Source organism: Natrix helvetica (genome assembly GCF_964273705.1).
Source record: "Natrix helvetica genome assembly, chromosome: Z".
In the NCBI taxonomy this organism is placed as follows: domain Eukaryota; kingdom Metazoa; phylum Chordata; class Lepidosauria; order Squamata; family Natricidae; genus Natrix; species Natrix helvetica.
In genome coordinates this window covers 141104755-141174600 of record NC_138554.1, presented here as the reverse complement: position 1 = coordinate 141174600, position 69846 = coordinate 141104755, and the positions used below count along the sequence as shown (strand labels likewise).

The window sequence follows — 69846 nt, the reverse complement described above, 5'->3', positions numbered from 1 at the left end:
GTTGCAAAAGTAATTAACCAAAATAAAATTAGTAACCCAGTTGTTAAGTGTACCTGGCTTCCCCATTGATTTTGCTCAAGATTGCAAAAGGGGATGATGTGACCTTGGGACACAATAACTTTTTGTTGTTGAAATGTGGTTTTATACAACTACAGTAGTATTCAAGCTAATAGACGGCAGTGTTTACAAGTTTGCATCTATGCTCTTTTGTTCTAAGTAGTCTTTCTTGTTTTCCCCAACAGTTAAAAACAGATGAGCAGTAAAGCGCATGGTGATGGTGCTCTTCATTTTCTCTGCTGACGTTTATAAACAGAATTCCTAACATCAATGGTCGTAAGTATGAGTCAATTGCCAAGCATCTGGATTTTGATCACGTAACCTTGGGGATGTTGCAAAGGTTGAAGTGTGAAAAACATTCACAAGACCATTTTTTTCCAGTGCCGTTGTAACTTTGAATGGTTACTAAATGAACTGCTGTAAGTTGATAACTAGCTGTACTTCAGCCATCTACCCTGTTTAGATGCCAAATCTCTTAAGAGCCCATTTTTAGACCCCCGGGGGGGGGGGGGCTGCTTTTAAAAATAAGATGGGGCCGGCAGCACTTCACTTCCATTAAAAAAATATAGGTAGTCCTTGACTTACAACCACAATGCAGCCCAAAATTTATGTTGCTAAGCAAGTGAGTTTTGCCCCATTTTATGACCGTCCTTGCCACAATTGTTAAGAGTACCACTCCCGTTGTTAATTTAGGAATATGGTTGTTAAGTGAAGCTGGCTTCTTCATTGACTTCGTTTGTCAGAAGGCTGCAAAAGGGGATCATGTGACCCCAGAACACGTCAAAAATACCTGAGAGGATCCAAATTTTGATCAGGCAACCATGGGGACGCTGCAAGTATGAAAAATGATCCCAAGTCTTTTTTTTTCAGGGATGTCGTAGCTTTGAACAGTCACTAAATGAACTGTTATTAAGTCAAGGACTAGCTGTAAAATAAAATCTAACCCTACAAGAAAATCTGATAGGAACTGAGAAGATTGTTCAGGTACACGGATATCCCTCCCTTCCTATCGTCTTACAGGAGAATGAGCGGCAGTAACTAGAGTGCAGTGGTTAGAGTTCAGTACTGCAGGCTACTCCTGCTGACCGCCGGCTGCCAGCAGTTTGGCAGATCGATTCTCACTGGCTCCAGGTTGAGTCAGCCTTCCGAGGTGGGTGAAATGAGGACCCAGATTGTTGGGGGCAAGAGGCTGGCTCTGTAAACCACTTAGAGAGGGCTGTAAAAGCACTGTGAAGAGGTATATGAATCTGCTATTGCTATTGCTACAAATCCCTCTGTGGCTATACCAAAAATTACCATTACAAAATTGTATTCAATTACAAAAATGTCGAGATGTTAAAATTATTTCCGATGGGCAAGTACAATTCTCGCTTGTCAAACTTCACATTAAGCTCCGTTCCCCCCTAACAGGTCCTCCTGATTTACAAGTTTCTCAACAAACTTGAGAGTCGAACAACCCTTGGTCTAAATGAGAAAACCCAGGATGGTGCTTCAAAAGGAAACTGAAAGCAAACAGAAGAAGTGGACAAACAGGATTAGAAATCACAGCAATGTTCCCCCAATGTTCTCCTGAGGAACTTCCAGGGACCAATTTTGAAGGAGGCCACTATCTAGACCAGGGCTCTACAACCTTAGCTACTTTTGGACCTCAACTCTCAGAATTCCCCAGGGAATTCTGGGTATTGAAGTCCACAAGTCTTAAAATTGACTAGGTTGGAGACCTCTGAACTAGACAGTTCCTCAATGCTCATCAAAGAAGCCAAGTTTCATGTTTTCAACCCATGAGGAGCAAAAGCTGATTTTTTGTTTTACCCAAGGAGACCAGCGACTCGTAGTTACTCTTCATCACATTCTTGTAGAGTTCCTTCTGCCATTCCTCCAGGTTGCCCCACTCCTGCTCCGAGAAGTAGACACCGTTGTCTTCAAAAGTCATGGGCACCTGAAAGTACATCAATTAATGGGGTTTGGATCTTCTAGAAGGAGCTGTTGGTGCTGGGCTCCAAAACTGGCATTGTTTGGAGTGAGAGGTGGCCCATATCTCCTCCATCTCAACTAAAAGGATGGGAGGTACATATAGGAGAACGTCTTGTCAGATGGAGGAATCTGATATCCCTTGCAGGCACAAATTCATCAGATATTCAGGTGCCACTAAGTCTACTTAGCAGTGACGTTCAGAAGCTCCTGAAGTATTTCGGGTGGAGCAGACCTCAACTCGAGATCAATGAAGGGATGAGAGTGAACGTCGCACCAGCCAACATCTCAAACACACAACTTGTTAGATTGGGCAAAAGCCACCAGGAACAGAGGGACCGCCAATTTGCTCCCCTCTGTTCCACTTGAGAATGACTCTTAAAAACACCACAATTGAGAATGTCAGCTAGAACACGGATGCTGGGACACGTCACATGTAAAGAGCTTAATGTGTGTTTGGAGTTTGGGATTCCCACGAAGGGCAAGTTCAGCCATTACAACCGATACTCTCGATTTACAGCTTGGAATTTTGGGTTTAATCCAGCCAACTGTGGTTTATTCCAGCAATCATCATCTTCTTTTAACGACCCCATAATCTCTTACGGGGTGGAGTCTGGGCAACTGAATGGAGCTAGCAGGGCCAGATGCCTTTCCTGTTGCCAATGCGGAGTTATATTCAGCAGATAACATTCTCATCATGCCCCGAGAGAGAAATTATCTGCCTCTACCTAGGATCCAACTCACAGCAGTCTGATTGTGAGGCAAGAGCTCCACCTCTAGGCCACTGTACCACTTTGTGGCTTATTCCAACAATCTAGTTTTAAAACAAGCCTGGCTTAGCATGACATATAGACAGCAGCCCAGGCCGATATGCAAGAGATGGGCTGGGCCTGCTTTGTCCCAGAATCCGCAAATGGAAAGAGGCCATTTTGTTTTGGGGTCCAAACAGTGTCCCCCCCCCCCACCCATGATTAAGACTCATAGTTAAATTCCACCAGAGGCAGTTGGATATCTTAAAAAAACCCAGTTTTCGAGTCACATTTAACTAAACCCTGGCAGAACAAGTACTGAATATAAATTAGAAGTAAACCTCACACTCCCTCGCACTGATGATGTTACCTGATTACTGTCTGCAAGAAACCCATCCAGTTCAGGGAGCACCAGTTCTCCTCCCCCTCCCCCTCCCCTTCTTCTTCATTCTCTTCCTCCTCTCCACAACGCCCCTTCCTTCTAAAACTGATGATGACCTAGCTAGGTCACGAGACGTCTGCAAGAAAACCAGCAAGCTCAGAAAGTACCTAGGACCTCATAGTCCTCCTCCTCCATCTATTCTACACCCCTCCCCACTTTCTAGCATTGAAATTGTTACCTAGTTGGGTCATGAAACATCTGCAAGAGAAACTACCAAGTTCAGAGAGCACCAAGTGCCTCAAAGTCATTGTCTTCCTCCTCCTCCTCCTCCTCCTCCTCTTCTATCCAACCCCCCCATCAGCCATATTCCTCTTGGATCCTTGGCCTGCCACACTTTCTATTATTCTACTATGCCTTTTCTAATGTGGGGGAAAAGGAGGGGGGATGGTACGGAGTGAGATGCGATGTAGTCAAAACAAAATTCCTTTCCCAAAAGCCAAGGTCATCCTTTGTCTCTGCACTGCTGCATCTGACTGGAACTGGGTGGGTGGAAGCTGCCAGCGTGGCAGTGGGAGATGGGACCGTGGGATGGGCTTGTGGGTGTGGGGGGAAAGATCTTGAACTTTCAACTGGGGGGGGAGAAACCTGGAAGCTTTCAGATATGGCTCTTTCAATACATTGGAACTTTGAGCAATACTTGTCTTGGTCTCTGATTTAATTTTGGATGCTATTTGGAACCCGGACTACCCCCCTTTCTTCTAACACCAATATTATCTAGTTGAGTCATGAAACCCTGAGCTCAGGAAGCATCAAGGACACCCTTATCTCAATTCCTCTAACACCCTCCAAATTAAGAAGGTCTCCCATGACTGCAAACCCTGCAAGGAAATCCAAGCAGCTCCTCTGACCTTGGGCGTTTCTCCCTTGGATCCCGGGGGAAGTCTGAGGATCCAGAAGTTCTGGTTCTTCAGGAGGTTCTCCATGTTCTCCAGCCTCCTCTGGAGCAGCCCGTATTCCTGGATCAGGGTGCCCAGAGCGGTCAACTTGCATTCCATCTGGTTGCCGAAGTCCACCACAGCATTCTCACAATCCACATATTTTTTCTCGTTGGTCATCACACGGCGCTCCAGGTTCAGCAACCGACTGGCATGAGCGTCAACCTTCCTCTCTACCGCTTGGATGGCGGCCACGACGGTCCAGAGAGAAAGCTCGGCCATGTTTTGCTTGACCTCCCGGTCAAAAGTCTGCTCGGGAGGAAGAGGGACTTGCTGGCGGGACTCCATCTTCCAATCTGGGAATTCTTTATTGACAAAGAGAGAAAAGCTGCTTAAAGAGTAGCAAAAGGAGGTAATATTGGTTGCCGTGTGGGGTCCTTGGTTATTGTTGAGTCGCTGGGCCAGGCGTTTTTTCCCCGTGATGTTTCGTCACAGAACTAGGGAACATCATCAGTGCTCAGAGCAAGCCGAGTTTGTTCGTTTAAAAATAAATTAATAAGAACTCACTGTTTCCTAAAACTGATGTTACCTAGTTGGGTCATGAAACGTCTGCAAGGAAGCAAACAAGCTCAAGAAGCACCAAAGTCCCCCACAGTCCTCCTCCACCACTCTGCAACCCCTCCCTTCTAGTCCTCTCCACCCTCCTCCTCTCCAACACCCCTAGCACTGATAATGTTTCCTAGTTGGGTCAAGAAATATCTGCAAAAAAACAAAAAAGCTCAGAGTGGACCAAGGACTCTACAGTGCTTTTCCCCCTCTTCCTCCTCCTGTCCACAAAGCCCACTCCCTTCCACCACGGCTGATGTCACCTAACTGGATCACGAAAGGTCTGAAAGAAAACCACCAAGGCCAGAGAGGAGCAAGGGTCCCCAAACCTGCTTCAGGTTGGACTAGAAGACCTCCGAGGTCCCTTCCAACTCTGTTATTCTGAATGGTATTGGTCTCATGGGGGGAGGGGGGTTTGGGGGTTGGACTAGAAGACCTTCAAGATTGCTTCCAACTTCGTTATTCTCTGTAGCAGGGGGTTGGACTAGAAGACCTCCAAGGTCCCTTCCAACTCTATTCAGAGAGCGAGTGAGACAGACAGACAGACAGACAAGCATATAAAACATAATATCCAACAGTATTTTTTCCCTGTTTGTGCTGTAGTTATTTGCATTTCATCATTTAGTTTTAAAAGAAACCACTTTCCTGGTAAGAGACGAAAATTTAAATTATTGAGCGCTTTCTTGTTCCCTTTTGTCTACATTCATTAGCAGATAGCTAATGTCCTCGATTTAAGATGGTTCACTTAACGACCATTGGAAGGTACAACAGTGCTGAAAAAAGCCACTATTTTTCACACTTATGACCATCAAAATTAACATGCTATGTATGACAGTCTCAGGGTCCCAAGGGGTGGGGTGGGGTGGGGTGGGGTGGGGTCACACGATCCTGCCAACCAACTTGTATTTATGACTGTCGCAGGGACCCAGAGATGGGTTGGCCATGCGATTCTCCTTTCCCGATCTTCCAACTGCAGAAATCCACAGGGATTCACTTAACAACGAACTTTGCAAAGGCAGTGATTCGCTTAACAGCCCTGGCAAGAATAGTCATAAAATGGGGAAAGAACTATACTTTTGCTCAGAAATAGAAATCCGAGGTTCAATTGTGGTCATAAGTCAAGGACTATCTATACCGCAAGGATAACATCTTAATTGAGTTTGAATTTTTGTATTTTCCCCCCTTAAAATAGCTGGCATATCCATAATATTCAAATAATCCATAGCCCCGGTAGGGATAAATTTAAACATTTCATAGATTAACAGAGTTGGAAGAGACCTTGGAGGTCACCTAGTGCAACCCTCCCCCACCCAAGCAAGAAACTCAACACTGTTTTGGACAAAGGGCAGAAAACAGTGATAAAGCTGCCACAATTTCATGAAATTAATTTGAATTTCTTAGGATAATTTACTCCAGAATAGAAATAAAGATATATTTTTTTCATTCTGACTCATTGTGATGTATAACAATAACACACACACACACACACACAAGATAATTTGAACTCTGTGCCACAAAATATAAATGTACAAAAGCAGGAGGCGAAATATAACTTGTTTAGTGACTGTTTCAAGCTGAAAAATGTGACTTATCGCCCTGTTTCATAGTTATGACCTGACGGTCACATGATCCCCTTTTGCGGCCTTCTGACCAGGTGATGAACTTATCAACAGCAAGTTGCTTACCGACAGAGGCCAGCATCAAGCCAAGTCGTCAAATGGGACCAAACACACTTAACGATGAAAATTTTGGGATCCTTTGGGGGTTTTAATATCAAGAGCCTCAGAAGAGACACTTCATAAAATTCAGCTTTTATTATTCCTATATAAGTAGTCCTCGACTTACAATAGTTTGATTAGTGATCGTTCCAAGGTTTAACAGCAGTGGGAAAAAATGGAGTGTATGACCTGTTTTTCACACTGCTGCAGCCTCCGTCATGGCCACGGGGTTCAAAATTCAGATGCTCAGCAACCGATTCATATTTATGACAGTTTCTCTTTTGCGACCTTCGGACAAGCAAAGCCAAGGGGGAAGACGGATTAGCCGAACAACCTAACTTAGCAACTGCAGTGATTCCCTGAATGACAGGGGCAAGGAAGGTTGCGAACATGGGGCGAAGCTCGCTTCCCAACCGTCTCGCTTAGTGACGGTTGGGCTCCATCATGGTCGTAAGACGAGGACTCGCTCTGTTCCTACTTTTAAGTGAAGTTTAAAGACCGTTGGGTAAGAAAGAGTGAAATTAGTGTGGCTTTTTCTTGTTGTTTTACCTGAAATAATATACGGCCGACAAAAAATCTCCAAATTGTGTTAACAGTTTTCACTGTCCCATAACACAACTGTGTTCTTTTACACAACTGCCTTGCCAGAAAGGAAGAGCTGAGACAGAGAGGCTCCTTCCATCATCTCTCGCTTGAGGGCAACTATGGGGCTGGCTTGACCCAGGTCCTTGATGAGCGACGTTCACCTGGTCGCTGTAAGGATGAGGAAGCGGGGTGTGAGAAGCAACAATGTACAACGAAGACTCATTTCTATATTATATCCCACCTGCGGACCAGTATATTTAAAAATAACACAAGACAGCAACAGGGCTTAATGTTACTTCTGTTTTCCCCACAACAATACTGTGAGGTGGGCGGGATTGAGAGGGAAGGACTGACCCAAAGTCACCCAGCTGATTTTCATGTCCAAGGCAGGACTAGAACTCACTGTCACCTGGTGATTGGCCCAAAGTCACCCAGCCCAATTTCAGGCGTAAGGCGGGACTGGAACTCACTGTCACCTGGTGATTGGCCCAAAGTCACCCAGCCCAATTTCAGGCGTAAGGCGGGACTGGAACTCACTGTCACCTGGTGATTGGCCCAAAGTCACCCAGCCCAATTTCAGGCGTAAGGCGGGACTGGAACTCACTGTCTCCTGGTGATTGGCCCAAAGTCACCCAGCCCAATTTCAGGCGTAAGGCGGGACTGGAACTCACTGTCTCCTGGTGATTGGCTCAAAGTCACCCAGCCCAATTTCAGGCGTAAGGCGGGACTGGAACTCACTGTCTCCTGGTGATTGGCCCAAAGTCACCCAATTGGCTCTCAGGTCTAAGGAAGAACTAGAACTCACCGACTCCTGGTGATTGGCCCAAAGTCATCCACTTGGCTTTCAGGCCTAAGGCAGGACTAGAACTCACTGTCTCCTGGTGATTGGCTCAAAGTCGCCCAACTGGCTCTCAGACCTAAGGAAGAACTAGAACTCCCAGTCTCCTGGTGATTGGCCCAAAGTCACCCAGCTGCCCTTCCCACCTAAGCCAGCACTAGAACTCACAGCCGCCCCTCCCCATGGAGAACAGCAACCAGGATATGGAGCTACCCCTCCCCCACCACCCAAGAACCTCCCTCCAGAACTACTACTCCCATCATCCCCAACCGCGGAAGACCAAGCCTTCATAGTCCTTCAGCACCCATTTCTAGGGTGCCAATCAAGCCCCCTCCCACAGGGGGAGGAGGCTCCCTCTGGGCCAGAACTATAAAATCCATCATCCCCAACTGGGACAGGCCAAGCATTGCTAGGCCCTTCAAGATTACTTCCCAGTTTAGGGGAGGGTCCCCCTGGGACCGAACTACAATATCCATCATCCTCCAACTGAGATAGGCCAGGCGTGGCTAGGCCTTTAGGACTTCCAGCCCCACCCCCCACTTCTGAAGAGCCAGCAAAAACGCTCCGCAGTGGAGGGGGGCAGAACTACAACTCCCATCATCCCCCAACGGGAGCAAACCAGGCCTCGCTAGGCCTTGAGGACCACCCCATCCGCATCCCCACTCCCCACTTTTGCGGGGAGCCAGAAACCCCCCAGCCCAAAGGGGCGGGTCCCCCAGGGGGTCAAAGGTCAGCCGAGGGAACCCCCTCCCTCCCTCCCTGTAAGTCGACCCCCCCTCCCACCCGGCCTTTGTTCCCCAGCGAGGAGAAGGGAGGGGCAGCCCACCCACCCCTTCTCCCAAACAGGCCCCTCCCCTCAGTTTCCAACCGGTGGGGGGCCGCCGTAGAGGGAGGGGGCGCGGTGGCGGCGGGACGGGGGGATGAGTCGCGCTTACCCACCGGAGACGTCGAGCGAGCGATGAGCGGCGAGCGGCGCGCATGCGCGGAGCCGGGGCCTTGAGAGGGAGGGAGGGAGGGAGGGGTGGGGAGGACGCTTTCCTTGAGCGACCGGAGAGAGAGAGAAAGAGAGAGGGAGGGAGAAGAAGAGAGAGCGCATGCGCGGCGAAAGGACATTGTTGGTTTTTTTTTTCCTTGCGCGGCCGGAGGGAGCCGCAGCGCCCCCTACGGCGGGAGGAGCTAAGGCGGGGCGAGGAAACCCCGCGCCTGCGCGACGGAAGTCAGAATCCGGAAATAAGAACGGAGTCCCAGAAATAAAACAAACCAACAGAAGCCACTTCCGGGTGCTTCGCCTGGCATTTCCTGCCTGGTTTCAGTCACCCTAGAAGACCCCTCCCCTTGTCTAAGGCGCCAAGAGCACCCCTCTCTCAAGGCTCCCCCAGAAGCCCCTTCCCCTCGCCTAAAGGTCTCTCAGAAGCCCCCTCCCTTTGACGGCCGGTGGAACAGCAGAAATAGTGGGTGCTCCAACACTGGAGGCTTTTAAGAAGAGACTGGGCAGCCAGTTATCTGAAATGATTCAGGATCTCCCGCTTGAGCAAAGGGTTTTGACTAGAAGACCTCCAAGGTCCCTTCTAGCTCTGTTCTGATTGATTGATTGACATGCAGGAATCGTGGTTTTGTGGGAGCCACTAGGAACTGAGCAGCTCAGAGTTGGGATCAAATGTACCATGCAGCCAACAATGGACATAACGTTCAATGAAAGCGTCACTTTCTTAATCCCAGTTGAAGGTCCTTAAGGCGGGGTGGGAGAAAAGCACTTGGAGAGTCCATCATCCCTCTGGAACAAAGAAAGAAACGGCTGGCTGGGGAATTCTGGGAGTTGAAGTCCACGCATTTTAAGGTGGCCATATTTGGAAAACACAGATTTAGAGGGAACGTTTCATGCGTCCCCTTTAGCTACAAAATCCTGTCCTCCCTCCAGAGAAAGGATTTTGAAAAATGATAACCTCTCTCAAGTGTACAAAAAAAACGATAAAAAACAAAATATAAGCAAGCCTTCCATTGGCAATCCCCGCCCCCCTGCAAAATGAACAGGTAGTCCTCAATTTGCAACCGTTTGTTCAGTGACTGAGGTTACAATGGCACTGAAAAAAGTGACTTATTACTGTTTCTCCCGCTTACGAACGTTGCAGCACACACACCCATGGGTCATGTGCTCAAAATTCGTACCAGCTCATCTTTATGCAGTGTCAAGCGATCCCCTATGGCGACCTCGTGAGAAGCGACTCCAGAAGTTCTGAGGGCTCCAACAGTGGAGTTTTATCAGAAGAGATTGGGCAGCCATTTCTCTGAAATGTTTCAGGATGTCCAGCTTGAGCAGGGGGTTGGACTAGATGACCTCCAAGGTCCCTTACACCTCTCGTCATTCTATGATTTTTTAAGAGTCTCCTGCTTGAGCAGAGGGAAGGAACTGGAAGACTCGCGAGGTCCCTTCCGACTCTGTCCTAGTACGATTGGTAAAGTCAATGGGGAAGCCAGATTCACCGAACTATCTGAAGAGTTGTTATTCTTGAACTAGTAGTAACAACTAGTAGTAACAACTGCAGTTGTTCAGATAATAACTGAAGATTTACTATCTGAACAACTGCAGGGATTCACTTAACAACTGTGGTAAAAGGGGTCGTACAATGGGTCAAAGCTCACATCTGTCTCTCTTAGTGATAGAAATGATGGGCTCAGTTGTGGTCGTAACTCAAGGGCTAACTATACAACTAAAGGAAGGAAGGCTGGGCTGTATTCTTTTCCGCAGGCATCACTGAAGACTCTGGGATCCTAGGAACAAATTGCTCCGAGGCCTTCCCCGCAGCCCATCATCCCCGCTACCAACAGCTCTGCCCTTCCCACCGGTATTTTCAGGAAGCCCCCTCCCCCCAATAATCAAGGAAAGAAAGCCAAAGGTTTAAGCAGATGCTTACCAAATAAATCAGGCTCCACTTTTATTATCAAAAAGAACAGAAGGGGGAAGGGGAGGGGTCAAGGAAGCCAGAAGCTTGGAGAATATAGTTTGTGTCCATCAAGGTTACAGTGCCAGAAGAGATGAAGGTTAAGTGAGCCAGAAACCCATTACTGGCTTGGAGGGAGGGACCCCGATTCAGTGCTCCAGTGGGCAGAGAGGTCGGTATCTCTGCAGTACGTCCTTCCCCCTCTCCCGGATTAAGTTCTCTGTCCCCGAATACCGGGGCTAGTTTTTTGGGGGAGGGGGTTGCAGGAAACAGAGACAGCTCCTCACTCCCCCATGTGTGTCCGCAAGTGATACTTGAGTGACTGCTTATAGCGGAAGCACTTGGCGCACTCCGTACACGGGTATGGCCGCTCACCGGTGTGCGCCCGCTGGTGTTCGAGTAGGTGATGCTTCTGGGTGAAATTCTTCCCGCACTCAGCACAGTGGTACGGCCGCTCGCCCGTGTGGATACGCTGGTGCTCGAGCAGATGGTGCTTGCGAATGAAACCCTTGCCGCACTCGCTGCAGGCGTGGGGCCGCTCGCGGGTGTGCACCCGGTAGTGGTTGGTCAGCTTCGACTTCTCGCTGAAGGTCTTGTCGCACTGGCTACACTTGTACGGACGCTCGCCCGTATGAGTCCGCTGATGTCGCAGAAGATGGGACGGCCGGCTGAAGGCCTTCCCGCACTGCGGGCAGATGAAGGACAGCTCGGTTTTGCCGGCATGCACGCGCTGGTGCATGGCCAGTGAGATCTGCAGCCGGAAGCTCTTCTGGCACTCGCCGCACGAGTATGGGCGCTCACCGACGTGCGTGATCTGGTGCTTGCTCAAGCTTGACTTGTGGCTGAAGCTGCTGTCGCACTCGCTACACTTGTAGGGCTTTCCGGGCGGCGGGCGAGGCTGAGGCTGTTGCTTGAAGCTGCGCTTGTTAGTGTAGTTCTGTCCGCGGCGGGGTGGAGGAGCCACCCCGCGCCTTGCTGTGTGCAGCCGCTGGTGCAGGAGATACTGCTGCTTGATGCGGAAGCTGAGGTCGCAAGCGTGGCACTCGTAGGGCCCCTCCTTGAGGTGGTTACGCTGATGGATTATGTAGTTGATCCGCAGCATAAAGCTCTTGCCGCAGTCTGGACAGATGTATGGCCGCTCGCGCGTCCGGTTTCGCTGCTGCAGGGTGACCGGACGCGTTTCAACGCTATTGTCTCTCTCGCAGAGCGGGGCGCAGATCCCCACAGTGGGTCGGGGTGGTTTGGTCACCCTCTGTTCCTCCCGCAGAACCTCCACATTGCAGGTCAGCGAGCAGGGCGGCTCGGCCCGGGACGAAAACAACCCTCTGGTCTCCAAGCTGACGGGGTCTTCCTCCTCCTCCTCTTCCTCCTCCTCTTCTTCCTCTTCCTCCTCCTCTTCTTCCTCCTCCTCCTCCTCCTCCTCCTCCATTTTGATTACGATCCCGTCATCTTGCAAAAAAGACAGAAAAGCAAAAGAAAATCCATGGGTTTCACGCAGCGTAGTGCGGCAAGAAGTAAAACCATTTAAGGCTCAAAATCTCCTGCGACGGGCAGGAGGAAGAATCGCGGCAGTTACCATCCTCAAAACATAGAAACTCTGTAAAACATTTCAGTGTCATTCAGGATATTTAAGTACAGGTAGTCCTCCACTTACGACCAAAGCACGCCGGCTGAGGAATTCTCTACTCACCCATGCAGTTGCTGTGCTGCACAGTGACTCTCTTGATCTCGCCAAAGTTCACGTCGTACTCACTTCCTTCCTCCAGGCTGTTCCTGGCAAAGTTTCCCAATGGAGTGGCCGCGCTGTAGGGGCTGCCGCAGGGGGCTTCGGGGTCCAAGCCTTGGAAATCCCCCTCCGAACTCCTGGACATCTGATGTTGCTCCAGATCTCCAGGACATTCGTCGGAATGAGGCTCTTCCGTTTTGATCACCACCCTGATGCCAGCTGCAGGGAAGGAAAGTGTCACAAAAGCTTCAATTGGTCCGCTACTGGTGGTCCTCGTGACTTACGACGGTTCACTTAGCAACCATTCAAAGTTACAACGGCCCTGAAAAAAAGCAACTTAGGGCCATTTTCACACTTATGACCGTTGTGTGGACGTGGTCACAATTCAGACGCTGGGCGAACTGACTCATCTTTATGACGGTGCTGGCACTGTCCCGGGGTCATGTGATCAACTTTTCCGACCTCCTGACAAGGAAGGTCAGTGGGGAAGCCAGATTCCCTTAACAATTCCGGGAGTCCCCCCGTCTTAAAGCATAGCTGGGTGGGGGGGTTTCTGGGTTGGAGTCTTCAAGTGAAATGAGATTAACCTCATTCTAGATTAACCCCTGCCTGATCTGAAGATAATTTCATTTAATTTCCTTGCAAATGTCTTCCCAGCAGAGGCAGGGACTCACCTGCTGTGGGGTCGGGAAGTCTTCCCTGTTCTTCTGAGTCCTCTTCGTCGGTCGCCCGCTCGGTCTGGGACAAAACGCCTGGCTTGGAAATGGCATAATCTGCGGGGGGGGGGGGGGACGACACACAGAGGGGTCAGCCCTTAGATTTAGGGCCATGTGACCAGACTCGGGTTCAAAATGCACTGGTTGGGGGGTGGGTCAGGTATGGAGAGGTTCAGAAGCAGGGAAGCATAAGGCGTGCTTGGGAAACATAGCATATTGTGCCCCTGGGCTCTTAAAGCAGATGATAGAGAGATGAGGAGAGGGAAGGAGAGGGATGGGGGGAGAGAGGGAGGGAGAGAGAAAGAAAAGAAAAAAGAAAGGAAGGAAGGAAGGAAGGAAGGAAGGAAGGAAGGAAGGAAGGAAAAGAAGGGAGGGAGGATGTAAGTAATGAATTAATGATGGAAGGAAGGAAGGAAGGAAGGAAGGAAAGAAGGAGGGAGCCCCCTCCTCAAGTGGGAGACTGTTACAGAATTATGGTATGACAGAGTTATGGGACATTGGAGGTCATCTAGTGCAGCCCCCTGCTCAACCAGGAAACCCTAGACCATTTGATGCTTCTTGAAAACCTCCAGTGGTAAAGAACCCACAACGTCTGGTGGCAAGCAGTTCCACTGGTTAATTGTCCTCGCTCTTAGGGCATTTCTCCTTAATTCCAGGTTAATTGCAGCCCACCCACCAACCCACCCAAATGGAGCAGAGCTGTGGCCCCTTACCCAAAGAGACCAAGGACTGGTGGTTGCCCTTCATCAGATTCTTGTAGAGTTCCTTCTGCCATTCCTCCAGTTTCTCCCATTCCTTCTCGTTGAAGTAGACCGACATGTCATCGAAGGTCACCGGCACCTGGAACCACAAAACTCAGCATTAACACCTGTCAGTGGAAAGTAAAACCTCCCTCCCTCCCTCCCTTCCTTCCTTCCATCCATTCATTCTTCTTTCCTTCAAGTAGCAAGCACTGATGATGTAACCTAGTTGGGTCATGAAACATCTGCAAGGAAACCTCCCAGCTCGGAGAGCACCAAGGACCCCCACACCCACCCACCCTCCCTCCCTCCCTCCTTCCTTCCTCTCAGATCCAAGACCAGCAAAGCAAATATGGCTCATTCTCAATAAAGGAGAATATTTGGAGTCAGGGTTGAAATGACCGGCTGTTCTCTGAGCTGGATGGTTTTCTTGCAGACATCTCATGACCCAACTAGGGAACATCATCAGTGCTAGAAGGGAGGAGGAGGAGTTACATAATGAAACTTCTGCCAAGCACAGAGAGTACCAAGGATCCACAGTCCTCCTACTCCCTCCCTCCATCTCCTCCTCCCCCCTTCTAGCCCTGATGACGTCACCTAGTTGGGTCATGAAATGTCTGCAAGAAAACCACCCAGCTCGGGGAGCACCAAGGACCCTACAGTCCTCCCTCCCTCCTTCCCTCCCCTCCCATCCATCTATCCATCCATCCTTTTTCTTCCTCCTCCTCCATTCCTTTCTAGTCCTGATGAAATTACCTACTTGGGTCATGAAATGTCTGCAAGAAAACCACCCAGCTCAGGGAGCACCAAGGAGACCACCCCCTCCCCCCCAGTTCAACCCTAAAGAGTCAAAGCTATTGGTGCGTATGTTTAGCCTGGAGAAGCAAGGTGAAAAGGCAGTTCTTCTGGCTGGGGAATCCTGGGAGTTGAAGTCCTCACATCACACCAGGATGGAGGAACACCGCTAGGAAATACGGACATTTCAACATATTGGATAACCCTGCGAGCAACGGGACAGGCAACATTTCCCGTTCATACATAAATGCTTAATGCCGGAAACACGTGGCTTCATGCTCTGTGTCGAAATTGGATCCCTTTCTTCCTTGCTGGCGGCCAAGGGATCCGGTGAGGTCATCCTATCTGATCACATTTCAAGCCCGAGTGCCGTTTCCGAACGAAGCGCACCAAGCGCACCAGCCATCCCTGTCATCGGGACAGCCTCTCCACCGGGGGCCACCTGGGATTTAGGAGGACCACCAGAACCAAACAGCCACACAGCCCGCGGTGTGTCAAGGCTTCCCCACAAGCAACAGGGTGCCCCTTGTTTCGAAATGCCAACAGTGTTGCCATTCTGACCTTCTGGCCACCTTTTCCCAAAAATAAGCCCTGGCAGAGGGAGGTGGGCACAGCCAGTAGAGCAGGCGGAGAGCACGCGTGGACCAATCATGTTTGGCAGCAGCCACAGCCCGCACGACACGAGTGAGCTCATTATCTGCCCATGCAGTGGGGGGAGGCAGAGTCACGTGGGGGGAAGGCACATGATCTGGACCACAAGGGGTCACAGGAAAGCCCAGTGTCGGTAGGCCGGAGCGGTGGCCGGCCGCAAGGACCTCGTCTTTGTGTTTTCTGGGCTTCCCTGCGGGACGACTGGGTCACCTGCCTTCTACCCCCAGCTTTTGACTTAGTCTGCTGCCGGTGCCACTGTGCAGAGAGGAGCCTCCCGTGGCCGCCTGCCCACTCAGGCCTATCAACTCTCGGCTTTCCAGCAGCCTGCATGGCACGTCCGGATCCCTCGTGCCTCAACCGGCTGCTTGGACAGGCAATCAACTTACCTGCACTGAAGGAGCTGCACGGCCCCATCGGTCCCCACACCTGTGCCACCCCTTGTGCATGCAGGGCAGGGCACCCAGCTGAATTGATCACCCTGGAAATCACGTTTCTCTGAAAATAAGCCCCAGTCTAGGGCTTATTTTGGAGCCCCCAGAAAATATAAGGCAGGGTCTTACTTTCGGAGGAACACGGTAACTTCTCGTTTCAAAGGTGGGAAAAACCCCAAAGTTGTTGACAACTGAAACATTCAGGGGGTTAATGAGCTGACAAGGAGGCCAAAAATGTAGGCAAAAGTTCAACGAATACAATCTGGCAGCTTTGCAAACGTCGACCGTCTACAGGACGTCCTCGACTTACAACAACTTGCTTAGTGACTGTTCGAAGTTACAACAGCGTTGAAACAAAGTCACCCAAGACCATTATTCCTGCTGAAGACCCTTGCAAGGATCCCCAGTCATCTGATCAAAATTTGGACACTTAGTGACCGTCTCGTATTTATGACGGTCGCAATGTCCTGGGCTCACATCATCTCCTTTTGCAACCTTCCGACGAGCAAACTCAACAGGCAAGCCGGTTTTGCTTAACGGCGGTTACTGATTTAACAGCCGCCTCGCTTAGCGATGGAAATTCTGAGCTCAATTACGGTGGTCGGTTGAGGACTGTCTGTGTTATTATTTTCTCTACTGCCTTGAAGACACACCGAGAGCTTCTATACCTGCGACAAACTCCCCGGATGTCTAATCACACTTGGACCAATCAAAGGCAGGATGGGGTGTCAAACTGGTGCCCCATGGACCTGATGCCTCACATGGAGGCCACACCCAGCCCAGCTCCGTAAAGGGGGGAAAAACGCTGTGACGTGTCCTGTGACGGCAATGGGACACGACAAGTTTGACACCTGTCTTCCAACCGAAGGCCGAAGCTGGCTGGCTTCTAGGAACCGACCCCCTGCGTCCACCTGGGGTTGTGACGGGATGCGCAAGAAAACCACACAACGGACAAAAGAGGTTCTGTCCATTCATCCAGAATTCCCCCAACCTTTCCAGGTTGGTGACATGAAGGGGGGGGGATATTTTGGGGGGACAGCCCAGTGCATTTGCATCTGTGTCCACACACAGAGGTGCCCAGATGTTTGCAGAGAGACTCGTGTGAGTGGATCCATGAGTACCCGCAACGACGCTGAGTGAGGCCATGTGCGGTTGCAAAGGGTCATGCACCGCCTGCCTCCCCACACAGCCCAATGGCGATTAGCCCGCGGCCCTGAAGTGGCCCACAGATCACAGGTTGGGGACCCCTGCATTATTCCGTACCCCAGACCAGGCCGAGGGAACCGTAGTTTTGCAGGCCACCTGGTTCCTTAACATTTTCTGATGGCTTTGCTCGTTTGTGCGACTTCATTCCCGGCAAGCAGCGGATCAGCTTCGAGATGAGGATTGGCGCCAGGCTGCGGACCGGTGCTGGGACGATGACCAGCAGAGGGCTACAGATTGGGGCAGGGGTGAGACCAGGGCAGGGATATGAGAACCGGTGGGGAGCTGCGGACTTATGTGGTGCCACAGCCCAGGAGTTGGAAACTCCCAATCTAAGTGAACGTCTCATCCCGCGGAACTCCCGGGACGAACATCGCAAGCCAAACCTACTTTCGGGGACTCTCCCTTGGAGCCCGGTGGGAAGCGCAGGATCCAGAAGTTGCGGTTCTTCAACAGGTTCTCCATGTTTTCCAAGCGGCGTTGCAGCAGGCCGTATTCCTGAATGAGGGTCCCCAACGCGGCCCACTTGCTCTCCAGCCGGCTGCTGATCTCCCCCGTCGTCCTCTCGCAATCTAGAACCTTCTTCTCCACAGTCCCGGTTCTGCCTTCCAGGTCCAGCAGGCGGGTGGTGTGCAAATCCACCTTCTTCTCCATGGCTTGGAAGGAGGCCACCAAGGTCAGGGCGATCTCGGCCGCTTGGTCCTCCCGGTCGAACATTGGGTCGGCTTCGGTGGGCATCGGAGGGAGACGACGGGCGGGCGCTGCATCCCGTTGAGATGCCTGCTGGGGAGGATGGAGGGGACAAATTTAGGGTACCACCAGTGCACCACTGCTTATGACGCCATGTCTCCCCATGCTGCCTGGTAGTTAGTCCTCAACTCATGATGGTTCATTTAGTGACCACTCAAAGTTACAATGGCCCCCCAAAAAGGGACCGTTTTTTCACTTACAACCTGTCAAAATTCTGTCGATAGGCAACCGGCTCATATTTACGACAGTCGTAGCATCCCATGATCCCCTTTTGCAACCTTCCGATAAACAGGAAGCCGGATTCACTTAATAGCCATGTGGCTCACAGTTAAAACCACAACGATTTACTTAATGACCATGACAGGAAATGTCGCAAAAGGGGGCAAAATGCCCTTAACAAACGTCTCACATTTTTTGACTGCAGAAATTTTTGGGGTTCCATTATGGTCGTAAGTCGAGGACTAGCGTTATATGGAAATAGGCACTTTCACCATTTTAATTTTATTACTAAATTTATTTGCTGTTTGTCTCACTTCTGGCCGGTTCCCCAACTTCCTGGAAGATTATAAGTATAGGTAGTCCTCGACTTTCAACCATTCACTTAGTGACCGTTTGAAGTTGCAGCAGTATTGAAAAATGACTGCCACTGCATCCCCGCAGTCATGGGATCCAACATGCAGGCTCTCATCAACTGACTCATATTTATGACAGTTGGAGAGTCCTGGGGGGTCTCCTTTTGTGACCTTCCCAGCTGGCTTCAGGCTAGCCAAGTCAAGGATTCACTTAATGGCCACACAATTCACTTAACAATTGTGGCAGCTTTTAAGGTGTGTAAGGGGGGGGGGAGCCATTTAAACAAGTGGGACTTGCTTAAGATCTTCTCTGTATAACGATCGAAACGCTGGTGCCAGCTGTGGTTATAAGTCTAGGGCAGTGTTTCTCAAACTTGGTGACTTTAAGTCCTGTGGACTTCAACTCCCAGAATCCCCCAGCCAGCACAGCTGGCTGGGGGATTCTGGGAGTTGAAGTCCACAGGACTTAAAGTCACCAAGTTTGAGAAACACTGGTCTAGGGCGTATTGTTTTATACGGAATCTTCTTTAGTTGAAGGTTTCTGTCCTTGGAAGAAGGAAGACTAAATAATTTTTAGTTGTGTTGAGGAATCGGATCGCAGTTTAATAGGCAAAGGAAATAAATTTAAAACCTGAATTCCTTTCCTTTCTTTTTTCCTTCCTTCCTTCATTAATTCATTACTTCCATCTTCCCTCCCTGTCCCTTTCCCTTCCTTTTCTTTCTTTCCTTCCTTCCTTCATTTACTTCCTTCTTCCAACTTCCTCTCGCCCCGTTCTATGACGTTTCTGGCCACAGTGGTTAAGTGAATCCCTCCAGTCGTTTACGTGAGTAATAGTGTCGTTAAGCGAATCAGACTTTGGGTCACAAGAGCCGATCACGTGAGCCCCCGGGATGTTAAGCGAATCAGGTTCCCCTCCCCCCTCAACGACTTTGTCAGTCGGAAAGGGGATCACTGTGACCGTCGTAAATACGAGTCGGTTTCCAAGCATGGGACTTTTGAGGCCCCGATGGTTGTTAAGCATGACACAAACAGTCCTCAATTGTCCCTCTATTTCCCCAAGGATGTTGTACTCAGGAAGGGTCCCTGAATGAACCAACACAGGGCCCAAAGAAATATATTATATTCTAAATCAATTTTTTATAGCTTTTTGGCAGCATGTCATCCATCTGTAAGACAGGCGGCTGAATAAATTGGATAAATAAATATAAACACATGCAGCATAACAAGGGGAGGAAATGTATTTTTCCATGATGGAGCTGAAATTTAGCTTCCTTTTTTCCTTTCCATTCCTCCTCCCTTCCTTCTGTCATTACTTCCTTCTGCCCTCCCTTCCTCTTCCTACTCTTTTCCTTCCTACTCTTTTCCTTCATTCCCTCCTTCCTTCTTTCCTCCCTTCCCTTTTCTTTTTCCTTCCTTCCTTCATTTCCTTCCTTCTACTCTCCCTTCCTTTTCCTTTTCCCCTTGCTTTTCATTCCTTTTTCCTTCCTTCCCTCCCTTTTCCCTTCCTTCATTTCTTTCCTACCATTCTCCCTTCTCCCTTCCTTTTTGCTTTTACTTTCTTCTACCCTCCCTTCTCTTCCTTTTTCTTTCTCCCTTTCTTTCCTTTTTCCTTCCTTCCCTTTCTACTTCCTTCCTTTCCTTCTACCCTCCCTTCCCTTTCCTTTTTCCTTCCACCTTCCCTTCTTTCTCTTCCCACCTACCTTCTGTCATTCATTAAATTAATACTTCCTTCTTTCATCCCTTCCTTTCCCTTTCTCTTTTCTTCCCTTCATTTCTTTTCCTCCCTTCCTTCATTTACTTCATTCTACCTTCGGTTCCCTTCCCTTTTTCTTTCCTCCTTCTTTCCTTTCCTCCCTCCCTCCCTTCATACATTCATTACTTCCTTCTTCTCTCCCACCCCTTCCTCTCCCTTCCTCCTCGTTTTCCTTCCTTCCTTTTCCTTCCATCCTCCCTCCCTAGATCCATTACTTCCTTCTTACCTCACTTCCCTTCCTCCTTTCTTTTGCTCCCCCCTCCCTCCCTCCCATCCTACATTCATGAGCATCCTCTGACTCCTCTCCTGTGTAGGACATCTCTCACCAAAATACAGGGAGTCCTCAAATTACAACCATTTCTTTAGTGACTGCTTGGAGTACCAACAGCCCTGGAAAAGCGACTTAGGACCATTGTTTGATGCTTACGACCGTGGCAATGTCCCTGGGGGTCACGGGCTCAAAATCCAGATGGTCAACAACAGACTCAAATTTATGACAGTCACGGATTCACGACGTGATTCCCCCTCCCGACCATCTCATTCCCTTAACAACTGCCTGCCTAACGGTTCGTTTAGCCACCGAGGCAATAAAAGCCATGAACCGGGAGAAACCCCCTTCAACAAACGCGTCACTGGGCAACATAAATTTGGGGCTCAATTGTGGTCGTAACTCAAGGACAGAAAAAAATACAGAACAGAATATAAATTAAAATGAACAGAATAGAGTAGAATGGAGAATAGAACAGAAAGAACAGAAAGAAAATAGGGGGGGGGGGGAGAAGAAGAGGAAATGGGAATAGAATAACAAAGTTGGGCCATCCAGTCTCCAAGCCAGGCCCCAAGAAGGGTGACAGGCAGTGGTCCAACGGGGGGGGGGGGGCTGAAGGGGGAGGGGGGGCTGTCAAACCCAGAGACTGGGATAGGGCCATTTTAAGGGGGTGGGGTCTTCAGCCAAGGCCGGCCTCTGGGAGGCTGACCAGCCAGGATCCAAGAAGGGGGGCAGGCAACAGTCCAGCCTGGGGGTCCCAAGGGAGGGATCATCAAACCCTGGCCCAAGGACCACCACCCCCTATACTTAGAGGGGACCCTTAAGCCTAAGCCATCCTCTGGGGGTGAACGCCCCCTCCCCTCAGTCTCCCTGCCAGGACAGGGGGGGGAAAAGCAGCTGTCCAGCTCCGGCCACACTGCCCCAGCGGAGGGGGTGGCGTCCCCAGGCGGGAACAGCCGCTCCTTCCCTTTTACCCCCGCAGCCCCGCCCCGCCCGCAACTGCTCTTCCCGGTACACCACCCCCCGCGCGCTCTTAGCGCCGCTCTTCCCGGTCCCCCCCCCCTGCGCACGCTCTATGCGCGCCTCCAGCGGCTCTTCCCGCTACCCCCCCCCCCACTCCGTTGTCAGACGGGCCTTCGGGGGGGGGCGAAAAGGGGGGCGCCGTCAGGCTTCTCCCCGTCCCTCCTCCTCCCCCGGCGGTCCACCCCCCTCACCTGGGCAGGCGCCCCCCCCTCCATGATCCTTTGTTGCCCCCCCGCCCGCGACGGGGCGCAGCGCCGCACAACGAGGCTCAGCCGGGCGAGGAGGCGGGAGGGGGAGGAGAAAGCGCCGCAGGGTCCTTGCGACCGCCGGATAGCCTTGCCTGCCCGGCGGCGCCTGCGCAGACGGGCTCCGCCGCTGCGTCAAAACCGCCGGCGCTCTAGAGTTCAGGCTGGACTACGATCCGTCGTACGTGCGGTTCCCCCGCGCACTCAGACGTCACACATAAACCCCCTCCCCGCCCTTGCTAGGTTCTACATATTTTTACACAGTCCCCTTTTGTTTTTTGACCCCAATATTGATCTTGTGTTCATCCCCAGGGAAGCCGCCCCGATTGGAGTCGGGCGGTTAGAGAAATGGAATCAATCCTGTAGGGAGAGATGGAGGGAAGGACTGATTGAGCTGGGAAATGGAAAGGGGATCAATACTGCATTTCAACGGAAGAGATGAGTTGATCTCTCAAAGAACTCTCCATCGTAGCATATGTTTATAATTTGCTGCAACTATGTATGACTGTCATTTAATTTAATGATAAATTAATAACAAGGACGAGGAAATAAAAAGAAAATGAAATCAAGGTAAAAATAAAACCATTACGAACACTATCCAGGTTTACTAACCATTCAAAAATATTAAAAAAACATTATTTTATATTAATCCTACAATATTTAATATATTTATATATTATATATATATTGTGTGTGTGTGTGTGTGTGTGTGTGTTGTATTTGTGCTGACAAATAAATAAAGGGAGACTAGTATGGATCCATTTCAAGCTATTTAGCTCTCATCCAGAGGGTTACAACCGTGGTCCTCCCACCAAAGGTGGGTCCTATTTTTCTACTTGCATTTTTATGTGCTTTTGAACTGCTCGGTCGGCAAAAGCTGGGACAAGTAATGGGAGCTCCCTCCGTTACGCGGTGCTAGGGATTCGAACCGCTGAACCTCGGAACTTTGAGATCGACGAGCTCAGTGTCTTAGCCACTGAGCCACTGCGTCCCTAAATATAATAATATAATTTATAAGAAATATAATATATATTTTATATAACGTAACTAGATAAAATGTTTTTTTTAATATTATGTTAATATTACACTTAATATATTTAATATATATTAGTACATTTAATAAAATAGTCATTATTAAACCAAGAAAGATTAAACTGGTACTAAATAAGTATTAAACAAATAAAGTGGGTAGGCGCGGGTGGGGTGGGGGGGTGGAATCCCCATCCCGACCCTCAGTGGAGCCGATTGCTCCTCTCGCAAGACAGAACCCTCTTCTCGTGGTCGATGGGGAGCAGGAAGCGTCGATGCGGTTTCACAGGAAGCTGTCCTCTTGGTGGGGTGCAGAGATGAAGAGCGAACCCCTCTGCCCGCTTCCTGCAGCGCCGCCCAGAACGGAATTGCAGCTGGGGAGGACCGGGGAGAAGCTGCTTTTCCAGTAATGCTGCAGAAGGGGTAATTCCGGGGTACCCGATTTTCCAACCTCTGAGTTACCCCCGTTTGCATCCTGTAAATCCTCCACTCCTTGAGTTACAACCACTCGGTTAGTGACCGTTCAGTTACAGCAGCACCAAAACGACTTATGACTGTGTTTCCCATTTACAAAAAAGGAAGGGGAGGAGGACTATGTATAGTATTCATCTATGATTAATATTAATTCTATTCATTTATCATTAAATAATTAAATATATTGCATATTGATCTAATATAAAATTAGTACTATTATTAAATTAAAAAATTATTGGATATTATGCATATTATTCATGTATTAATTATAAATGAATGACATGTAGAGTATTTAATCATTTAATAAATATTATTATTCATGTATTATTAAATTATTAAATATTACTAGTGTGATTATTGTCATCTTTGTGTATTTTTTGTAAATATAATTATATATTATATTAAATATATTACATGACATTAATTGTTCTTTAATAAATCAATAAATATTACATTGCTACTAAATAAATATTAAATAAGGATAGGCTTAATTTATTCATTTAATATAAGATTAATAAATATTATTTTATATTTATTAAATTCAGACTTTGCCCAATTTGTATTATTAAATTGTGAAATGTTACTGATATTATCATGTATTGATTTTTTGTTTTTGATACTATTTTTATATGTAATAATATATATATTATAAACGTGAAAATACGCAAGGAGGAAATCTCAGAAACCATAAAGTCTACAAACTTGAAATTTGGCGCATATGTTCCTCTTGGCTTCTATGTGCTGGGTAAGAAAGGATTTTTCGAAATGACTATCAGAGTATTAGTATTTCATGTATTATTATTAACACGCTCTGATGCTAAGGAGTTAGACATTCCACTCCCCCTCCCAACCTGAAATCTTGGACATGAGCATGGCCAGTCCATGATTCATCTGGCCTGCTGGCTTGGAATTTGGAGAAGAGCCTGAGGGAAAGAAGGCGATAAGATAAGTGAGGTTTCTCTGAGGTAAACCTGAGGGACAGAAGGGGATAGGTGGGGCTTCTGTGGGGCAAACCTGAGGGAGAGAAGGCGACAAGATAGGTGGGGCTTCTGTGGGGCAAACCTGAGGGACAGAAGGCGACAAGATAGGTGGGGCTTCTGTGGGACAACCTGAGAGAGAGAAGGCATTAGGTGGGGCTTCTGTGAGGCAAACTTGAGGGACAGAAGGGGATAAGATAGGTGGGGCTTCTGTGGGGCAAACCAGAGGGAGAGAAGGCGATAGGTGGGGCTTCTGTGGGGCAAACCTGGGGGAGAGAAGGCGATAGGTGGGGCTTTTGTGGGACAAATCTGAGGGAGAGAAGGCGACAAGATACGTGGGTCTTCTGTGAGGCAAACCTGAGTGAGAGAAGGTGATAAGATAGATGGGGCTTCTGTGAGGCAAACCTGAGGGAGAGAAGGGGATAAGATAGGTGAGGCTTCTGTGGGGCAAACCTGAGGGACAGAAGGGGATAAGATAGGTGAGGCTTCTGTGGGGCAAACCTGGGGGAGAGAAGGCGATAGGTGGGGCTTTTGTGGGACAAATCTGAGGGAGAGAAGGCGACAAGATACGTGGGTCTTCTGTGAGGCAAACCTGAGTGAGAGAAGGTGATAAGATAGATGGGGCTTCTGTGAGGCAAACCTGAGGGAGAGAAGGGGATAAGATAGGTGAGGCTTCTGTGGGGCAAACCTGAGGGACAGAAGGGGATAAGATAGGTGAGGCTTCTGTGGGGCAAACCTGAGTGAGAGAAGGTGATAAGATAGATGGGGCTTCTGTGAGGCAAACCTGAGTGAGAGAAGGTGATAAGATAGATGGGTCTTCTGTGGGGCAAACCTGAGGGACAGAAGGGGATAAGATAGGTGGGGCTTCTGTGGGGCAAACCAGAGGGAGAGAAAGCGATAGGTGGGGCTTTTGTGGGACAAATCTGAGGGAGAGAAGGCGACAAGATACGTGGGTCTTCTGTGAGGCAAACCTGAGTGAGAGAAGGTGATAAGATAGATGGGGCTTCTGTGAGGCAAACCTGAGGGAGAGAAGGGGATAAGATAGGTGAGGCTTCTGTGGGGCAAACCTGAGTGAGAGAAGGTGATAAGATAGATGGGGCTTCTGTGAGGCAAACCTGAGTGAGAGAAGGTGATAAGATAGATGGGTCTTCTGTGGGGCAAACCTGAGGGACAGAAGGGGATAAGATAGGTGGGGCTTCTGTGGGGCAAACCAGAGGGAGAGAAGGCGATAGGTGGGGCTTTTGTGGGACAAATCTGAGGGAGAGAAGGCGACAAGATACGTGGGTCTTCTGTGAGGCAAACCTGAGTGAGAGAAGGTGATAAGATAGATGGGGCTTCTGTGAGGCAAACCTGAGGGAGAGAAGGGGATAAGATAGGTGAGGCTTCTGTGGGGCAAACCTGAGGGACAGAAGGGGATAAGATAGGTGAGGCTTCTGTGGGGCAAACCTGAGTGAGAGAAGGTGATAAGATAGATGGGGCTTCTGTGAGGCAAACCTGAGTGAGAGAAGGTGATAAGATAGATGGGTCTTCTGTGGGGCAAACCTGAGGGACAGAAGGGGATAAGATAGGTGAGGCTTCTGTGGGGCAAACCTGAGGGACAGAAGGGGATAAGATACGTGGGTCTTCTGTGAGGCAAACCTGAGTGAGAGAAGGTGATAAGATAGATGGGGCTTCTGTGAGGCAAACCTGAGGGAGAGAAGGGGATAAGATAGGTGAGGCTTCTGTGGGGCAAACCTGAGGGACAGAAGGGGATAAGATAGGTGAGGCTTCTGTGGGGCAAACCTGAGTGAGAGAAGGTGATAAGATAGATGGGGCTTCTGTGAGGCAAACCTGAGTGAGAGAAGGTGATAAGATAGATGGGTCTTCTGTGGGGCAAACCTGAGGGACAGAAGGGGATAAGATAGGTGAGGCTTCTGTGGGGCAAACCTGAGGGACAGAAGGGGATAAGATAGGTGAGGCTTCTGTGGGGCAAGCCTAAGGGAGAGAAGGTGATAAGATAGGAGAGGTCTCTATGGAGCAAGGCTGAGGGAGAGAAGGGGAGAGGTCGATGGTAGCTATTCATTAATTTTCAAGCAGTAAGTGTCGATTTATCAAGCTCGATCAGTTTCGAAGTGGAGCATGGATTTTCAGCTAGTAATATATCATTATAATTTATATAATAATATAAATGAAAAATATAACATTAATCAATATTACTTATTTTTATTCAATTCAGACTCTTTGAAATGGGCTCGTGTTTATGACGGTCGCAATGTCCCTGGAGGGGGATCACGTAATCCCCCTTTTCGCGATTGACGAGCAGAGCCCACCGGAAAGCCAGATTCGCTTCCCGACCATGTCCCTCACCGAACAACTCCGGTGATTCGCAAGGACTTCCTGTAGCTTCTATATCCAGACAATAGAGTCTTCACATCTTGTGTCTGACAATTGAATAATTTTCAACTTGGTCACATGTCCTTAAGTGAGAACTTTGGATTTTATTATTTAATGATTGCTTAATTTGTTTTCTGGATTTGTCAGCATTATAACGAAGTCCAAAATATTCTTCCCGTCGGCTTCTTAACAGCCCATTGTGGATAAAATATGTGGAACGTTTTGTGTGTCCCTTCCTGTTGTGTTGCTCCACCTGACCTAGCTTGCAGGAATCACACAACCACACAAAGGAACAATTTCACATCCCAGCTGCCTCGTTTTGTGTGAATTGATCTGCAACTTTTTCCGCCACAACACCCTCGATGAATAAAAAACAGTAATTCAGCTTTGCAAAAGAATTATTTGTAATAGTATTTCCAAGACATAAACTGGTTTAATTAATCATTTTATTTTATTTTATTTCCTTTATGTATCACGATTAGGAACCGCCGTCTCCCTCATAGAAACACTCACACCATACAACGACAATGCAGGTAGGCCTTGACTTACAACAGTTCCATTTAGTGACCATTCAAAATGTTAATGGCCTGGAAAAAAAGATGACTTAAGACCCATTTTTCACACTTACGACCATGTCGACGTAATCAAAACTCAGATGTTTGGCAACTGCCTCCTGTCAAGAGTATCAGCAAGAGAGGGTAAAAATCAGGATCGGAATTAATAAGAAGATTGACACAACTGGTAAGAGGGACAAGATTGTTTTTTCTACTGGAAAGATACAGGTTGATAGTGAATGTTGATGATAAAAAATTTAATTAATTATTGGTGATTAATAGGTAGAAACCTTAATATTTTATTGACTTTTTTGAAGATTGTTTTTAAATGTTTATTCGTTAAAAAGTAATACATTATGACAATAATAATGAAATAATCTAATCAGTAAAAACAACTTGGATATAAATAGACCTGGGGGGAACTTTTTTATGAATGTTATTAATAACTTTTGAGATTTTGTTATAAATAAGTAAATTAATCTTGGGTCTAACGAGAGGAGAGGTGACATAAATAGTAAATAATCCTTATTATAATAATAATGATAATAGTAATGAAATAATGATTTTGACTAGTAAAAGCCATTTGAATATAAATTGCAAATCGGGACCTGGGAAAAAGACTTATAAAGCTTATTAACAAATCCTTGTTTAGATTATGTATAAAAATGTAAGTCTTCTTGGGTCAGATGAGAGGAGATGTGATATATATAATAAATAATTCTTAATTAGTTACAATAATAATTAAAGAAATGTTAACAGATAATGTTTAATGATACTTATATGTATTGCCATTGGTAAAAGCAATTGTATAAAAGCTTTAAATGGTGAATTGGGGGGTGGGGAAGGGGGGAAATGCTTAGATATTTTATTTATTGATTTTTTCTCATAGAATATGTTATAAGATGTAATGTTATAGGAGGTTTGTTGAGATTGCCAATGAATGCCCAGTGGGTGGTTGTGTTTTTGAATGCAAATGATATCAGATAAAAGCACGTTTAAATAATTATAGTTAAATGAGAATGGTGGCGTATTGATAGTAAAATGTATGAAGATTTTAGATGTAAAATGTATTATTCAATGGGAAGGAAATATATGTAATAATTATGATAGAAACGCACGAAAACTGTTTGTAACCAATCGACACGCTTTCGACAGGATGTAAAGAAAGATGATTCTTTTTTTGTGTTTCTGTTTATTTAAAACAATAAAAAAAATTCAAAAAAAAATCAGGATTTTGACTTTTTTGACCCACTCTGCATCTTGATCTCAGCAAAAGTCAAGTAATAAGAGATTGGTCCAAAATGGAATAGGGTCTCTTGCTTGAGCAGTGGGATGGACTTCCATGCTCCCTTCCCACTCTTGTTATCACCATGGGTCTTAAGCCCCAGATCTGGCCTTCTGCCTCCAGTTCTGGGGATCAAGTATGTGACCAATGACAGTCCTCTGCTTGTTTCAAAATGGCTGCCTAAACTCTGCTTCCTGGCCACCATCATCCCTACGGGGGATAGGTCTCTTGTCCAAGTCCAGGTTCTACATCATCTGCCCGGACCCCGATTCCATCCGCTTGGCCATGCTCATTCATCTGAGGGGGATGATCCTCCAGCCAAATTGCCTCCCCCCCGTGTAGGCGCTGGTGTCCCACCAGATGCTGCTTACGGGTGAAGCTCTTTGGGCAGAGCGGGCATCGGTAGGGCCTCTCACCCGTGTGCAGCCGTCTGTGAGTGGCGAGATGCTCCTTACGGATAAATGTCTTCCCACACTCCCCACAGGTATATGGCCGCTCCCCAGTGTGGATCATCTGGTGCCGTAAGAAATTCGAGTGGTGGTTGAAATTCCGGCCGCACTGGCCGCAGATGTAGCAGCCGGGTTTTTTGGTGACTGCGTGAGTACGCTCGTGAAGGTGCAGGTTGATTTTCAGCTGGAAAGTCTTCTTGCACTCGGTGCAAGTGTGTGGCCGATCGCCCGTGTGCCAGAGGCGGTGTTTGCTCAGGCTGGCCTGGTGGGGGAACCAGCGTCCGCAATCCAGACAGGTATATGCCCTGACCTCTGGCTGGCGATGTCGTGTGGGACTGTCCCTGTGGTCCGGAGAGACCTGGAGATGGGATTGTTGGTGCAAGGTGCACTGTTCCTCGTACAAGAAACTCCTGCCACAATCAGGACACACATATGGTGCTTCACCAGGAAGCACTCCTTCCTGGACGACGATGGTGGTGAAATTTGCGACATCTGCTCCAGACTCTGCCGACTGTTCTAGTGCACCCATCCGGCTGTCCACTGGCACCAAGTCTTCCTCTGAGGAGGGTGTCACATCCTGTTCCGAAGACCCAGGAGTGGGGCTGAGCTGACCCAGGTTTCCAGGCTTTGCCTCAGCTATGTCAGATGCCGGCAAGAGGACAGCAGCTTCTATGGAAAAGGATCAGAAAACAAAGCATTTGGGAATGCTTTTGGAATTGTTGCCCCCTGGGAATGGATTCCCTGCAAATTACCTGCTCTATCTTTTTGGGCATCTTTTGCTTCATCAGAAGGTCTTTGGTGTTCACCAGTTAAAGGTGCCCCAGCTTCCATCAGGGACAATGAACCAGATTTTGAGGTAGCACAATCTGGAGGGAGGAAGGGAGGGAGAAAGGAAGACAGAGAGAAGGAAAGGAAAGAGGGAGGGAGGGAGGGAAATGGGAAAAGGAAAAGGGAAAAGGAAATGGGAAAGGAAAAGGGAAAAGGGAAAGGACGAAGAGGCATGAAAATTCCTCATTGGTTCAAGGCACCTGGCACTAAAGGCAAGTCTTATGACCACATTTCCCTTGCTAAGTGAGTCAGCGAGTCTTGCCAGGTCTACGACTTTTCTTGCCACAGCCTATTAAGCAAACCTTTGCATTTGCCAAGTTAGAAACCCGGTCGCTAAGTGAATCTATATTTCCCCATTGACTTTCCTTGTCAAAAGGTTGCAAGAGACAAACCCCGGGACATGGCAACCATTATAAATATGAGCCCATTGCCAAGCGTCTGTATTTTGATCACGTGACTACACAGATCTGCAACAGTCATAAGTGTGAAAAATGGTCATAAGCCCCTTTTTTCAGTGCCGTTTTAACTGCAACGGTCCCTAAACTCAATGTCAGGGTTCCAAATATCATCCAAAATTAAATCAGAGTCCGAGGAAAAGAATTCCTCAAAGTTCCAATTGATGAAGAGAGCCACGTTGGCCCATCTGGGAAAACCCGAATCTGAAAGCTTCCCTGTTTTCCCCACTCAGTTTAAAGTTCAAGATCTTGCATCCCCACCCCCACAAGTGCAATCTCCCTCTGCCACGCTGGCAGCTTCCACCCACCCAGTTCCAGCCAGGGCCAGAGACAAAGGATGTCCTTGACTTTCTAGAAAGAATTTTGTTATGGCTACATCTCGCCCAACTCCGTACAATGCCCCCCTCCCATTTTCTCACAAAAGAAAATAGACAGTAGAAAGTGTGGCAGGCCTGAAGTCCAAAATGAAAAAGTGGCTTGCAGGCCTGACACTCAAGATTGTTTCAATTTTCCTAGTTCTGACGAAATTTCAATATGATCCAAATTCGGACCTGGGAAGTTGACTCGAATTTATGACACTCGCAGTGTCCTGGGGTCACATGATCCCTGTTGGCGACCTCCTTCTGAAAGCAAAGTCAAGGGGGGGGGAGTTCAGTTCACTTAACGACCGTGTTCTAATGGAAGAACTGGCACGATTCACTGAACAACTAGGGCAGGAAAGCTTGTAAAAGGGGGACTTCCCAACCATCGAGCTTAGCAATGGACATTTCAAGGTTAACCATGGTTGTAGGTTGAGGAGCAAAAAAAAATTTTCGCCATTGCTAAGTTCAGATTCTGCCCCTTCTCATCCGCCCAACACAACATGCCAGGTGTAAGTTTCCAGGTAAGACAAGACCTAATCCCAATTTATTTTGGTCACCTCCGAGACCTGGCCCACCCATCCCTCACCCCCTTTACCCATTGAAACCAAGGACTCTGCAGTCTTCTGGTGCTCCTTCGGTACCGAGTTCGAGTCCTCCCACTCCCGTTCCGAGCAATAGACTGAGACATTGCCGAAGTTCACAGGAACCTGAATAAAGAAGCCGGGAGATCCCAGATCAGCTGGGGAGGGTGTGGTCTCCCCTCCCAAAAATGTGCCCCACTCCTGGAACCACCCATCCCATATCTAAGCACCCCCCTACACACAGGCAGTTGGCAGGGAGCAGAATGAAAGCGAGTGAAAGCGAGAGATGGATGGATGGATGGATGGATGGACGGACAGACGGACGGAAGGAAGGAAGGAAGGAAGGATGGAAGGATGGATGGACGAGATGAAAGCTAGCTAACTAGATATGGATGAATGGACAGACGGACAGAATGGGAGATGAGAGATAGATTAGAGACAGACAGACCACAATTCTGATATGATGTTCTCAATTCAAGCGAGGACTAGGTTCAAAACCCTCCTCGCCCCCCCAACCCTCTCTCCCACCATGCCCTATTCTGCCACTGCCACCAACCCCATCAAACCTAGTCGATTTCATTGCTCAAACTAAGATCAAGCCACGATTACGGGTACCGCTAGATTCCTCCATCCTGTCCCTCTGACCTGCGGGGTTTCCCCTCCGGTGCCTGCTGGGACGTTCAACACCCAGAAATTCTGGTTCTTCAACCGCTCCTCCATCTTCTCCACCCGCTGGTGCAGCTGCCCGAAGGCCCGAACCATCGTCCCCAGCGCGTCCAGATGGGGCATGAAGTCGGTCACCATCTTCTCTGTCGCGGAGAGCTTGTGCTCTGCCAGATCGGCCCGCCGTCGCAGAGTTCGGAGCTCTCCCGTGTGAACATCCACCTTCCTCTCCATCGCCTGCATGGCCGCCAGCAACGTCCAGAAGGAGATTTCGGTTGTTGGCCGGTGGGCTGCCGGTTCGCATCCTGGCTTTGGTGATGGCCAGAAGAGTCCCGGTGGTGGCGGCGGCAGGACAGATGGGTTCCACTAAGGGGGGAAATGCTCACTAAAGACCTCCGAAACCCTCATCCCCTGCCCTCTGAACATGAGCCTCCACAGCAAATCCTAAGAAATATTCGCTTCGTGGCCATTCAGCACTGAAAAGTGGAAGTCCTCACACTTACGACCATGCCCTCCAAATTGGGGTACAGGGAGTCCTCAACACATGACCGCAACAGACCCCCAATTTCTGTGGCTAAATGAAGAAACTTGTGAAGCATTTTTCTTATTTTACGATTGTTCCCGCCACCGTTGTTCAACGAATCCCAACAGTTCAGTGAATCGGTCAAGTTGTTAAGCAAATCTGGTAGTCATTAAGTGAACCCAGCTTGCCCTTTGAAGTGGTTTGTTGGAAAGTTGCAGAATGGGGATGGCATGATCCCGGGACACTGCAACCATCATAAACCCGAGTCGGTGGCCAAGGGTCTGAATTTCAATCATGTGACCATGGACGGCCACAATCATAAGTGCAAAAAAGTCATAAGACACTTTTGGTAACTTCAAGTGGTCACTAAATGAACCACTGTAAACTGAGGACTACCTGTAGTGAGCAACCAGCATGAATTTACGACCGTTTCGGTGTCTCGGGAGGCAGGAGATCTTCCTTTTTGGGACTTTCCAACAAGCCACAACAGAGGCAAGCCAGCTTCACTTAACGACTGCAGTGATTCACTTAACAATCATAGCAAAAAAAAGATATTTCAGATGCGACCCACTTAGCAACCTACCTTGCTTAGCCACCAAAATTCTGTTCCCTATTGCGGTGGGGAGGGGCATATGACCAGCTTTGAGGCCAAAATTTATGTTGCAAAGTGAAACATTTTTTAAGTGAGTTGGTAACACGGTCGCAAAGTGAATCTCAATTTACCCATTGACTTTGCTCGTCAAGTTGCCAAGGGAGACTGTGTGACCCAGGGGACACCGCAGCTCTCGTAAACACAAAAACGGTCGTAAATGTGAAACACGGTCCTAAGTCCCTTCTTTCAGTGCCGTTGTACGCTAAACGAACTGTGGTTAAGTCTTCCACTTACACAGCACAATTCCTGGTTTAGCAGGTGGGAACAGTAATCCCCAAAGTCCCCAACCAGAAACCGTGACAAAACCCACTTCTGCTTACAAACCATTATTCCTGGCTTAGCCGCTGTTTAAAAAGAAAAAGAAAAATGCTTCCCGGAGTTGGTAAAGTAACAAACCGGAGTTTGTTAAAACAAACCCAAATGTCAAAGTTACTAAGTAACAAATCCCGAAATCCGACTGTCCCGTTGACTGCCAACAGGGGAAAAGGACGGGGGAGGGAGCTCTTTCTGTTTATCCTCCCCCCGTCCTCCCAATTTTCGGGGGCTTGGGTCTTTTTTCTTTGGGAGGGCCAAGAGGAGGATGCAAGCGAGTCTCTGAGCGTACGCAGAGCGCCCTAAGGGTGGGTTCACCCTGGAGTAAGGGAGAGCGCGAGCGTCGCTCTCAGAACCCTGATCTCTCCGGATAAGCACGAGAAAAAGATATGGTCCCGGTGCGCTCCGGAGCGCGAAATACCTGAAAATTCGGTTCCCACGGCGTTTCCATGGCTTTTCCTGGGCTGGGCGGTGGGCTAGGACGAAGCTGGGTCTGCGGAGGGGCGGCGGCGGAGAGCGGGGGCTCCGAAGGAAGAGGAGGAGCCGCGCACCCGCAGCAGCAACCGGGCGCCCGCTCCCTTCGTGCCAATTGCCCGCGGATCGCACCTGGCCAGAGTCTGTAGCCGCACCTGGGAGCGCATTTAAGGGCGGGGGCGGAGAATGTTCCTGCTGTTAGGTTGGGTGGGCTTGGCTAGAAAAGATTGGCCGGTGGGAAGGGGCGGGGAGGTTCCCCCCCCCCGAGAGCTCGAACGCGAAGCGAGGCGGGGGAAATTCCCGGGTTGGCTTAAGAGCCCCCCCTGCTCTCCCCGGAGATCAGGAATCCCGGGGACCCTCCGATCTCCCTCCTGAGCATAGGGAGACGACGTGGGAAGGGAGGTTACCTGCAGACGTTTCGTGACCCGACTAGGGAACGTCACCGATGTTGTGAGGAAGGGAGGGATGCTCTTAGAAATGCCTTTTGGTCGGGTGATGTTCCCTAGTTGGGTCATGAAACGTCATCCTCCTTTTTACCCTCCTCCTCCTGCTTTCCTCTTCTTCCGACTCTCCTCCTCCTGCTTTTTTCCTCCCCTTCCTCCTTCTCCCTGTTTCCTCCTCCTCCTCCTCTTGGACTAGATGGTCTCTGGAGTTCCCCTTTAGACCCCCATTTGGGATCAGCCCAAGGACAGTTAGCTTCCTAAAAGGCCATTGGGGGGGGGGGGGATGTTCCATGGCCAAAGAGAAGTGAGAAAAATCATAGGCCTAAATTCGAACCCTGACCAAGGAATCTATGCCAAAGCCAGCAGCTCCGCTTTTGGGGCAGTGAATGGTGCATCCTCACCAAATTGGAGCTGGATGAGAGGAGCTGCGTTCCCATGAACCCCCTTTAACCCTGAAGCCCAGCCTCAAGGATCATAGGGCCCCCAAGCTGCTTCAGTTCCCCCCTCCCCAAAAGTAGTTGTCCTGGGTGAGGGGCTTCCACACATTCCCTCCGCCCCACCTCCATATTACCTCTGGCTTGGTTGAAATGTTGATTCAAAGGGTCTTGGAACTATGGCAGATATATGGGGAGGGGGCTCGTGGGGAAGGGAGGGCTTAAGTGGGCTTCTTGGGGAATCAAATCAGAGCACCTGCCTGGAATACAGGTAGTCCTCGACTTATGACCACAATGGAACCATTGCTAAGTGAGACCGTTGTGAGTTTTCTCCGTCTTGCCATGGTCATTCAGTGAATCCCATCCGTTATTAAGTTAGTAATACAGTTCTTAAGTGAATCACTACTATTTTTTAATATATATATATATATATTTATTTATTTATTTACAGACATACAAAATACACACACAAAACTTAGACGTACACTACATTTACACAATACAGTACAAACAGGAACTTCCTGTTCTTTCTAATAGCAATTACAAATCAATATAATTCTCCTTATGTTATTTCCCCTTTTAATATATTTCATTTGCATTTCACCATTTTAACCCTCTTATTTTATCTGCTATATTGAGTGATTAGTAAATTTAAACACTCTTTTTTGGGGATTTATTGACTTTTCATTGATCCTTGTTTTCCTCCATCCACCTATATCATTTATCCCATATCTGGTAATATTATGTTTCTTCTTTTCCCTGGATTTCTTTTGTTAATTTGTCCATTTCGGCACAGTCCATAACCTTTCTTATTATTTCATCTTCGCTTGGTATCAATTTATTTTTCCATTTCAGAGCAAAGGCAATCCTCGCCGCCGTAATTATGTGTAAAATTAAATATTGGTTTTCTTTTTTATATTTCGCAGTCATTATTCCTAGAAGAAAAACTTCTGGTTTCCAATCTATTTTGACTCCTGTTATTGACTCTAGCCAATTTTTAATCCTTTTCCAATACTTTTTAGCCGCCTCACAAGTCCACCATAAGTGATAATATGTTCCATGCATTGATTCACATTTCCAACATTTTGGGGAAGTATTTACTGAGATTTTTGCTAACCTTACTGATGGCAGGTGCTATCTGTAAAACATTTTGTAATGGTTTTCCTTGTATGCAACCACTTGTGTCATTTTTAAATTTGTCCCCCCAAATTTTTCCCATTTGTCTAATTCAATATTGTAGCCAAAGTTCTGCGCCCATTTTACCATTTGTTCTTTCAGAATTTCTTCTTCCATTTTATACTTCAGGAGAAATTTATATATTCTCCCTATCATCTTTCTTTCTGAGCTTTGAATTACTTTATCTAATTCATGTGGCTCCATTTCGATGCCATATAATTTAGAATTATTGTGTTTAGTTTTGATTTGCAAGTAGGTTAGCCGGTCAACTTTCATGTTTTGTTCTGCTAATTCTTCAATTGTCTAAATTTCCCTGTCCGTTAATTAAGTCTCTGTATCTTGACATTTTATTCATATCTGTAAAATTTGGGTGTGTCATCCAATCCTTCACCCATGTTGTTGTTACTGCTAATGTGTATAATTCCCAATTTGGTACGGCTAAGCCTCCCCACTCCTTACTATCTTGCACTGACTTTAGTTTAATCCTCGCTTTTTGTCCTTGCCAGATGAATCTAGTGGTTATTTTTTTTAATTCCTGAAAGAAAGTTTTACCTGGATTAATAGGTGTGGTTTGCAACAAAAGTAAAATTATTGGTAAAATATTCATTTTAACTGTGGCTATATATCCCATGAGTGATAGCTGAATATTTTTACAGCTTTCTAAACCTGTCTTTATTTGTGTCACTAGTTTATTATAATTGTCGTCTTTAATTGTAGACATTTTGCCGGCACCCAGATCCCCAAGTATTTCACTTTCTTAGCTATTTGCATTTTAGTTACTGATTCCAATTCCTCTTCTTGCTTTTTTGTTATATTCTTAGTTATCATTTTTATTTTGCTTTTATTAATTTTTAATCCTGCCACTTTGCCATATTCTTCTAATTTTTGAATTAATTTCGGACTGGGTTCTAGTGGATCCTCTAAAACAAATACTAAATCATCAGCATAGGCTTGGGTCTCATATTCTTCAATTTTAAGTCTTAAACCTTTTATTCCCCGGTCCTTCCTAAATTCATTTATTAATATTTCCAGAGTTAGTATAAACAGCAAAGGAGAGAGGGGTCTAACTCCCTTTTGTCAGTTCTCCGTTCATCAGAACTTTGGCTGTCTGGGTGTTATAAAGTTTTTCTATCATTTTTGAAATTTTTTCTCCAAATTTCATCCTATGCAGTTGTGTTGTTATAAATTTCCAAATTAAGTTGTTGAAAGCTTTTTGTGCGTCAAGGAAAACCAGTACCAATTGCTTTTCTGGATGCGCCTCCTAATATTCTAATGTCTAGGATGACTCTCGTATTATTTTTAATGTGTCTATGGGGTAAAAATCCATTTTGGTCTGGTGTATTCGTTCATTTAAAACTTGTTTAATTCTTCCTGCCATAATCGCTGCAAATATTTATAATCGGAATTCAATAGTGAAATTGGTCTGTAGTTTTGAATTTCTTGTAAATTGGCTTCTTCTTTCGGGATTAGCGATATTATTGCTTCCGTCTATGATTCAGGCATCTTGGCTTTTCCTAAAACTTCATTAAACATTTCCACTCCTAGTTGTTGCAATATTATTTTATTATATTTGTATAACTCCACCGGGATTCCGTCTGGTCCTGGAGTTTTATTATTTTTCTGGTTTTTCAGGATTAATTCCACGTTGGCTATCGTTATTGGCCTATTTATCACCTCCCTTTGTTCTTTTGAGATTGGAATTACCTTTTCTGGGTTTAAATATTGTTTTATCTTAGTTTCCTCCATACTATCTTGTGCATAGTTTTGCGAAGTATTTTTGAATAATATGCTTCTTTTCTTCTGCTTTGTATTGAATTCTTCCCTCATCATCTTTTAATTCGTATATTATTCTTTTTTCTCTTTCATTTTTCAATCTGTATGCCAGCCATCATCCAGGTTTGTTGGCTTGTTCAAAGTAATTTTGTTTGGCTGCTTTAATTTTCTGTGCTAATTCCTTTAGAATTATTAAGCTGATCTTATGTTTTATCATCTCTCTTTTTTCTTTTTAAATTTTATTCTTTGGGTCTTTTTGTAATTCAGCTTCGGCTTCCCTAAATTCTTTTTTCATACGTTCTTGTTGCTCTTTATATTTTCTGATTTTTCTCGCAATGTAGGCAATCGTAAGGCCTCTTATGTGTGCTTTCGTGGTGTCCCAGAGATTTTGAATTGAGGTGTCTTCTTTTTTATTTATTCTAAAAAATAGTTTTAATTCTTTCTCCAGCATTTGAGTTTATTCTATTTCGTTTACGATATTTGAGTTCATCATCCATCTTTTTCTTCTTTTTTGGCCTTTCCATCTTAATTTTATTGGGTTATGATCTGCCCACTCATTTGCTTCTATTTCAATTTCCTCTACTTGATTACATAATCCAGATGATATCCAGATCATGTCAATTCTCGATAAGGACTGGTGGGGGTTTGAATAAAACTTTCTTGTTTTGTACCTTTCTCTCCAAATATCATGTAGTTTATATTCCATTGCCATCTCAAAAAAGGATTTAGATAACATATTTTTTTATTATTATAAATAACTTATTATTTCTTTTACTTTCATAGTCCATCTTTTTGTCTACTATTGTGCTATAATCCCCAATTAAGCAACTATTTTCATATTCTAATTCATTTATTTTGTTATGTAATTTCCTATAGAATTCCTCTTGTTTCTGATTTGGTGCATATATCACTATTAATAATATTGGTTTTTCTGTTGTCGCTAATTCAGTCATTAGAATCCTGCCTTCTTCATCGGAGTAGACTGCTTTGGAGTTTATTTTTTCCTTTATATAGGTTGCTATCCCTCTTTTTTTTTTAATCTGCCAGTGCTGTATATAGTTTTCCTAATTTTTTGTTTTCCAGTAAATTAATATGTTCCCTTTTAATGTGCACTTCCTGTATGCAGGTTATATCTGCCTTCAGTTTCCTAAGTTTGTTAAACATCTGCGCTCTTTTTTTTGGTGCGTTCAATCCATGCAAGTTTATCGAAATAATTGTTATTTCCTGGTCCATCTTTAGACGGCGTGTTTTTTACTACTTCTGGTTTGTATCTGACTTTTCCCTCGCGCACCTTTCCTTTCTGCTCTCTCTCTTTCTTGCTTCTGTTCTTCTTTCCTGTTTCTTTCCTTGTCTTCTGTTGTTTCTTCTTCTTGACTTCTACTTTTTAGGTCCTCTTTACTTCCTTGTTCTCCTTCCCTTGTGAAGTATTTTTCGTAAAATTCCTGTGCTTCTTCTATATTCTCTATTTTATATCTTTTTCCTTGCCAAGAGACCAATATCCCTTCTAGTACCAACCATCTGTACATTATTCTGTTTTTATTTAACTGGTTAGTTAAAAATTGGTACTGCCTACGTTGTTCCCAGACTCTCCGCGGTGTCTGTTTAAGGGTAATCAACTGTTTTCCCTCGTATGTTATTGTCGCTTCTCTGGGTTTTTTGTACACTTCGTCTCTAATTTTTTTTTTGGCAAATCTTACATGCACTTCTCTCAGTAGCCTATGTCTTCTGGCATAATTGGTATGCACACGGTAAGCTTCATCTATGTCTCCTCTCAATTCTTGTTCCTTTCTCTGTAAAATTTCAGCAAAGATTTCGATCATTTTTCCTTTCAGGTCTTCCTCTTTTTCTTCATGTTTTGGAATCTTAGATAAAATGAAGCTCTTTTGTTTTCAAGTCGGATTACTGATATCTCTAACTCTTTATTGACCTGTGCACATTTCAACTCCGTTTTTTCCATCTTCTGACCTGTTTGTTCTATTTTTGTTTTGATGTTCTGGATTTTCTGTTCGTTGATTGTTAAGACATTCTGTATCTTTTCAATTTTGTCATCCATGTTTTTGATATTTCCTTTCAATTCTCCCATTTCGTTTTTAATTTCTTCATGGTTTCTCCTCATCTCTTCGTGATTTGTAGCTATTGCTTCTTGGGTTTTCGTCACTGTCTCTTGTATCATCTGGAGCCTCAATTGCATACTCTGCGTTGTTTGTGCTGATTCCGTTGTTCCTGTCACCACTCCGCCTTTCTCCAGCCCCTCTATCGACTGATCTTTGGTTTGAGGGTGAGGATGTTGCTGAAATAGGGTTGGATGCTGTTTTTTTCCCCTGACTTCACAAAATTAGTACTAGTTGCCATCTTTATCCCTCTATTTATCCTTGCCCACAATTGCATACAGGTTCTACTTTACTTCTACTTTATCACAAATATCAGTGGTTATATATCTCAATATTTAACAATAATTAACCTTTCTTAATATCACATTTCAATATCTAGACACTCCTATATATTATTCTATTCTATTTTTAATCCTTAACTATTATGTGTCGCAGAATTAAATATCACACTATTATCTTACACAAATTAATATCTATCAGTTATGCAGATACTCAGTTCTAATAATTATTTTCTCTATGTATTTCTTTAATCCAGTTTATGTCATAGCTGATTCCTCTTGCGTCAGCCTTCGCAGCTCATATTTGTAGAATATCCGCCCCCCCCCCGCCCCACAAAAAAAGAGTGAGTTCTTCGTTACCTGGATTTATTGTTCACGGTTGAAACTCTGTTCAAAGTTCAGCTATTCTTTGGAAAGAAAAAAGAATAGAAAAAGAGCAGAAAGGAGAAGAAGAAGAAAAACAATCAGCCCCACTGTCATACGATTCTTTGTATGCTTTCCAGGTCTTCTCAACAGCCAATATGTCCCGCTCCCGTGGTCAATGCCGGCTTTTGGTTCTTTCTCCTCCCTCTCCTATCGGGTTTCCCACTGCGGCCACTTCCGTCCTATTATTCACGCTGCAACTTTCAGCTCTCCGTCTCAGCTCTCACTGCTTTTTTGGTAAAAATCTGGACTGGCTAAAACAGTCTTCACCACAGAGCCTTTTTCTTTCCAGCTCACCCTCTCTGCCAATTTCGCGTTGTCCTCCTTTTTTGGGTTGTCAATGATGACAAATTCCTCGATTTCAACTACTTTCTCTATTTGCTTCCCTCTTATGCGGTCACCATCGCTCCAATCCTGTCCGAGTGACAGGATAGATCCTCGTCCGTTTAGTGGGTTTCCCCTACCCACTGGGGGGGGGGTTGCCTTACCACCCCAGTATCTTCAGAGTTTCCCCCTGAATCTGCCGATCCCTTCAGGATTCGCAGCATTCAGCAATGAGCCCAAACGAAGAAGTTTGAGTTAGAGGTTACGGGAGCTACCGTTCCTCAACCCTAGCACACTGACATCACCGCCGGAAGCCTTCGAGTCACTGCTATTGTTAACGTTACTCGCCATGGTCGTTAAGTGAATCCCTGTCATTGTTAGAAACATGGTTCTTAAATGAGTCGCTGCAACTGTTACATTACTCGAACGGTGGTTAAGTAAATCTTGGCTGTTATTAAATTAGGAACACAGTTCTTAAGTCAATCGTTGCAATTGTTACATTAATTGTATAGTTGTTAAGTGAATCCAACTCCCCCCACCCTCACCCCAAAGCGAAGGTCGCAAAAGGAGATCACTTGATCCTAGGACCGTCATAAAGATAAGCTGGTTGCCAATCCTCTGAATTTTCATCCAGTGACCAAGGGGGAACTGCAATTATCACTAAGAGTGAAAATGGCCATAAGCCCCTTTTTTCTACTGCTATCGTAACTTTGAATGGTCGCTAAGTGAACTGTTGTAAGTTGAGACCTGTAAATGCAGGCCCAGTGCCCCAAATCATATGAACCTGGGAGTTGGCCTATAAGTATTTGGGGATGGGGGGTGTCCCTTGTAACTTTGAATGTTTGCAAAGTGAATAGTCACTGTACTGGCTGGGCCTGACACCTTGCAGCAAAAAGGAGGGAACATGGCAAAAATCCATGGGTTACAGTGTTATAGAGAGGGGGTTATACAGAGGGGGGGAAATTGGAATTAAGAGCTAATTTAGGATTTGTCAAGCTGGACAACTTGAAGGTGTTTGGACTTCAACTCCCAGAATCCCCAAGACAGAATGCTTTAAGAGGGGAAGACTTCGACTCCCAGAATCCCCCAGCGAGGATGCGTTAAGAAGGATAAATTCAACTCCCAGAATCCTCCAGCCAGTATATCCTTGCTAACATGGAAATATGGATGCCTAAGAGAATCACCAAACCTGAAGAACATGATTCTAATGCTATCTGATCTACTGGATTGAAGGATGATCCCCGATATTTGCAACAATAGGATTTTCCCTTATCTGCCCGGTAGGTTGGTTCCCCTCCAGTAAACTCCATTTTCTTCCCCAAAAGACCAATCAGAAAGTGGGATTGTCCAGGCTAGAAAACCACCCCAATTGGACAGAAAGGTAGATACCACTAGTATTGCTATTTCAGAAATTGGCTGCCAAAATCCTGAGCCCTGTGTTGTTTGAACGTGTCCCAAAATCTGCACCTCCTGGATTCGAACCTGGTTCCTGCCCAACTTTGGTAAATTCCACCCCAGGTGCTTTTAGGGATCTTCCCTTCCCATCCAGGGGATCAACTGCAGTCCAACCCACCAAGTTTTGGGAAGCCCTGTCAGGAAGTGGATCACGCCCCCCATTTTTACCGTAGGAGGAGAGTGTACAGGCAGTCCTCAAGTTACGACTGTAAAAGACACCAGCCCGTCATGGTTGTAACTCCTCATGTAGAAGGTCGTTAATGTGGCCGGGCCAATTTTAAGATCTGTTTCGCGAGGAGATCATTGAGGGACCACCTTGGCTGCAAAACAACAGGTTTCCTAAGACAATCCCTGCCATCATTCAGAGAAAACATCATTAAACAAGGTCACGGGACTCTTGGGAATTATCATAAACATGGCTCAGGCGCTAAAGCCCCAAATTTGGTCATGAGATCGTTGGGGGGAGGGGGGAAGCCATCATGGAAACCTTGAACCTTACAGTTCGTAAGTAACCCCCATAATAGGCCCCATCTGAACTTCAAGCAGTCACTAAGTGAACGGTGGTAAGTTGAGGAGGCATGCAACCACAATTGAGCCCAAAATTTGAGCAGCTAAGCAAGACGGTTGCTCAATGAATTTTGTCCCATTTTAACAACCTTTCTTGCCGGCATTGTTAAGTGAATCACTGCAGTTGTTAAGCTAGTAGCACGGTTGTTGAGTGAATCCATCTTCCCCATTGACTCGGCCTATCAGGAGGTTTGCAAAATAGGATCGCCTGACCCTGGGACACGGCAACAATCATAAATAGGAGTCGGTTGCCACCTTTGATCACATGACCTTGGAGACGCTGCAACAACCATTAAGTGTGAAAAAGTCATCTCACTTTTTCCAGTACTGTTGCAACAGGTCACTAAATGAACACTTGTTAAGTTGAGGACTAAGTATAAGCCCTTAATAGAGCCCTCTGAACTTCAAATGGTCGCTAAATGAGCAATCGTTGAGGACTATTTGTATAGGATGGGGAGCTTCAGGATAGCTGGTCTGAGACCCAAAATCTCTCACACCTAAGAGCGGTCAAATGACCCAAACCCAAACCCACAGATGACAAAGACGTCAGGGAGAGACACATCGAACTGACATATTTTGCCAAAGAAGGGATACAAAAACCAACAACCCCCCACAAAATTGTAGCCACAGACCAAACACTGGACATCACACAGAAGAAAAGCTGGTTTCTCACAATTACTTCGGCCGACAATTTTCAACAACAGGGCAGTTCATAGCTAACTCAACCGATATTTACAGATACCTTGGGGGGAAAAAACCAACACCACCACAATGATGGAGGGCAGATCTCTGCAATCCCGGAGAGTGCAAGAACAGGCAACACAAAATTCTGCTGGGACATCACACTGTGAAACCACACAACGTAAGAGCTGGGTATCAAGAGCAGAGCCGCCAGGATCACTGCCTGAAATTGTTCTCGCTTGGACGCGCACCCTCGGCAAAGAACCAAACACAGTTTTAAAAGTAAAACGCAGAAGAGGGACAGACACGCCAATTAAGAACAAGGACATGGGAAATGGGTGCGGGTGGGTGTTTCCAGTTTTGCGGAGGTGTGGGAGGACTGGGACCCCCATCCTAGGCAGGGTCGAAGGACAACCAATTTGCTTTTCGCTATGGCCCAACACTGTTTTGCCAACCTCTGCAGTGCACAGTGCAATCTGGAGTACATTGATACATGTGTAGAGGGTATATGTCGCAAGGCAGACTCGTACGGGCAAGTGAACGTGGCAAAGAAATGAATGGAATTTGAGGGGGGGCTGGAGAGAGCAACAGGGGGTATTTGCGAGTCTTGTCTTAACTCTCCCAGGCATGCCAGGAGGTGAAGGGTGGGTGGGCTACAAGACCTTTGCAGCCCACTCAAGTGCAACTGGCGCATGACCCTTGCAAAGGAGCAGCAAACAGCTTATGTGTCGGCATCCAGCAGGTGTGCCCAGTGCAGGACAGAGGAGGTAATCAACGCTCCTGTGCCCCCAAGGGTACATACCCCACCACCGCCCCAATGGGGCACTCCCCAAAAGCTGGGCACGAACAACGCTACGGCTGCTCGGTTTTCAGGCCCATCAGCCCCGCTTGCGTTCCCAGCATCAGATGGTGCACAGTGGGGTTGCGGGTGTGGATTTTCTGGTGGCAGTTCAGTGACTCCTTGTAGCGGAAATTCTTCCCGCAGGTGGCACACTGGTAGGGGGTCTCGCCCGTGTGGACACGCCAGTGTTTCAGCAGATGGTCCCGCCGGATGAAGCTTTTCCCGCATTCTGTGCACTGATATGGCCGCTCACCCGTGTGGATCCGTTGGTGACGCACAGCTTTGGAGAGGTCCCGGAAGTCCTTGCCACAGTAGGTGCAGGTCAGCGGCCCGTCTCCCTTCCCTGCATGGAGTTTCTGGTGAAGGAGCAGGCTGACCTCCAGCTTGAAGCTCTCCTTGCACTGGGTGCATGTGTATGGACGCTCCACCATGTGGTTCCCGGGCCGTTTCACTGCACCGGGTTTCGTGGTTGGGCTCCTCTGTGGCTCAGGGCGCTTGTGAACTTTGGGACGAGCAGGAGTTGAGGCCCTCTGGATAGAGAAGGGGGTGAGCTTAATCTCTGGGTTTCCTTTAAGCTCTGGCACAAGGTACGCCCCGCTTCCACCGTGGGTCTTCTGGTGGCTGGCAAAGAGCTGCCTGTCCACAAATCCTTCTCCACACTCGCAGCAGATAAAGGGGCCGGTGTGAGCTTCGGCTGATGTGACCGAATCCTCTTTCTGTGTCTCAGGCAGCCCTTGCACAGACCACCGGAGGGGCTTCTTGGGCAGGGTGACGGAGACAGTCTGACTCTCGCACAGCAGCTCCTCTCCGGGACCCTGGAAAACCTCCGTCCACTTGTGGGGGAAGAGGTTGTCCACATCCTCCTCCAGCAGCTGAGGAGCACCTGGCAAAAGGAAGGACACAGGGGTCAGACAAGGGACGCCCCAACAGGCCAGTCTATAGAGGTAAGGTCTCCTCCCCCTTCTTCTGAACACCACCTGCTGCCATCTCCTGCTCGGATCCTTGTCATACGAGCCGAGACAGCCGAGTTCCCCAACCTTCCCAGCCTTGAGGAATGGCAAAGGGGGTGGGGGTGGGGAGAAGGGGTGGTTCTGCACAACTGACTGACAAGCAGTTGAACGCATGGACATCTCCATTTGCATGCACAGTCTATACGCACACCTGCCGCATATGCAAATGGAGCGCATGTTCTCCTGCTTGTCACGGAGGTGGGGATGCAACTGTGCGCGCCTATCGCTTTTGCAGCCTGGTTGCAAACACCTCACCATGGCTCGGAGGTTGGGGACCCCTGGGAGGGCTTCCTTCCTGACCCCTTGGTGTGCCCTTCCCCCTCACATTTTCCCAGCTGGGAAAAGTCACATCGAACAAGACACAGAAAAAGGCCATCTTGCCCAGCGAACGAGAGTGCTAGGCAAGGACCATCGAACCACCCATTCTAAATCCCTCCTCTCACTAAACTCGTTGTCACAACGGCCACCACACTCCTGCGCTTCGCATTCGTTCAGTGCCAGTCTGTCACAGACACTGGGGGGGGGGGTGGGGTGACAGAGAGGGGGAAGCTTGGGGGAAGAGAAACGCATTCCTCTCAGAGACCCTACACACTTATTTTGAACGATGGGGGAACCAGCTATGGGAAGCATCTCGGAGGGGAAAGTTATTCCTAGGGATTTGGCGTGAGAACCTCAGTTCTGGCTTTGCTTTGTTGTACTTCACTTGACCTTTCTCAAGAAATGGCTCTTGCTTAAAGGTTCAAGTTGCGGCAGGACTGACACTCATGGGCATCTAGAGCGCCCTGCGCCCTCTCGGACTAACCCCCTTGAGTGGTCCCACTATCTTCTGCCTATGACCCTGTAGCTTCACAAGCAATCCTCCCCACTGGACAATTGGACAAATAGGAGCTGGGAAGGATACGGCGTTCCTCATTCCCGAAGACAGCCAGACCCCACCCTTCCCTGGGAATAGTCGCAGGTGGTTTTCCAAATGTCTAACTGGTCACCTGCTCCTCCCTCCTTCCCCAGTGTTCCGTCTCTTCTCTTACCTATGGTGCACTCCCCAGGGATTTCTCTGTCCTCTAAGGCTCCCATGCTTTTGACAAGAGACAGATCTTCTTCCTCAATCCAGGAACTTCCACGGAGAGACGAAATTGGTGATCCTGTTCAAGGGAGAGGAGGATCATCAACCCCAGATCCCCATATTCCAAAGAGGAGGCACACTTCTTGCCACTTCCCCTCTCCGTGTTTTATTAGCTAAATCAGTGTTTTTGAAACTCAAAAGAATGCAAAGTGGGTGGACAACTCCCAGAATCCCCCAGTCAGCATGCTTGAAGAGGAGTGGACTTCACCTCCCAGAATTTTCCAAACACCGTCCACTCGGGAATTCTGGGAGTCAAAAGTCCACCGGAGCTGGAAAAGCTAAGTTTAGAATCAACTTCAAAATTCATCACACGAACAATTTTTTTAAGCTTCTGGAAAGTTTTTAGAATACAAGAATAGAATAGCAGAGTTGGAAGGGACCTTGGAGGTCTTCTAGTCCAACCCTCTGCCTAGGCAGGAAAACCTATACCGTTCCAGACAAATGGCTATCCAACATCTTCTTAAAGACTTCCAGTGTTGGGGCATTCACAACTTCTGGAGACAATTTCTGTCCCACTGATTAATTGTTCTAACTGTCAGGAAGTTTCTCCTCAGTTCTAAGTTGCTTCTCTCCTTGATTAGTTTCCACCCATTGCTTCTTGTTCTACCCTCAGGTGCTTTGGAGAATAGTTTGACTCCCTCTTCTTTGTGGCAACCCCTGAGATATTGGAACACTGCTATCCTGTCTCCCCTAGTCCTTCTTTCTATTAAACTAGACACACCCAGTTCCTGCAACCGTTCTTCATATGTTTTAGTCTCCAGTCCCCTCATCCTCTTTGTTGCTCTTCTCTGCACTCTTTCTAGAGTCTCCACATCTTTTTTACATCGTGGCGACCAGAACTGAATGCAGGATTCCAAGTGTGGCCTTCCCAAGGCCTTATAAAGTGGTCTTAACACCTCATGTGATCTTGATTCTCTCCCTCTGTTGATGCAGCCTAGAACTGTGTTGGCTTTTTTGGCAGCTGCTGCACACGGCTGGCTCCTATTTAAATGGTTGCCCACTAGGACTCCAAGATCCCTTTCACAGTTACTACTGTTGAGGAAGGTACCACCTATACTGTCCCTGTGCATTCCGTTTTTCTTGCCTAAATGTAGAACCTGACTCTTTTCACCATTGAATTTCATTTTATTAGATAGTGCCCAATGTTCAAGTTTGTCAAGATCCTTCTGTATCTTAAGCCTTTCTTCGGGAGTGTTGGCTATTCCTGCCAGCTTGGTGTCATCTGCAAATTTGATGAGTTCCCCATTTATCCCCTCATCCAAATCATTGATGAAGATGTTGAAGAGTACTGGGCCTAAAACAGAGCCTTGAGGTACTCCACTGCATACTTCCCTCCATGTAGATGCAGTTCCATTGAGGACTACACGTTGAGTGCGGTTGGTCAGCCAGTTACCAATCCATCTGGTGGTGATGCTGTCTAACCCACATTCTTCTACTTTATCTAGTAGTAGGTTACGGTCTACTTTATCAAAAGCCTTACTGAAGTCCAAGTAAACTATATTGACGGCATTCCTCTGGTCCACTAATTTTGTCACTTTGTCGAAGAACGCAATAAGATTAGTCTGGCATGATCTGTTTTTGACAAATCCATGTTGGCTTTTGGCTATTTCTTTGTTTACTTCTAGGTGTTCGCTAATTCGTTGCTTCATTATTTTTTCCAGAATCTTTCCTGGTATTGAGGTCAGGCTGATAGGTCTATAGTTTCCTGGATCTATTTTTTTTACCTTTTTTGAAGATGGGAACCACATCAGCTCTTTTCCAGTCCTCTGGTAGTTCCCCGGTGCTCCAGGATCTCTGAAAGATATAGTTCGGTGGTTCTGAGATCTCGTCTGCTAGTTCCTTCAGAACCCTGGGGTGTAATCCATCCGGTCCCAGTGATTTGAACTCGTCTAGGGTAGACAGGTGCTCACTTACCATTTTCTTCCTATTTCAATTTGTGTTCCTAATCTGATTTTTGTGGTGCTGCTTTTGATAGGTTGGACTGTTTTATCCCTTTGTGTAAAGACAGATGCAAAACATGAGTTAAATAGTTCTGCTTTCTCCCTGTTGCTTGTCACCTTCTTGCCATTTTCTCCCAGCAATGGACCAATTGTTTCCTTAACTTTTTTCTTGTTTTTAACATGTTGGAAGAAGCTTTTTTTGTTATTTTTTACTTTTGTGGCAAGCCTTTCTTCATTGTGAGCCTTAGCTTTCCTCACTTCATCTTTACAGGCTCGGGCTATTTGTTGATATTCTGCCTTAGTTATGTCCCCCTCCTTCCACTTTTTATACTTATCTTTTTTGTCTTTCAATTTGTCAGAGAGTTCTTTATGCTGGTTTCTTTTGGGAGCTGTTATTTTTCTTCTTCATTGGTATTGTGCTAACATGGGCTTTTATAATCTCATTTTTCAAAATTTCCCAAGCTTCTTGAGTTGTTTTCCCCTTGAGGATTCTCATCCATGGAATCCTGCCCAAGCTCTCTCTAAGCTTATTGAAATTAGCTCTCTTAAATTTCAAGACTCTAGTTTCACTTTGTTCTACTACTTGTGTTGCATAATGTTGAATTCCAATATTGCATGGTCACTTGCCCCCAAGGTTCCTGTAACTTCAACACCTATCATTTCCTCTCTGTTAGTGAGAATTAAGCCCAATATGGCTGATCCCCTTGTTCCCTTCTCTACTTTTGGGGAAGCAAAGTTGTCTGCAAGGTTTGTTAGGAACCTGTTGGATCTTCCACTTGGTGCAGAGTTTGTTTCCCAGTTGATGTCAGGATAGTTAAAATCCCCCACTACTATTGTGGTGTGCTTCCTACATACCTTAGTTAGCTGACTAGCAAAAAGTTCATCTACGTCCTCTGCTTGGTTGGGTGGCCTGTAGTATAGACCTATCGCAGTATCATTTCCCCCACAACCTTTAATATTGACCCAAATGCATCCAAGATAGTTCTCATCATTGTTGTGTTCTATTTCTGTAGAGATGTAGTTATTTCTTATATATAGTGCAACTCCACCTCCTCTTTTATTTGGTCTATTTCTTTTAAATAATTTAAATCCTTCTAGCTGTATGTTCCATTTGTGGGTTTCATCCCACCAAGTTTCTATAATGGCAACAATATCGTATCTGCCCTCTTTTACTTGAATTTCTAATTCGCCCTGTTTATTCCTCATACTCTGTGCATTGGTGTATAAACATTTGAGTCTATTTTGATTGACCATGTGTTTACTCTCTACATAACCTGTGTTGTGCCTGACTGCCCCTATTTTCTTGCCACTTGTATAACTCATGCACATGGCATGGCACTCACTATTAAATTGCTTGACAGCTGGAGTGATAATCATACCCGCACAAACATCTGTGTTACATGCACTGATAACCCTATGAGTTTTAGATTGATGGGGACAGAAATGTTCTGCATCAATTAATTCTCTGTCCCCGCTCTTCAGTTTAAATGTTTATCCAGAAAATCTGTGAATTTAATGCCAAGTAACTCAGTCCCTTTCTTGGATGGGTGCAAACCATCTCTTTTGTACAGTTTTTCATTGGACCAGCTGCAGACATCATGACTAATAAAACCAAAGCCTTCCCTTTTACACCACTCCTTTAGCCATACATTAAACTCTGCTACACGCTGGCCCTTCCCTTTTTCTTCCTTATATACAGGTAAAACCTCTGAAAAGATAAGCCTACAACCTATACTACTAAGTTCATACCCCAAGCTCTGGAAATCATTCTGCACAGAAAGTACATCTTTTGGGGACTGATCATTTGTGCCAAGATGTATAATAGCATCAACGTCACAATTCTTACTTGCATTCTTGACCATCTTAAGAATACGCCTCTTGTCTCTGCTGGCAGTAGCACCTGGCAGAGACCTGACCTCTTTTAAAACCTCCATATCCTCTCCTAAATTTACATCCCTTACGATTGAATCACCAACCAGAAGGTGGCTTCTCTTTTTGGATACCTTGCTCTTCTTGTGCGACTGATGTGTGATACCTGGTTCACACCTTCGCCTTTTTGAAGTAAGTTCTTCATTTTGGACCACGATCCCCTGCTTATTTGAGTCATCATTATCACAACTACCTTGACCTGTCTCTTTAGTGTCCCCATTAAGGTCAGCAAGGGCGCTATATCTGTTATGCTGGAACACAGCAAAAGCTTTGTGTTTTGATAAATACTTCCCAAAAGAGGAAGGAGGAAGACCGAGAGGAAGTGGCTCCACCCACCTGGCTGGTCCCCCAATCCGGACTCTTCACGGGGGTACTCTTCCCTGCTCTTGGTCTGCTCCGAAGCCTCTCCTTGCTCAATCCGGGCGAGGAGTTCTGGTTTGGAGACGGCCATGTCTGCGGAGGAAATGACAGCATCATAGTTCAGGTAGTCCTGGACTTACAACGGTTCTTTTAGTGACCATTCATAATGACCAGGTTTCCGAAAGATGCCCTAATTGATTCATGAGCCTCAAGCCAAGTTTCAAAAGAAAACCAGTCATTTATTAGGAGCATCATTTCGTCAATACCCTCTTGCAGTCAGATCTAAGCCTCATTTGAATTATGGCTGAACTTTACCCTTGTTCCTTCCCTCCCCTCAGTCTGTGTCATAAATCACATTCTCCAACAAGGTTCACGCCTCACAAGCCTGCTGTAATAATCTGAGATCCGACTCTAGCCGAAAGTATGCGTGGAATGCGCTTCCCCTCCCCCTTTCCTCACCAGGGCAACTTTATGAGTTGACAGTGACATCACTGAAGAAAGTGACATGACCTTTTTTTCACACTTACGACCCTTGTAGCATCCCCGTGATCAAAAATTCGAATGCTTGGCAAACTGACTCGTATTTATTACGGTGGCCGTGTTCCTTGGTCACGTGATCTCCTTTGGCGACCTTCTGACAAGCATAATCAACAAGGAAGTCAGATTCACTTAATGACGCTGTTACTAACTTAACAAGTGCAGCTTAATGATTCACTTAAACACCGTGGCAAAGGAGGTTATAAAATTGGGACAAAATTCACTGAATAACCATCTCATTTAGGAAAGAAAATTTTGGGCAAAATTGTGATTGTATGTTGGGGACCAACTGTCTACGGGACAACTCGCTTTGGGTTCAGAAGACATCAGAATTGGGAATGGAGGTCTATAGCACCCCAAGGTGGAACCTTCCTTCCCTGGACGCAGCCCGGACACCCATGGCTCCTTTCAGGGTGAAGATACACAACCATCCCATTCTCCTGATGGGGGAGCACAGCCAGAACGCCACTGAGCCACTAGGGATCCGTGCTCCGATCTCCACGCAGCTGCCTGGCAAGTTTGTCTACCGAGAGTCACGCAAGCTGATCACTGAGGGGCCCAGCCTGGGCGCCAGTCGCTCTTACCAACGGAGACCACCGCCTGGTAGTTTTGCATCATGATGTGGCGGTACAGGTCCTTCTGGCTTTCGTTGAGGCCCCTCCACTCCTGCTCCGAGAAACTGCAGGAGGCGTCATCAAACAGCAGCGGGACCTGCAACAGGGCGAGAATGCGGGGTCATCAACAGTGTTGATCAGAGCTCAGCAACGTTTGCGGCTTTGCAACGGGGAGGAGAGAGGAGATGGTCCTACACGAACGGCTGACAAAGGTGCACGTAGCTCATGTGAACAAGCAGCATGCACACGCACCAGCCGCTCACTTAAATGGGCAGCAATGTGGCCGCGAGGCATTTCTGCAGCTGGGTTGCAAACTGTTTGCAGCCCACACGTTGTGGAGCCCTGATTTGGAGGAGGGGACAGCAGGGGAACTCATCAACCTTACAGATGACACCAAGCAGGCAGGAGTAGCCAAAGCTCCAGGAGATTAGCTCCAGAGCCAAAAAGATCTTGACGGGCTTGAATCCAGGGCCCTATCCAACAAGATGGAAGTAAGTCATTAGAAAAGAAAGGTTTTACACTTCGACAAGAAAAACCAAATGTGTATCTACACATGAGGTGAAACCTGGGTCAGGAGTAGTAACTGCCAGAGGGATCTAGGAGTCTTAGTAGACAATCGCTTAAATATTAGTCAGCGTTCTGTGGCAGATAAAGTTCCCCCTCTTACAGCATCGTGGCTGGAGGATTCTGGGAGTGGAAGTCCTCCCGTCTTAAATTTGACGAGGTTGCCAACACAAACTCTATAAAGTATCCACCTTGGCTTCGTTCACACAACGTTCTAAACTCCCGTCAAGGGTGTCACCCTGGCAGCGGCTGAGCAGCAACTCCCACCATTCCCTGACCGATCCTCAGGCTCCCTAACCCCGACAGGACTCAATCCACGCCATCCCTCACCTTAGGGGCCTCCCCCTTGGCGCCTGGCGGGAAACGTAGGATCCAGAAGTTACGGTTCTTCAGGAGGTTCTCCATGTTCTCCAGGCGCCGCTGGAGCTGTCCGTATTCCTGGATCAGGGTGCCCAACGCGGCCCACTTGCTCTCCAGCTGGTTGCCGAACTCCACCGCCGTCTTCTCGCAGCCGTCCAGCTTGGTCTCCGTCATGCCCATCCGGCCTTCCAGGCTCATGAGCTGGGCGGCGTAGGAGTCCACTTTGCTCTCCACCGCTTGGATTTCCGCCACCACCGTCAGGGAGAGCTCGGCCGTCTCGGGAAGGACGTCGGCCGGGGAGCTTTGCTCAGGGAGGCCGAGGGGCTGCACCGCTGTCGGGTGTTGGGAGCTCATGTCCCACTGAAGGCCCTGTTGGGAAACCGGTGGGGATCACAAACCCAGAAAGGAAACAGCCTCGATTTACGACCCTTTGTTTAGTGACCATCCAAAGTTTATTTATCCCTTTATTCGATTTTGATCCCACTTGTATTCATTGGGAAGTCATTCCAGGCAGCGAACATCCCGAATAATCCTTCCTTTGCTAATTTTCCCCGTAACAACAACCCTATGAGGCGGGTTAGGTGGCACTAGAACTCACCATCTCTTATTGATTGGCCCAAAGCCACCCAGCTGCCTTTCAAGCCTAAGGCGGCACTAGAACCCCCTGTCTCCCTGCTTCTAGCCCCTCCACCAAACAGCCTCTCAACTGCGAGGGATGCAAAAGCCAGACTTTTCCAGCAGAAGCAGTAACTTTGAAGCACCTGGGTTCGAATTCCTCCCCCTCCCCCATAAGATGAGGGGGCAATCTTATTGAGGCGCTCCTGGAGCCCATATCTTGCCAAGTCCAGCCACCAAACCCAGATCCCAAGTTGGAGGAAGGTAGACTTTGCAGGACTCCTCTATCACCATCACTTGGCAGGTGGAAAGGGCACCACAAGGAGATCGCTTCCCATAAGCTAAGCAATGCAAGGGGGCAATCCAAGCTTGGGAGCGATCCAGATCCCACCAGGGCAGCCACCAAACCTAAGATCCAAACCTTGAGGTGGGCAGACCCAACAGAATTTCCCCCCCATCACCACCAATGAACAGGAGGAAAAGGCACCACAAGGCGATGCCTTCCCAGCAGGTGAGCCTCCATCCAAGCTCGAGAGGAGTCAAGACTCACCCCCTATCCGGGATCCGAACTTTGGGGCGGGTAGATCTTGCAGGACACCTCCCCCAATCACCACCATTGGGCAGGTAGAAAGGGTACTACGAGGCGATCCCCACCCAGCAAGGGAGGCGTCGACCCTCCCCCAGATCCAAACCTGGAGGTGGGCAGATCTCGGAGCAGCCCCCTCCCATCCCCACCACCCCTGTGCAGGTGGAAGGGGCACCACGAGGAGATCCCCTCCCAGCAAATGAGCCTCCATCCAAGCTCGGGAGGGGTCGAGACTGACCCCATAAACCCACCTAGGATGGGGGGGGTCATCTCCCCCCCGCCCCCCCCCGCGGAGTTGGGGGTGGGAGGGTTAGATCTGCTCCCCCTCCGCAAAGGGAGGCCATCCTCCCCCCTCCAGCCCCGCCCGGACTGCGGCAAGCCCCCCCACTCCGCCTGCCCGCTGACCTGGGCGGGGCTCCACTCGGCCATGGCCCGGCGGCAGCGGTCGGCAAGCGAAGCGAGGGGGGGGACGGCGGGGCGAGGCGGGGAAAGGAGCGATCGGGGCTGCGGGTCGGCTGGGCGATCGGGGCGCCGGTCCGGTCCAGGAAGCCGCGGGCGCCGCAGGAGCAGCGCCGCCGCTTTGCCTGCAGCGACACCCGACGGCCGGAGGTCGGCACTGCAGCCTCGGCCAAGCGCGGTGCTGGCTCCGGCGGGAGGGAGAGAGGAGGGGCGACTCCCCACTTCTCAGTCCCCATTTTCGGTTCTCCAGTTATGGCGTCCCCGCCTTTGGGGTCCCCTTTTCTGGGTCTCCACTTTTGGGGTCCCCTTTTCTGGGTCTCCACTTTTGGGGTCCCCGTTTCTGACTCTCCACTTTTGGGGTCCCCGTTTTGGGGTCTTCATTTTTGGGGCGCCCACCTTTGGGGCACCCACGTTTAGGAGGGAAGGGAGGGGAGGAGAGGAGAGATGGGGAAGGGAGGGAAGAGGAAGGGGACAGGAAGGGAGGAGGCCTTTATCCCCTCCCCTCTCGCCTCCTCCCCCCCCTGCTCCATCTCTATTTGAATCCCAGCGCCCACCCCTCTCCCCCCGCCCCTTCCACGGGAGAACCGTTCCGTTGCGTCGGTTGCAGGTGCGGGAGACAGAGCGGCGCCCCCTAACGGCCGAATCAGCAGCTCCACGCGTGGTGGATTTGGGGGCTGAATTTCGGAGCCCACCCAGGTTGGAAAAGGGGGAGCGGAGCAAAGGCGGGGGGGGGAGGGAGGGAGGGGGGCAGCCCCTGCCACTTGGGGTCCCGAAAAGGGCTGGATTTGACCCCCCCCAGGAGTTGGGGAGTGACTCCCCCTCCCCCAAATTCAAAAGGTGAGTATGAGGAGGGGGTCTTCTGGTCCTGCCAAAGCTTTTCTCCACCCCAGAAACCCCCAATCCCTTTCCCCATTTCCCCAGCTTGGAAATTTTATGAGGGGTGGGCTTCAACTGAAAGCACGCCGATGTGGCAGTTCTGGGAGCCCACTCCTCTTAAAGCATGTCAGAGGGGGGATTCTGGGAGTGGGAGCCCACCCCTCTTAACCTTAAAACCCTTTTCTTTCTTTCCATCCTTAATGCTTCAGCTTCCAAACAGCCGCCCAAGCCCACCCACCCCCATTTCCAGAAGAAACAGCCAGGAGGGGTGCTTTTCCCCCTCCCCCCTCCCCCCCACCCACTCAGCCCAGAAGGCACCACCAGTTCCTGAATGAACCATTGTTTGCCCGCCCCGCCCCTCGGCAGGCGCCCCATCCAATCCCTGGCAGGGAGAGATGCTCGAGAGGCAGGCCGGGCCAATGGGTGGCGGGAATGTAGCCTGGCAGAGGCTGGGCAGGGCGAGGGGAGGGGTCCTGGGGGCAGGCCGGGTGGAGGGGGCCGAGCCTCCCCATGGGCCTGTCTGCCCGGATCTTCCGGTGACCGAGCCAGGCCAGAGGGGGTGTCTTTGGGGCTTCCAGCATCCTTTCTCCACCTTCATCCCTCCTCCATCCTCGGAAGGGACCGGTCCGTTACCCGGAGCAACCAGCTGGAGAGGTGGAGGGGAACCAGGCCGAGCCAGCGACCACCAAACCCCTCATCCCCAGCCACAGAGACTGGGTTGGAGCTCAGGTGAGTTCTCATTGCATCCACCTGGGGAAACATCAGGGATTATATGGAGCTGGGCGCCCAGTTGGGGAGAAGTACGGAGCATGTGCAGAGTGCCTTCCTGCTCCCCACCCCCACCCACATCCTGGCATCCAGCCCGGGGAGGGGGATGGGGGAGGGCTTTGCTCGGGAAATTGAGGCTGCTCCACCAGTGGAGGTTTTTCACAAGGAATCGGACAGCTGTCTGTCTGGAAACACAAAATGGGCCTCCTGCTTGAGCAGTGGGGGGTTGGGGTTGGACGAGAAGATCTCTAAAGGTCCCTTCCAGCTTTGTTATTCTGGACATTCAAGGCATGTCTTAAGAGGGATGGACTCCAACTCCCAGAATTCCATGCTTGTCTGGGGGATCTGGAAGTTGCAGTCCGTTCTGAGCTTTTTTGTCCTCGGTTTCCCCTGAATTTTGAATGGTCGCTAAATGGAAAATTATAAGCAGAGGCTCACAGGCATAATTTTTTTTTAATATGTCTATTTGTGCATTGTCCAGAGTTGCTCAATGAGGTCCCTCAACACGACAAACTAATAAATAAATACAGGCAGTTCCTGGACTTGCGATGGTTTGCTTAGTGACCATTTGCAGTTATAACCGACTTGAGAAAGGGACTTACAACCGTTTTTCACTCTTGCGACTGTTGTGGCATCCCCACAGTCACATGATTCAAAATTCAGACTCTCGGCAATCGAGTCCTGGTGCGTCTGCGTGTGTGTGTGTGTGAGAGAGAGAGAGAGAGGGAGGGAGAATCCCCTTTGAGGGAGAAGCCATATTTGCTTCCCCACCGTGTTTCTCACTAAACAGCTACAGCGATTCGTTTAATGACAGTGGTCATAACACGAGACAAAAACTCATGAAACGAATGCCTCGTGGAACGATTGAAATTGTGGCCTGCAATGGCGGGTCGTAAGGCAAGGCCTACTGGTAAGAGAGGCGTTTGGGGATGCAACTGGTGTGACTTGTTCCTTCTGCCGATTTGTGGGGCCAAAGTTGCGGGTGACCTTCTTCCGTTCCTCACAGATCTGTCCGGCTTCTGAGGAGCCCCAGCATCCTGGTTGAGGACAGAAGATCTTGGCAATTCTTCCAACGAGACAGTGAGGATGATGAAGGAGATGGAGCAGGACCCGGAGAACTGTGATTACCAAGCAGTTGGTGGGTCTCCGAGCTGATTTGACTCTTCGAATGTCTTCTTCTTTTGTTGTTGTTGCTGCTGCTTCACAAAAATTGTTCAGACAGACAGACAGACAGACTGTGGTAGAGAAAGGTGGCTTAATTCAGAGAAAAGAGAGGATTTGCAGCTCGGATTTGAACTTTGGGGCTCTCTGAGCTGAGTGGCTTCCCTGCAGACATTTCATGACCCAACTAGGTAACAGCATCAGTGTTAAAAGGAAGGAAGGGTTGTGGAGGGGAAGAGGAGGAGGGGAGGAAGAGGAAGGACTGTGAGGCCCTTGGAGCTCTCTGGGCTTGTTGATTTCTTCATAGACATTTGTGACCCAACTAGGTAACGTCATCAGTGCTAGGAGGAAAGTTTGCAGAGGAGAGGGGAGGAAAGGGGACGACGACTGTGGGGTCCTCGTGCTCTCTGAGCTTGGTGGCTTCCTTGCAGACGTTTCATGACCAAACTAGGTAACACCCTCAGGCTCTGCCCCCCACCCACTCACAGGAAGTTCACTTTCTTCTGTTTTTGCTTCCCCAGAAGAGAGCTGGCAGCCGAAAATCATTAAGCAGGAGGAGGAGGAAGATGACGGGCTGGAGATGCATCTCAGCCAGCTGGAGGCTGCCACTGCCACGCATTGTGCTAGCAACGGACTCCACCCGGTCGAGCAAAAACCGAGCAGCCCCGAGCCCATTCTCCTGGGTTCCGCGGCTGCCAATGAGGAGATCCTATTGGTGGACTACCAAGTGAGTCCTATAGTTCGGGGGTACAGACCCCCACTGGGGGAGCTGCCCCACTGGTGCCTGGAATGTGGCAAAAGCTTCGCCCTGAAATCTGAGCTGGAAATTCACCAGTCCAAGCACGCCGGGCAGAATTCCTACATCTGTGGCGACTGCGGGCGGAGCTTCATGGAGCACATGGCGCTGTCAGGGCAGGGTGCTTGTGCTGCGGGGCACCCCTTCAGCCCTTCCGGGAGCCGGAGAAAGGGGCCACCCCTGCCCGGCGAAGCTGCGGTTCAACGCAAGGAGCGCAAGGAACTGTCTCTGCAGGAGAAAGTCCGTGTTCTGGAGATGCTCGAAGGGCCCAAGGTCTCGCAGAGTGAACTGGCCAAGCGATTTGGGGTATCTCAGCCCCAAATTTGCCGTATCATCAAGAACAAAGAACGCATCCTGACCGAATGGGGGAAAAACGCCAACCCGGGTCGCAAACGGAAGCTGGAAGATAAAGGTCCGGCCGTTGGTGACCGAGCGTTCCTGCAGTGGTTCGAACGCAGTTGTGGACACCCATTTCCTTCTGAGGGGAAACATTGGCAAGAGAAAGTCACCTTCGGAGGTGGGGAACCAGGTTTGGAGACCTCCCTCCAGTGGCCGAACAGCTCCCTGGCGAAGCCAAAAACTCTCCCCAGGAGGTCCCTCCCGGAGAAATGGAGTCGGGAACTTCTGGAGGAAGAGGACGATGAAGACGAGAGTCGCTGGGAAAGTACCACACTGCCCTGTATCCTCAGCCACTACGACCTTCCCAATGTCTACGCTTGTGGAGAGACGGGGATGCTCTTTAGAGCGACCCTCGAAGATCTGGCGGCCCGGAGAGGAGGGGAAGCCCATGACCAGCTGACTGTCTTGCTCTGCGCCAACATGGATGGCTCGGATAAAAAGGATGTGTTGATCGTGGGCAAGGCCTCGCGGCCATTTGGTGGGCTTCGGGGATTGTCCTCTGCAACCTACAAGACGAACAGTAGGGCCTGGATGACCCCCGCCATCTTTTCCGAGTGGCTTCAGAAGTTCAACGAGGAGATGAAACAGCAGGAGAGGCGGGTGGCGCTCTTTGTGACCCAGTGCAGCGTCCATCCCTACGCCGAGCTCTCCAACGTCCAGATGGTCTTCATGCCTCCTCACCTCGCCTGGCTGCCTCCTCTGGAGCAAGGGGTGGTCCAGAATTTTAAGTGCCACTACCGGAGAAGAATGTTGACCCATCTCATGGTCAAAGACAACGGCAAAGTCTCCAGCCCCACCAGCAAAGTCTCCAGGTTCCTCACCCTTCTGGATGCCGTCCACCTGTTGGTGCAAGCGTGGTCGGAGGTGTGTCCTCAAACTATAGCAAATTCTTTCAAAGCGGCCGGCTTTAGCGCAAATCCCCGCCTGCTGACCCCCCCGCTGGAAGTGGTCCAAGCCTTGGGCTGCAAAGATCAAGACCAGTTTGAACAGTTTGTGTTGATGGATGAAGGGCTGGAGTGTTTTGGAGACCAGGAGAGCGTGGAGGCAACAAAGGAGGCCCCTCAACCCCAGGAACCCGTCTCGGCGAGAGCAGAAGACGAAGAGGAGAAGGAGGAACCGGCCCTCTTCGCCTGTCCCTCCAAGACCGACATCGTGGAGAGCTTGGCGAAGCTGCGGCGCTACCTGGAGTGCCACTCGGTGTCGCCCAACACCTTCCAGACATTCTACCAGCTGGAGGATCTGATCCACGTCCTGGCTCTGTCCGACATGCAGTTAGCCAGAGGCAAACCCTGCCAAGACTGACCCCCAATGTAGACCTTGAACCCACGGAGCACTCTGGATCCTGAAACGGGTGTCCAGAAATCCCCCCGGGTGTGCTTTTGGGGTTTCTGGACACCCTATAGAGTCTCCATCTGTAGTTTTCGGCATGTAGTATGAAGTGAGATCCTGCCGTTTTCCTCCTGAGAGTTAGCAGCCTGCAGAGAACAACCGCAGAGTAGCAGATTTCTAGCAAGAAACGAGGGGGAGGAAAACGATTTCTGGACTTAACTGCCCACCCACCTTCTTGCAGAGAATCCAGGGAGGTGGCGGTGGACAGCTGGGGCCTTCCTTTTGACCCATCCTGGCTTCTGTTTACCCACCAAGGGTGAGTTTGTTCTGTGCATCCAGTTGTGGTTTCTAGACCATGGTTCAGCCTTGGTACCCCTCGCCGATAGCGGTTAACAGCAGATTTGCAAATGTAGAAATGTGTGGATAGCAGAAAGGCCTGGGGATTGCCATGGCACACCGACACATACACATAATGGGAGTCAGTCCCCCTGCGGCAAATGCCAAGGACAGCCGCTCTGCACCCCTCGCACAAGGGGCTCAAAGCCTCTTCCTGACTTGTACGGGGCACCGTACATCGAAGATGTGACATCGGTCCTTCAGCCTGTACAGGCGCCGTACCCCTGAAGAGAAGGAGTACCATGATCAGCGATGTTGGGGGCACTTAAGGCTCACCAGTTGGGGAAAGGGGATGTTAGGGGACACAGGGCCTGAACGGAAAGTCTTCTTCTGACGTCCTGAAGGAAACGGTGACCAGGCTTAGGACGACGGCACAGCAAATCAGGGTGACGGAAGTCGCTTAGTGCCAGGAAGGCAGCAACTGAAGCTGTCGCTCTTATCTGGGGAGCTTCTGTGGGACCTCAGCCTTGGGGTAGTGTTCCATTCCAAGCCCTCCTTGGCCAGCACCACCCCGTGGAAGAGCTCTCCTTGGAGAAGACCGCTGGATGAAGCCCAGAAGCGACATTAGGGCAACGGCGGTGCTGAGAGGGAAAAGCTTTGGAATTTCCCAGAAGTCCCCTGCTTTTGAAGAATAAGAGGGAGGCTTAGAGCCCCTGGCCCCTCTCGGACTGGGCGTCTGAAGGACTCTGACTTTTACAGATGGAAATGGGTCTTCTGACTGGATGCCAATAAAGTGTTCAAAGACTGATTTCCATAGTGGATGTGGGTGTGTATGTATGTCGGTGTATTGCTTTGCACAGGTAGACACAAGAGCAGCCCCATTCTGCATCACAGTAATAATTGCACAACTTCATTGGCGCCCTCAGGTTTCCTTCGTTCTCTTCACAGCCACAACACAAATTTTTATTTGTCTGTCTTTCTCTCTATCCATCCATTATACCTACCTAACTAATCTACTTCTTCCTTTGTGTTTCTATCTTTCTTATTTCTATCATGTCTCTCCATCCATGCATCCAGTTCATCCCTCCTTCCATCTTTGTCTGTCTCTGTCTAGCTATACCTACATAATTACCAATATTTATCATGTCTCTCTATCCATCTCCCTACCAAATTACTGTTGATCCATCCATTCAATTTATCCCTCCTTCTATCTCTCCTTTGACTGTCTTGTCTTATTTTTCTCTCAATCTCTCTTTCTTCATCTATCTTTCTATCTCATCTCTCTATTCATCCATCATTATCTACCTGTTGATCCATCCATCCATCCCCCCAATTCATCCCTCCTTCCATCTCCTTTGTCTGTGTGCTTACTATCTCTTATTCTCTCTCTCACTGCCTATCTACCTACTTCTCTATCCTATCAATCTATCATCTATCTCTACTATATAAATCTTTTATATCATCTATTTATCCAACTATCGAACCATCCACCCACCCATATGTATCTATTATATCTATTTATACCTATTATCTATCCTTTCCATAATCTATCCATCCCTCCTTCCATCAATTTCTCTTTTACCTATCCATCCATCCATCTGATAATCCCTCCCTCCCTCCATCTATCCATCCAATCATCATCTGTACATCTATACACAACTGTCTGATTCCCTTAACAAATGTCGTTATTCACTTAACAACAGTGGCAAGGAAGACCATCAAATGGGACAAACCGTTTGCAACCGACTCGCTGAGCGGCAGAAATCTGCAGCTCAATTGTGGTTGTTACGTCAAGGACTAATTGCATTATAATGTTCAATTGGTGACAAGCTGTTTTTTTTTTAAAACTCAAGGCAAATCGGCAAAAAAATAGTTCCAAACAGAAGTTAACAAAAATTTATTGTCTCCGAATTCAAAACATTTTTTTCTTTTTAATATCTTTTTAATATGTGATTGCTTTTTGTGTGTTATAACGGTGTTTGCAACCACAACTCAACAACATTCTAGAGTCTAGACAACGTTTCTCAAACCTTGGAAACTTTGAAGGCAAGATGGACTTCAGTTTCCAGAATTCCCCAACCAGCACGGCTGCCCAGGAAGTTCTGGGAGTTGAAGTCCACAAGTCTTAAAAGTCACCAAGGTTGAGAAACATTGTTTGAGAACACTTACAAAATTCCAACTATTATTCATATATGCAGATTTATTTTAACAAACAAATATTCATTATATTGTGCCCAAAACAAATAAATCTTTTTTTACACCAAAAGAGCAGCTGACAGAACATTATAAGACCCTGAAAAATAAATTCCCATTGCAAATTCTGTGCTTATTCACACCTGGCACCAAGGACTTAATGAGGAACCTAAGAGTTGGAAGGAACTCAAAGGTCATCTAGTCCACCTCTGTCCTGGTGCAGGACTCCATTGCCATTTCTGTCCCTAATGCATCAGTTGTTGTTCATCATTTAATGACCCCGCAATCCCTTGTAGGGTGGAGTTGGGGCAACTGAATGAAGATGCATATTTACTGTCCGGATGCCCTTCCTGTCGCCAGTGCCGGTTTTTGCAGCAGATATATTCTCATTGTGCCCAGAGAATTATTAGCCTCTACCTAGGATCAAACACAAAGCCTCCTGATTGTGAGGCGAGAGCCCCACTACTCTACCTGATGCACCAGTGAAGCTTTGATATCTGAGTTAAAATCACGGTTTGACGCCTTGTTTCTCCACTGTTGCCCCTTACAGACGTGTGGACTTTGACTCCCAGAATTCCATGCTGTATGGGGAGTTCTGGAGTCAAAGTCCATGCAGTTTCGGAGTCAAGAAAGGGACAAATTGGGAAGAGAGATGGACTGTAGCATTCCCAGTCTCGATGGCCTTTCACGATCAGGATTCACCTCCTCAATGGCGATGGGACCCAGGACCCCAGAGCCAGAGCAGCAATGGGCTCAGGCATCCCCTCGTGGCAAACGGGCTGATGGGCCGTCCCCTCTGCCCACGCACCTCCTCCAGCCAGTTCACAATGCAGGAAAGTTTGGGGAACTCGGTCGTAAAACGAAGTTCTTCGCCACGTCCTCTGGCCATGGAAAGGTGGAAGAGCAAGAAATGCACTTGTGCTGTCCACCTTCAAATTGTGCCAAAGTTCCTGCCAGTTAGACCCTTCCGCCAGCCCCCTTCTGCAAGTCTGCTGTCCGTCCAACCCGTATCAGAGGTGGTGCCCCCAAAGGTCCCGTCTGTACTTTCAAACTTTTGTCTCGACCCATGCAGAAGTCCCATCCTCATCAATGTCTCTTCCGATGTAAGGTGACATATTTGGCCTGCATAAATGTCTTGCCGCAGTCAGTGCACACAAAGGGTGTCCCTGGGACAAGAGTGGGGGGATTCTGGTTTGCTCCTGCCACTTTGTCAACAAGCCCAGAGTCCACTGGAGTCTTTGGGCTGGGTGGGAAATGTTGGACTTGGGCTTCCGTACCCGACATCCTTCCTGTCCTCGTGGGTCCGGAGGTGAGCTTGCGTGATGTTTTCATCCTGGAAGTTCTTCTCGCATTCAGGGCACTGATACGGCTTCTGCATCTCGCGCATCTTCCTGAGGGCTAGTGCTTCGCTGTTGCTCTCCGCGAACAGGTGCTGCTCGGCACGGTGAGCTCGCTGGTGGCTCTTGAGGTGCTGCAACTGGCTGCCGGTCTTCTCGCACAGCAGGCAAAGGAAGGGGAGTTTGCCTGTGTGTATCGGGTGGTGGATGATCAGCATGGTCCAAATGACATTTCAGAATGTCTTCCCACATTTGTGGCAACCTTACGGCCGCTCCCCAGTGTGCAGCTGCAGGTGATTGATCAGTGGCTGCTTCTGGGTGTACCGCTTGCCACAGGCGGTGCACCCGAAGGGCTTCTCCCCCATGTGCACCCGTCTGTGAGTCTTGACGTGTTGCCTTTGTCTGAAACACTTCCCGCACTGCGTGCAGGAGAAGGGCCGTTCCTCGTCATGGACCTTCAGGTGGGACAACAGGGTCTCTTTGAGCCAGAAGCTGCCCCCGCAAACTGAACAGGGGAACAGCTGCTGCGTCAAGTGCGTCGTTCGATGCTTGCATGGGTCCTGCTGCCAATTAAAGCTCTTCCCACACTGCGCGCAGCCGTACGGCTTCTTCAGACCCGAAGTCATCCTCATGTGATGCAGCAACTGCAGCTTGGCAGTGAGAAATTACGTGGCTTTAGGGATGGAACCCAGGTCGGGAGGGTCCTTCCTGCGTAGATGGGTTTTGAGGTGACGCCTGAGGTCACTCTGGGTGCGAAAGGCTTAGGGCAGAGGTGGCACTCGAAGGAGCGCTCCCCGGTATGCATGCGGATGTGGATGGTCATGGCCACATTTGTGAGGAAGGTCTTATCACACTCGGGGCACTTTGGTGAGTTTGTCTTGGCCGTCACCCGTGGGAGACACCCAATGTTCGATTTGGATGCTGTGGATCTAGTCTGCCTTGCTGGCGTCTCTGCTTGCAACTGCGGGGTCTTTCCCCTCCTCTTGCCCTGGGGCAAGCACTGCCGGATCAGCCTCTCCTCCCCCCCCCATCTTCGGCCATCAAGATCCCATCACCTGCTGGGAGGAAAGAGACAAACCCGCCATCAAGTTATCCCTGCGATCCCCAGCATCCACCGTTTGGGATGAGAACCCAATTCTAGGAAAGCTGGTGGACTCCTAACCTTCGCGTCCTGTAGCCCAAAAAGGAAGAAAAAGGACAGGGAGACGGACAAGCAATTGAATCCGGGATCAGGAGGCTCCTCCAATAACCAAAGATCCCACCCGCTAAGCGACCACCCCTGATCAATTTTAGAGGCAGGTGCATTTGGGAGGGAGGAGCCTGGGTCTCAGTGGCTGCGGGTCTCTACGGCTGCTGATTAGCCCAAAATCCTTGGTCCAATGACACATGTATGGAAGGTGCCACGCCGTGACGTTTTGAGTGCCACGCTAGAGTTCACTGAGGCCTACAACCACACCTACAGGTCACCCTTGCCTTACAACAGTTCTTTTAATTGCTGTTCAAAGGTCAGTGACACTGGAAAAAGTGCCTTATGGCCAGTTTTCACATTTATGACCGTTGCAGCATCCCCATTGTCACGTGTTCTAAATTGAGACATTTGCAACTGACTCATGGTTATCAGTGTTGCTTCGTCTTGGGGGTCACGCGATCCTCCTTTTGCGACGTTTTGATTAGCAAAGTCAATGGGGAAACCAGAGTCAATTAATGACTTGTCACTAATTTAAAAACTGCAGTGATTGTCTTAATAACTGTGGCAAGATAGGTCGTAAAATGGGACAATAAAATTCACGTCACAAATGTCTTGCTTAGCAACAAAAACATTGGGCTCAATTGCGGTCTTAAGTTGAGGACTATCTCCGTATATCAATGGTGTTCTCCCATTTCTTTATCTACAGCTGATCCTCACCTTATGACTCCAATTTGAAACAGAATTTCCATTGATAAGCAAGGCGGTCTGAATAACTTAACAGCGAAAGAGATTCACTTAACAATGGGGAAAAGATGTCGTAAAATGGAACAAAACTCACTTCAAAATTAATTGAAATATGTAACAACAAAAATGTTGGGCTCAGGACAGGAGTTAATGTCTAAACCAGATGATAAGAAGATAAAAGAGATAATTACTTTATTGCGAGGTCAGTTCAATATGTTAATGTCGGACCAGATAGCCACTAATTTTCTATATGCTAAACATAACACTTTTTGTAATGCCAATAAACCAGGTCGATGGCTAGTATATATGTTAAGGAAAAAACAAAGATCCCGTAATATAGAGAAAGTAGAATATAAAGATAAAGAGGTTTTCCAACAGGATATGATTAAAAAGACTTTTTTAGAATTTTACACCAGATTGTATGCTGGTGACAAAATACAAGGGTCAGATATAGACCGATATTTGGAGAAAGAGAAAATTCCTATACTTACAGATGAGCAAAGGGGAAGATTGAATCAACTTGTAACTGCAGAGGAAATCTTCCTGGCAATTAAGCAGTTAAAAATCGGCAAAGCGCCTGGCACCGATGGCTTGACAGGAGTTTATTATAAAAAGTTACAACTAGAAATGATGGAACCTCTTAGGGAACTATTTAATAAAATTCAAATGGAAGGCAGGGTACCACCTTCTTGGAAAACAGCTTTTATTTCATTGATTCCAAAAGAGGAACAGGATCGTACCCAGCCAAAAAACTACAGGCCTATTTCATTACTTAATACAGATTACAAAATTTTTGCTAAAATATTGGCAAATAGGTTAATGCCAATTGTGCAACAAACGATTCACAATGATCAGTCTGGTTTTATACAGGGAAGGCAAATGAAAAGTAATATAAGACAAATCATTAATATAATGGAATACTTGGGAAAGTATAACCAAGTCCCGGCAGTGCTTCTATTCTTAGATGCGGAGAAAGCATTCGACCAAGTCAATTGGCAATTTTTAATAAAAATACTACAAAAGATGCAATTCGGAGAGCATTTCATGCAATCTATCAAAGCAATATACCAGAAACAGACAGCACAAATTATGGTTAATGGAGGCTTAACAGAATCTTTTAAAATTGAAAAAGACAGGAACAAGACAGGGGTGTCCCTTGTCCCCATTATTGTTTATCTTAACCCTGGAATTGTTATTGAACAGAATACGTGGGTCTGACGAACTACAAGGACTTAAGATTAGGCACTACGAATATAGAGTGAGAGCATTTGCGGATGACTTGGTTGTAACTTTAACCCAGCCGGGGGAATCAGTTATAGGTCTAATGAATATAATTAACTAATATGGTCAAGTATCTGGGTTCAAAGTAAATCTAGGGAAGACAAAGATGATAGCTAAAAATATGACTACAAAAAAAAAAAGAATTAGAAAGAGTAACAGGATGTGAGATAGTAAAAAAGGTTAAATATTTAGGAATTTATATTACAACCTCAAATGGGAAATTATATAAGTACAATTATGAACCATTATGGCATAAAATACAGAGAGAAAAGAATAATTGGAAAAAACTACAATTGTCTTTGCTGGGAAGGATAGCAGCAGTCAAAATGAATGTTTTGCCTAAGTTTCTGTTCCTCTTTCAAATGATACCAATACTTTAAAAAGACCCTGGAATTGTTTACTTGGTAAAACAAATCAGGGACCAGGGTCAAATGCACATAAAAAGGTTGTATAATGTATTGATAGAAATAGACTCAGAAACAGAATTAGTTAAAGATTGTATGATAAAATGGGCATAAAATTTTGAAGAAACCAATAATGATGGAAACATGGGAAAATATTTGGGTAAGAAATGTAAAATTTACACAAGCTCAGAACTTGAGAGAGAATTTCTATAACATGTTTTATAGATGGCACTTAGATCCCAAAAAGTTAGCTTGTATATATCCAAATTTACAATCAAAATGTTGGTGATGTGACTGTGCTGACGCTACGTATTACCATATTTGGTGGGCTTGTAAAAAAGTTAAAGCATTTTGGATAAAAATATGGTGGGTTATTCAAAATATTTTGAAAAAGAGGATAAAGTTCACACCCCAGTTGTTTTTGTTAGGTATAGTTTCAGACTGTACTGTCATAGAGACTAACCTGATCTTGAACCTAATGAGGGCAGCAAGATTGTTGGTGGAGCAATACTGGAAGAAGGAAGAGTTGCCTACTATCCAAGAATGGACGTTAAAAGTAGCAAACTTAGCAGAGATGGCCAAAATTTCAGCGTATTTGAAGATCATTCGGATGAGAAGTACAAGCTGGACTGGAGAAGATGGATTGATTATATTTAAAAGAAATACCGGACTAAAAAATTTCAGTTAGCTTATGAATGAAGGAATAAGGAATGTTACAATTTATTCAAAGTTAGCTTAATAAAGGGGGAGTTAAAGCACAAGAATAGTAACATGTTAAAATTAGTTAGCTTATCTTAGCGTATGGTTGTTAAATGTTTATACCCTGTATTTTGCTCTGGGAGATCGGGGGGAGGGAGGGGGAAGAGGGGAGGGTAAGGGGGGTGATAATTGTAAAATTTATTAAACATTTTAATAAAAAGAAAAAAAAAGAAAAAAATGTTGGGCTCTATTGCGATAGTACATCGAGAACAACCCGGAAGAGAAATTTTAGACGGTGGGGTGAGGAGGGAGTAATCCTTACGCAGTGACGGCACCAGCTTGTAAGTGTCCACCATCACGGCTTGGTAAAGGTCCCGCTGCCAGTCGGCCAGGTGCACCCACTCAGTTGTCGTACACAACCACATCCTTAAAGGTCACCTACGGAAGAAGTGAGGGGCCGCAGGGCACTAAAATGTCCGTCTTAGAATGAGATTTGTGCATTGCACAAAGAGGGACCGCACCCCAGATTCCCACCCCCCCGGCTGTCGAGAACACTAACACCCTAGGATGGCACAACTGAGCGGCTGGATCGCTGTTATGATCAAACACACAATTCCAAATCTTGCCACCATACCGCATCTGCGGCACAGAATATATTTTTCCAGATAAGGTTTAGGTTTAGGTTTAGGTTTATTAAATTTATAGACCGCCCCCTCTCCCCATAGGGACTCGGGGCGGTGTACAGACCGTTCGTGTATAAAACAACAAAACATAACATAAAACACCAGACAAAACAACGCAACCATACAGTCTGTATATACAACCCAAACTAATTAAATAATTAAAAACAATTCTAAAACCAATTTAAAACCCCAAAATTTAAAATTTAAAAAGCCATCCAGGAAGGTCAGTAGTGGGTGTTACCTGTAAGTACAATTACAATTAGGCCAGGCCGGCTAGTCGAAACAGGTGGGACTTGAGTTTCTTGCGGAAGGAGCGGAGGTCCGAGGTGGTTCTAATATCGGGGGGGGGAGGTCGTTCCAGAGGGTTGGGCCCATCACAGAGAAGGCCCTATTCCTAGGCACTGCCCGCCCGCACTGCTTAGCGGAAGGAACCCGGAGGAGTCCCTCTCTGTGAGAGCGGATTGGTCGCAGGGATGTGTGGGGTAGAATGCGATCCCGCAGGTAACTAGGTCCCGAGCCATGGAGCGCTTTAAAGATGACAATCAGCACCTTGAAACGCACCCGAAAAGCCACAGGCAGCCAGTGCAGCTCGCACAGGAAAGGTGTTACATGGGAGTACCTAGTACTCCCCATAAAAACCCGCGTGGCTGCATTCTGAACCAGCTGGAGCCTTCGGGTGCATCTCAAGGGGAGCCCCATGTAGAGAGCATTGCAGTAATCAAGACGGGAAGTCGCCAGGGCATGAGTGACTGTGCGAAGGGCGTCCCGCTCTAGTAGGGGGCGCAATTGGCGCACCAGGCGAACCTGGTGGAACGCCCCCCTAGCCACGGCTGTCACATGATCATCTAGCGACAGCCGGGAATCTAGGAGGACGCCCAAATTGTGTGCCCTATCCATCGGGGGCAATTGTTTCCCCCCGATGGCCAGAGATGGAACACACTGGCTAAAGTGGGGCGCCGGTAGCCACAGCCACTCCGTCTTGGAAGGGTTGAGCTTGAGTCTGTTGTCACCCATCCAGACCCGCACGGCTTCCAGACACCGGGACATCACCTCGACGGCTTCGTTGGGGTGGTTTGGGGTAGAGATGTATAGCTGAGTGTCATCTGCATACAGATGGCACTCAACCCCGAATCCTCGAATGATCTCGCCCAGCGGTTTCATGTATGTGTTGAACAGGAGAGGTGAGAGGACCGACCCCTGTGGCACTCCACACGTGAGCGGCCTCAGGGTCGACCTCTGCTCCCCTGCCAACACACATTGCGTCCGACCGGAGAGGAAGGAGGAGAACCACCGCAAAACGGTGCCCCTCACCCCTATCCCCTCCAGTCGACGCAATAGGATACCATGGTCGATGGTATCGAAAGCTGCTGAGAGATTTAACAGGACTAGGATGGAGGAACAAC

General features: G+C 47.8%; 4 protein-coding genes across 10 annotated transcripts in view; 1 reads left to right on the top strand and 3 right to left on the bottom strand.

The window, feature by feature from the left end:
- LOC309401190 (zinc finger protein 783-like) overlaps nt 1-8892 on the bottom strand; it is a 27949-nt gene extending 19057 nt beyond the window's left edge. The window contains exons 1-5 of one of the 5 annotated variants that reach the window (XM_081970248.1): nt 8781-8892; nt 7809-7920; nt 6968-7171; nt 4068-4459; nt 1870-1996 (exon numbers count right to left, since the gene is read on the bottom strand). In XM_081970248.1, the coding sequence (XP_081826374.1) occupies nt 1870-1996; nt 4068-4442 (502 nt within the window). In that variant the 5' untranslated portion in view covers nt 4443-4459; nt 6968-7171; nt 7809-7920; nt 8781-8892. Of the gene's footprint in view, nt 1-1869; nt 1997-4067; nt 4460-6967; nt 7172-7808; nt 8457-8776 lie in introns of those variants that run through there. The other 4 variants (XM_081970247.1, XM_081970249.1, XM_081970250.1 and 1 more) reach the window with 4 other exon arrangements.
- Nucleotides 8893-10736: 1844 nt separating this feature from the next.
- Nucleotides 10737-21772, bottom strand: LOC309401187 (zinc finger protein 777-like). 2 transcript variants are annotated; one of them, XM_081970242.1, is made up of 6 exons: nt 21601-21772; nt 17433-17825; nt 13936-14062; nt 13181-13279; nt 12471-12725; nt 10737-12229 (listed from the first exon to the last, which is right to left on the bottom strand). In XM_081970242.1, the coding sequence occupies exons 1-6, from the start codon at nt 21622-21624 to the stop codon at nt 11064-11066; spliced, it is 2064 nt and encodes a 687-aa protein (XP_081826368.1). In that variant the 5' UTR covers nt 21625-21772; the 3' UTR covers nt 10737-11063. The 2 variants fall into 2 exon arrangements, with proteins under 2 accessions (XP_081826368.1, XP_081826369.1); XM_081970243.1 differs by having other exon boundaries at nt 17433-17822.
- Nucleotides 21773-28233: 6461 nt separating this feature from the next.
- On the bottom strand, nt 28234-54755 carry LOC309401621 (uncharacterized protein). The gene is made up of 14 exons (XM_081970688.1): nt 54572-54755; nt 54195-54469; nt 52559-52957; nt 51635-51761; nt 50490-50606; nt 46190-46303; nt 44167-45034; nt 43372-43474; nt 40581-40697; nt 33593-33862; nt 31667-32050; nt 31036-31147; nt 29548-29661; nt 28234-29464 (listed from the first exon to the last, which is right to left on the bottom strand). Exons 1-14 carry the CDS (start codon nt 54627-54629, stop codon nt 28557-28559), a joined length of 3966 nt encoding a protein of 1321 aa, XP_081826814.1. The 5' UTR covers nt 54630-54755; the 3' UTR covers nt 28234-28556.
- A 42-nt stretch (nt 54756-54797) lies between these two features.
- On the top strand, nt 54798-60721 carry LOC309401189 (tigger transposable element-derived protein 3-like). 2 transcript variants are annotated; one of them, XM_081970245.1, is made up of 4 exons: nt 54798-54944; nt 55743-55853; nt 56899-57030; nt 57575-60721. In XM_081970245.1, the coding sequence occupies exons 3-4, from the start codon at nt 56979-56981 to the stop codon at nt 59548-59550; spliced, it is 2028 nt and encodes a 675-aa protein (XP_081826371.1). In that variant the 5' UTR covers nt 54798-54944; nt 55743-55853; nt 56899-56978; the 3' UTR covers nt 59551-60721. The 2 variants fall into 2 exon arrangements, with proteins under 2 accessions (XP_081826371.1, XP_081826372.1); XM_081970246.1 differs by having other exon boundaries at nt 54819-54944; nt 55703-55853.
- The last annotated feature ends 9125 nt before the right edge of the window (nt 60722-69846 follow it).

Bases quoted from the DNA above. Each gene is read 5' to 3' on its own strand.
- LOC309401621 (XM_081970688.1), bottom strand. From the start codon at position 54,629: ATGAAGACCCCAAAACGGGGACCCCAAAAGTGGAGAGTCAGAAACGGG. The intron at 52,958-54,194 runs GTCAGCGGGCAG...GTTTCCCAACAG, and splicing joins CCGAGTGGAGCCCCGCCCAG to GGCCTTCAGTGGGACATGAG. The intron at 29,662-31,035 runs GTAAAGGGGGTG...TCCTCCCTCCAG, and splicing joins AGAGTCCTTGGTTTCAATGG to ATTGTGCTACCTCAAAATCT.
- LOC309401189 (XM_081970245.1), top strand. From the start codon at position 56,979: ATGATGAAGGAGATGGAGCAGGACCCGGAGAACTGTGATTACCAAGCA. The intron at 57,031-57,574 runs GTGGGTCTCCGA...TTGCTTCCCCAG, and splicing joins CTGTGATTACCAAGCAGTTG to AAGAGAGCTGGCAGCCGAAA.
- LOC309401187 (XM_081970242.1), bottom strand. From the start codon at position 21,624: ATGGAGGGGGGGGCGCCTGCCCAG. The intron at 13,280-13,935 runs GTAAGGGGCCAC...CCCCCCCCGCAG, and splicing joins CCAGTCCTTGGTCTCTTTGG to ATTATGCCATTTCCAAGCCA. The intron at 12,726-13,180 runs GTGAGTCCCTGC...CCTTCCCTGCAG, and splicing joins ACTTCCCGACCCCACAGCAG to CTGGCATCAGGGTGGTGATC.